Source organism: Herpailurus yagouaroundi, unplaced genomic scaffold, assembly GCF_014898765.1.
Source record: "Herpailurus yagouaroundi ecotype Mexico unplaced genomic scaffold, PumYag 213, whole genome shotgun sequence".
Classification (NCBI taxonomy): domain Eukaryota; kingdom Metazoa; phylum Chordata; class Mammalia; order Carnivora; family Felidae; genus Herpailurus; species Herpailurus yagouaroundi.
In genome coordinates, this window is record NW_024412444.1 from 15,051,344 (window position 1) to 15,122,345 (window position 71,002).

Below are 71,002 nucleotides of genomic sequence, written 5' to 3' on the forward strand. Positions count from 1 at the left end.
TGACAGGGGCATGGCCAGGACAACTTCTCAGGAAACTGGAAAGGGGGCAGATATTTACAAGACTGTTTGGGCTGGGCCCAGATTGACTTAGAAGTATCCCCACCAGAGGAGGGCATGGGGTCTAGCATGATTTAGGAGGCCAGGCACCTGTTTTCCTCTGGCTGGCAGGGATGCGGGGCTGGAGTATCCCTGCTGCCAAATGCATGGGTGACTGCCCTCCAGAAACCCCTATTCCTTTTTACATGCCTATGAGATTCCCAGCTCACAAGGCAGCCTAGCCTCTGAGCCCGAGCCTCCTGAGATCAGGAACAAGAGTTAGCAAAAGAGCCTATCCTTACAGCTATTATGTTGGAGGGCAGTGGCTAAACATAGGGGGCCCTGGTAGGAGGTCAGGAGCCCCTTTGGGATGATGGGGGCTGGCCTTCTTGCAGGGAGCTCAGCCCCTGAACTGTGTGACCTTGGGCAAGGCACCTTGCTTCAACTCCCTTATCTATAAATGGGGCCCTTTGTACCCCTCAGAGCTCAGGGAGTGTGGACCAGACAAGGGTCTGGCACAGTGCCTGCATCAGATGCATTCTCCATAGATCACTGAGACTTCTGCTATATGACTTAATTCTGTTATTATCGGGGTATATAGGGGGATGGGCAGGGAAGCTTCCATAGCCTGAAGCCTCTGCATTAAATCTAAGGTTCTTAGAAGCTTAATGCAAGCCATTTCATCCAACTCTGATTTAACACTGTGTCATGGGAGACCAAGCTTCCGACAAGCAAAGTCACTCCCAGGTTACCAGCAACAGATCCCAACAGAGCTGAGAATAGAACATAATTCATTGTTCTTTCCTTCCTGCCATCATTTCACGGGCACCTACTGTGTGATAGGTTTTGTATGGGGGTGCCGAGGAAGCAGGGAAGGCTCTACTGCAAAGGTGCCCCTGGCCCAGGCCAGGAGGACAAGGGAAGTGGGGGTGAGAAGACAGAGAAGGCACCCCAGGCAGAAGGAGGAGCTGGAGCAAAGGCTCAGAGCTAATGAACTCACTACACCTAAGCCCAGTTCCAGTAAACAGTGAGGTGGGCCTTTGGGGCTTGTGCAAGGTAACCCAAGGGTCAGTTGTGGGACACGGGGGTGGGACGGTGGTTACATTCTCAGTGCCTTGGGTGCCATGCAAAGGCCTAAGCCTGCAGGTGGGCCTGTGCTGAAGACAATGGGGAATGAAGGCTTGGGGAAGGGGTTTCCCAGACAGGAATGAAGGGAGAAGATCAGGAGACTAGAGCTTTCTAGGCAGAGGACACAACGAAAGCAAAAGCCTAGAAGCAGTAATGGCTGCAAAAAGCACCTTGAAGTGAATGGATAAATGAAGGCATGGCCTTTATTATTCATATTCATGCTGCCAGGCGTTCTTGGGGCCCAAAGGGCAGGGACTGGAGCGCCCTGCCCCATGCTCTTAATGGCCCTGGCCCAGTCGGGGTGGGGAGACAGAATTCTACTTGCTCAAGTTCCCAGCTTCCCTCCCCCAAGGCAGTGCCTGAGGCTGATGACAGCCTGCTCCTTGAGCGTAAGGTTTGGCTACCTGAGAAGGCACCAGTGGGTGTGAATCCAAGGAACATTCACCAGTCTTTGCCCTTCTGACCTTTGAGCTCGGTGGCTCAGCCCTCACCAAGGGCTACTGGGAATCTGACCAGCAGCTCAATGGTAAGGGTATGAGTGTGTGGAGGGGGCTCCTGGGCCACCTCAAACACACTTCTTTCCTTCACCGTTGATCCTGGAACTTTTGTCCTTGGGTCTCGTACTGCCTGGTGCCACGGTTCTGGCATGTGACCATCTTGGGGCCCATATGCCTGCAGGGTCACTCCCTTGAGGGCCATGTCCTCTTCTCCTGGTCACTCCCTATGCCACCACCCATGTGACGCCACCCTGTGAGGGCCAAATACAGTGTGGACACATAGTAAAGACTGGCTTTCCTGTGGTGGCATCCCCGTGCCCAGAGACACGGCTCAGAAGCGTTTGTCCACCACACATTTCTTGACTTCCCCAGCTCAGGGTCTGCCCTTGAGGCACCCTTACTCCTAGCCACCCCAGTGGGAGTCATGCCAGCATCTTCCCGCATAAGACCAAGGCCTGGGTGGCTAAGGGGAGGAGGAGGTGGGGGAGACCAAAGGGGAGGGGACGGGGATGGAGAGTCCACTGTGGGTCCCTGGCTTCCCAGGCTGCTGCTCCATACTATGGCTTCACACTGTGTCTAAGAGTGCCCTGGGTGCTCCCCATCAGGTTTCCCAGCTGCTCCAGGCTCCTCAGAGCAGAGGTGGTTCTGGGGAGACGTGGGCTCCCGAAACCTTTGCACCCTGCAGAGGTCAACCTTTTTGGAAGGGCCTTCTCCCCAAAGAACTCAACCTTTATCCATACTAGGCAATGGGCAGCTGGTAAGGGCTGCCCAAGAGCACTGTCTGGGCATCATAATAAAACTTGACAATAGCTGCTCCTGCTCAGTGCCCCAGAGCTCCTGCGCTGACCCTGATACTAACCTTGTTAGTGCTGAAAGAGAATTGTAAGTGGCCTGGGATGGCCGACTATGCACCGCACAGAACTCGGCCAGCTCAGGGGCCACGGAGCTACAGGGAGCCCCTGCCTGCCCCATCTTGCTCTGTCCTAGGCCTTCAGGTTCAGAGCATCCCAGATCCCCAGCACCAGGACTTGCCACCATCCTGCGCGTCTACCAGTCTTGGAGGTGGTCCCCTGGGAGTCTGGGTAGAATCTGGACTCTGCAGATGGTGTGGAAAACATGAACTTGGTCTCAGATTAGAATAATAATAATAATAATAATTCCAGCCCCCACCTATCAAGTGCTCACAACCTACCAGGCCCTGAGATAACACTTGATGTTCTTTAACTGACAAGCCTCCCACAAAGCCTTTACGATGTGAGTGGGTACCATCAGGAACCCCATTTCACAGGAGGGAATACTGAAGGCCAGGGAGGCTGAATGACATGCTCAACACACAGCAAAACTGAGCCTCACACCCCACTGTTCTGCATTCCAGGCCAGAGTTCATAGTCATTAGGCCAGGCTTCCCCTAAAGCCACAGGAGCAAGGGTGTGACAGTTGGTACCTGGCCCAGGTGGAGCCAGAGAAGAGACAGATATGGAGGCATTGGCAGCTGGCAGGGGAAGGACAGAGCTCCTCTTCCAGAGCCTTCTTCCCCAACTGTGAATGTCTGTGTGGATCCTGCCTGCATGGCCTCACAGGGTAAATGCCCAAGGGGCAGTGGGAGTTGGGGGAACAAGGGTAGCACATATGGTCTGGCAGCCTCACAGTTGGCCCTCTCGACCCTGCCACCCCTCCCTGGGGGCCCGCCCAGACTTTCTCAGCCCAGAGGGGACATCCTGCCCATCCCTGCCTGCTCTGATCCTACTAGATTCTTCCCCCACAACTTGGAAAACTGTGTGAGGGCAGGGGCTCACGCAGAGCCCCACCTGACCCTGTGTGCCCCTCAAACAAGCTGGGCCCAGTGGGGACACCCGGGTCTAACAGGCGTGGAAAGCTTGCCCCCTGCGACACAAGGCCCCAACACCTGGGCCTTTGTCTGGATTATCTCTGGAATTTGCCTTGGAAAACTCTTGGTTCCTGCTTACTGGTGAGGGCAGAGCCAGGCCTGCCCTTGTCCCTGGACTCAGGGTCTCAGTCACATTGCCAGGAAATCCTTATGAGCGTCTGACTTCTCACTTGCTCTCTGTTATTCTTTCCCATTCTCTTCTCCCTATTCCCTTCCTGGCTCTTACAGATACACTGGTAAAGAGGCCATGTGTTCGTATTTCCATCTCCACAAAGGGTGATGACTTCTGCACTGACCTTGTTAGCAATCAACAAGGAACCCACCACCCTTTATTTTGTCCTCTTCTGTTCAGAGAGCTGAGAAGTCAAATGAGGGAGCAAATTCTGAGGTGGGCTAGTGTGGCCCACTCTGCTTGTGGCAGGTATTGGTAATTGATCGCAGCACTTCTTGCTGAGCCTGGAGAGATACAGCTCAAACTCCTTCATGTATATATATACATGAGTATATATACATATATATATACATATATATGTATATATATAATGTGCAATATTATATATTATTATATGCATTATTTTATATATATATAATTTTTTTAAATGTTTACTTATTTTTGAGAGGGAGACAGAACGCAAGCAGGGCATGGGGAGAGAGAGAGGGAGACACAGAATCTGAAGCAGGCTCCAGGCTCTGTACTGTCAGCACAGAGCCCGACACAGGGCTTGAACCCACAAACCACGAGATCATGTCCTGAGCCGAAGTTGTACTCTTAACTGACTGAGCCACCCAGGTGCCCCTAGAATCCTTCTTAACAACAGCTTCAGGGAGCCATCAGCAACCAGCCGGAATTGACATACAAGTCGAAACCCATCTACCCACCCTTCTGCCGCCCACTTTCTGCTGAGGATTGAGGCCAGGGTCAGGCCAGGACTTCTGTGCAAAGCTATCCTTGTCCTGTCCCACCTTGCACTGCCTGTGCCCTGATTTCTTTGTCCTCGTTCTCAGCGCCTGACATAAGATGGGAAGAGGGTAGACAGGATCATCTGTCTTCACGTCTCAGGTTGCTGTGAGGCAGTGATGGCCTGGTTAGGGACTTGGCCCCAAAGTGGTGCAGTGCCTTGAGACCCAAGGCATCTGGGCTGCTGCATCTGAGCACCTTCCACAGCTGCTGCATCAGGGACCCTCCCTGAACAAACCTCTTTCCAGGGCTGCCTTGGGGCCCAAGAAGCACAGGTCCCCTTGCCTGGCCTCCTGCTCCCCAGGCCCACATTGTGCCTTCCCTCCCAGGTTGAAGACAAGGTCCTGACCATGACTTTCCTTTTGTAGTCTTTCATACACATAGATTAACACCCACTGAACGTCAGAGCCTCTGGCAGGGGTCAAGAGCCTCCCTGAGCAGAAACAGAGGGTCCCTGATTCAAGGAGTTTGAGGTCTGCAGGGGAAAGGGGTGTATTCCCAGATGGGTTATTGAGAAAGCATCAGACTCAGGGAGGGCCAGACAGGTGGGAAGTCAGTCCCAGCTCTGCCACTGGGGCCTCAGTTTTGTTGTGTGTGACATAGGATTATAGTAATAACACAGCAACACCTGCCTCACAGACTTAGTTAAGGATTGAACGCGATAACATTCCATCTTTCAACATTATTCGTTGAGCACTTTACTGTATGCCAAGGCTTGCATTCAACTCAAGGGATGTGATTGCTCTCTTAGAGCTGACGGAGAGAGAGCAGGCAAATCACCAGGAAAAGACCTCACAGAGTGAGCAGAGCCCAGATGGGGGAAGTCTAGCAGAGCCCAGATGGGGAAAGCACTGTGAGAGTCAGAAGAACCCCTGACCCATCCAGAAAATCAAAGAAGGCTTCCTGGAGGAGGTGACTCCTTAGGGAGGAGGAGGAATAGCCAGGCTTAGGGACAAAGGTGTTCCAGGCAGAGGGAGCAGTCTGAGCAAAGGCTAAGCAGTGAAGATGGTGCATAGGAAAGTGCCCAGCACTGGGCTTCAGCATTTGTTTAAAAAATACAAGGCAAGAGACGGGCCCAGACAGAGTGCTGGATGTGGGACAGATGAACTGGGTTGACTGTGTCCAGGGAGCTGCATTATTTACTGTCCCAGCTATAAAATATTTACACGGGCTTCCTGATGATTTATGGTGTTTGCTTTCCTACCTCCGGGCTCCTGCAGGTAAACCATGTGCCCTAGAGCTCACCCTGGGAGGAGTCCTGAGGTGCGGGTGCCAAGCACCTAACTGGGCCAGGAGGAGGGCTCTGGTCCAGCCAGCCAAGCTGTGCGCTGGCTCTGAGTTCTAATGAAATGTAAGCCCCATAGGCCTGAATTCCCTGCCCCCGGGGTCCCCAGGGCAGAGCCAGGAACCCAGGATGACAGAGGTCCAGGCTGCAGAGAGAGGCAGACCCAGACAGTGGCCCAGTGCTCACTGGATGTGTGGTCTTAGGTGCTGGGTCTTTCTCACCCTGTTTTCTCCCCTATAAAATGGGGTTAATAGTAGTATGATATTTTGAGTAGATTGAGATCACATGGCACAGGATATGAGCTCAGTGACAGGAAGCTTGAAATTCCTACATGTTTCACTAAATGTCTGCAAAGTGTAATATTAGGACAACTTGTCAAATGTAGCACACCTCAACTCTTATAAAGTGATTCAAAGTGTTTTATGACGTGGGAAGTGGATATATTTTAACCTACTTGGGTTGTGAGCTGAGCCTGCAGAAACCTTAGACGGGTCTGACCTCAGTTTTCATGGGAGGGAGATCAGCTTCCTCTGCTCCAACTCCTCTCTTGGAGTCTTTCTAGAAAGTGGCCCAGTTTCCGGTTCATTTCTGGAAAGGAAGAAAGGAAGAGCCCCAGACAGTGGGAGGGCAGTGGGGTAGGGGACTCAAGTGGACCTCTGTCTAGGCCAAGTGGTGCCCCCTATTCCTCTGAGGGGAAGTAACCCCTCAGCCAGGCAGAAGGCAGAGCCCTGATGGCTGGAATCACTCCTGGCCCTGTGGGTGGGAGGTCTAGACCGGGGCTGATGGGCTCTCAGGCTTATGCAGATAGGACTACAGGGAAAAGTGGGCATAGGACCAAGTGGGCCCCAGCCTGGGACAGCAGGATGAATAGGACATTAGGTGAGAAGGGATGGTGAGGTCAGCAGATTACTGAGGGAGGCTCCTGGAGAATCGTGGCCTGGTTGTGGATGTGGACCAGGGTCTTCCAGGGCCCTCCTGGACCTGTCTGACCAACCTCCCCATTGAGCAGATGGGCATGCTAAGGTCAAAGAGAGAAAGGATCAAAAGGCCACATAGAATCCGAACTGGGACCAGAACCCAGGGATGTCATGCCCTTGCTCTAAGAGTCACAGATCTGTGGACTTTCAGAGAGCAAAGGTCCTCAGGGACCATCATTTTCTGACCCCCTGTGACAGTGCACAAAAGGGGAATGTGCACATCCTGGACCTGTTTGCCTTTCCCAGCTCTGATCTTTGTCCATGGAAGGGGCCCAATCTCTTCAGGCTGCAGTCCCCAAACATCTGTGTGACTTGGTTTAGCCTGTGGGGGTCCTGTGGGGGAAAATGGACAGAGACAGGAAGAGAGACCCCTTAGGCAATGTCTCCAGCTTGTGGCTATATCTCCTTCATGGACTCAGACCCCCTGGACAGACCCAATGAGGTTTTAGCTTCTTCTGGATGACACGCATATCAATCAGTAATACTTTAGTGAGAATCAATTGATTGGTTCCTTAAGTTCAATGTATTCCCAGGCAGATCCATAAAGCAGAAAAGCTGGCACAGAGGTGGGGTGAGGAAAGCAGATCCCCGAGAGGAGAGGAGGCTGAGGAAGCAGAGAGTGGGCTGCCACAGGCAAGCCCCTTCATGCTGGGCAAGTAGCCTCACCTTTCTGGACTTCTAGGGTCTGGCAGCAAAAGAGAAGCCAGTCTAGGTATTTCAAATAGACGGAATTAAATGTAGGGAATCCATTGCGCAAGTCGTGGAAAAGTGGAGACGTTCTACAGGGACTGGAAAGGCAGCCCAGAGAGAAGCATCAGCAGGCAGCCACCACTAACCCCAGGGTAAAGGGACAAATGATGAGGTGGTGGTGTGCATGTGCTAGCCCTGGAGATCCCCTCCCCAGAGCTCAGCAGCCTGTTGGATTTTCCCCATCGTGTTTCTCAACTGGGGTGTTTGCAGCAGCAACTTCCCCATTTTGCACATACTTCCGTCCCTTGGCTACAGCTCTAGGGCACACAGTCTTCTGGAAAACTGCTGCTTCATTTGCCTAGCTTGTCTGGGACTGGAGAGGCTGCGGCCTGTGCATCACTCCTACAGTGTCCAGAGGGGGCCTGCTGGGCCTTTATACTAGGGACCTGGGGAGAGAGCTGAAGAGTGAGGCCTTCTGATGAGCAAGGCCCTGGAAACCCAGAAAGTTGAAATCTCCATCCCACCATCTAGACTCCAAATAGCAACAGTCCCTCAGGGTCTTTAGGCCAATGCTCCATCAGCCAGTGGACCCACAAATCTTTACTGAACACCTACTGTGAGCCAGGCATCTTTATGCCACCTTGGTTTTACCTGACTCCAAACCTGTGAGGTAGGTATTCTGATATAAGCCCATTTTGCAGATGGGGAAATAGAACCTTCAAAGGGTCACTAGCCCAAGGTCCCGACACTAAGATGAGGCTGTGCTACTTTACATTTATTCCCGCACAGCCCTGAGGTACAGACGTGGAGAGCACTTGGCATTTGCCATTTCAGCATGAGGGGCTTCTAGTGTTTAAGAGTAACCACAAAGGTCAGGGACTTTCTGTCATTCAATGCATGGCTGAGGCATGGATTTGAACCTTGTATAGGTCAAGGCAGGCGGTGGGAGGCTGATTTTGAGGTTTAAGCGAAGCAAAGCAGGCTGAACTCCTCGCCAGCACCCTGTGGGAAGGCATGGGGGCTATCAGGCTCTGGGGTCAGGTTACCCTCCCACCCCCGCCCCAACTACAGTTGCCTGTGAGCCATCCCTTTATCTCCTCAGCTGTAAGATGAGATACATAATCCTGACCTTGAAGAGTTCTTGTGAAGACTGCAATCACATATGTAAAGGTCCCAATGCTCCAGGCATAGAGTAGAAGTGAAGCTGATGTTGGCATAACTCATGGCTACATGGCAGGCCATGAGGCCTGAGTCAGAAGGAGCTCTGAGGCAGCCAGGGTGATTCTAGGGGGTCAGGGAAGTGAGGAGGGTCCATGCAAGTTGAAGGTCAGGCAGGCAGGAGGGGCTGAGGTGTGTGCTCAGTGGCTCTGGCCTCGGGGATCACAAAACTCCTGGGTGCAAATGGTGGCTCTGCCCCTTCCTGGTGGTATAGCCTTGTGCAAGTTACTTCAATGGGGCCTCACTTTCTTCTGTAAAATGAGGGTGTCACCAATGGCTATTTCCTAAGGTATGTTGAGGAAGTGAAATGCAATAATGCACCTGAAATGCCCAGTATGTGCCTGGCACATGCTAAGTGCTTTTAACTAACATTGATAGTAGCTGTTATTTAACATCCGTGGTTACTATTATTTTCACGATGGCTGGACAAGAGCTTTGGGGCATGAATTGACGGTGACTGTCCTCTATGGCTCCGGTGGTATTTCCTGGGTCCCAAGGCCCACTGGCTTCTGGGCTTTGGCCTTGTCTGAGGGAGCATTCCTCCGGTCCCCATCACTTCCCATCAGACTTGGGCTAGGGGAGTGGCCGAGGCACTTCTGACAGTTTTACCCGCTTCTGTGAGGCCGAGGTCACTTAAGAAATGGGTCTGGATACTCCGCTGTGAGTAGCTGGCTCCCTGCCCTGGTCTCAGCACTGATGTCACTCTGCAGAGGCCCTCCCTGACCACCCCACTGAAGTAGGCCTCGGATCGTACCACCCTGCCTTCCTGACTTCAAGGCACTTACAGAGATCTGGAATTATCTTATCAACTTGCCTACTGGTTTGTGGTCTACCTCTCCACACTGGGAGGAATGCTCCTTGAGGCAGGGTCCTTGACTGTATCTTAGCTCCCAGTTTGGTGTGTAGCACTTAATAGGTACTTGGTAAACATTTGCTGAACACACGGATGAGCGATGACAGGGAGGCAAAAGGTGAATCTTGTAGGAGGTACAAGAAGAACACTGGACAGAGACGAGAAGGCCTGAGTTCCCAGCCTAGCTCTGCCCCAGCTGTGTGCCCTTGGGCCACAGCCACCCCACGTGTACCATGAAGTCTTTGGTAAAAGGAGCTCAGAGATCTTTTCGGGTTCCAACATTTTATGCCTCCAAGGGGTGTCTGCCAAGCTGCAACTCAAGGAAGCCTCCTCTGCCACTGGGTAACAGGAAGTCCCTATGACAAATGCAACCAGATCTATATTGAAATACGTTCTTGGATTGGCTATGTCTGAGCTCTGGGTGACTAAGCCCAAAGAATTCTCCCTTTCCTCGGGGCTGCTTTCCACAGCACGTGACTTGAGGCACCCACACATAGGAGCACATGCACGCACACACGCGTTATTCACACACACGCACAAGCTCACGCACTCACACAATCTGTATGCACAACTCTTACACCTGCATATGCATACTCACGTATACCTGTTCATACATGTACACGACACAACACAGGTGAACACTCACCCACATATGTACTCTGTGCATGCTTACTCAGACACGTTCACACACACACACGTACAGATGCTTCCTCACACATTTACATATACTCTCTCCCACCTGCACACACACACACACACTCACATTTACTGTCACACATGCTTACTCACACAGTCAAGTACAAACTCATTCAGTCACATACACATGCACACACTCATACACAATCACATACACCCTTCTGTTGCACAAGCCCAACCCCCACCTGTCTGGCAGCTTGTCCTTCTAGAATTGCATGGGCCTGGCCTCGTCTGGTGGCTTCTCCCTCCTCTCTTTTCCCTTTTGGTTCCATTTATTTTTCTTAGTCATGATGAGCATATTTGGAGAAGGATCTATTTTCACCCTATCTGGAAACATATTTCCCCTTGGCCATGAGCTCGGCAGATTAGTGAGAAGGCTCAGCTGCCATGATGTGGGCCAGGAGGGCTGAGGCAAAGCCAGGATGGAGACCAGAGAGCCACAGAGGCCGGAGGGCTTCCTGGGGTGGTCTTTCTGCCCAAGCTGGGGCCCCAACTCTGAAATCCCTTTTGGGTAACTCTGAACTCAGGGCACCTGCTTCCCAGAGAGGCAACTGTGCCGGGGGGAACTTGGCACCCCTCTTTGCTTTTTCCATCTGACCTGGGGGTGTCCCTAACTCCTTACCAACCTCTCTTTTCTCTAAGGGAGTCAAGCCTTTAGAGATCGTCTTGTCCCTCACAGTTTTCAGATGACAAAATAAAGAACATGAGTTATATTTAGTGAACATTTCCTCTGCCCCAACCTGTGTAAAGGCCTTTACATGCATCGTTTCATTTCAGTCTTATAACCACCTTGAGAGATTGTGCTAGTATTCTCCTGTTTCACAGATAAGAAAACTGAGGCTCAGGGAGGCCAAGAAACATGCATAACGCACACAGCATTGGGGACAGAGCAGGGTCCTTCTGTCTTATGGCTCAGGCCTCAGCAGCCCCGCTGTCGCCAGCACCTACCCTGCAGAGCTGCCTGGAGATGATCAGGAGCTATGTGGCTGGCCATGGCTGGGTAGTAGTAGGTTTAAATCAAGAATCCCTAAGGGAGCATACTCAGGGGGTACCTGCCACTCCGGTCAGCTTCTGGCTGCATGGTACTGATCACACGGGTGGCAGGTGTGGCAGGGCAGCCAATGGGCAGGGGAGGCCCTGGAAGGGTGCATTGCACAAACAGAGCCTCTGAAACCCGAGGCCCTTGTCAAGTCTGTGCCTCCTCCCCTTTTTAGAGCGGTGTCCCTTCCTTCACACACATGCTCCAATGCAATACTCCTGGGAGGCAGAGCAGGGCAAGTTTTCATGCCCCAAGCGGAGTCCCTAAGTTATGTCAGCACAGAGCAGGTGCTCAGTAACCACTGGCTAAAATAAAAAGAACTTTAAAATTGGCAAAGGATTTGAACAGACACGTCTCAAAAAAAAAAAAAAAAAAAAAGACACGCAAATGGTCAATAAGCACATGAAAAGATGCTCAACATCATTAGTCGTTAGGGAAATGCAAATCAAAACAACAAGTTACCGCTTGACACCCACTAGCATGCCTATGATCAGAACATGGACAACAGTAAGCAATGGTGAGGGTGTGGAGAAATCGGAGCCCTCCCGTGCTACTGGTGGGGATGTAAAATAGTGCAAGCCACTGTGCCAAACAGGTTAACATAGGGTTGGCACAACCCCACACCTATGTACCCACCTGAGAATTGAAAACAGGTATCCACACAAAAATCTTTATACAAATGTTCAAAGCAGCAGTATCCATGATAGCCAGAAAGTGAAAACAACGCAAAAGCCCATCAGCAGTTGAGCAGATAAACAAAATGTGGTCTACCCATACAATGGAGTATTTATTATTCAACCAATAAAAAAGAAGGATGTCCTGACACATTGCACAACACGGATGATTCTCACAAACATTACGTTAAGTGAAAGAATCCAGATATAAAAGACCGCATTCTGTATGATTCCATTTATATGAATTATCCAGAGTAGGCAAATCCAAAGTGATACAAAGTAGATTCTTGGCATGCAGGAGCTGCGAAGAAGTGGGGAAGGGGAATGTCTGCTAGTGATTCTGGGGTTCCTTTTTGGAGTGATGGAAATGCTCTGGATGAGATCAGAGGCAACAGTTGTACAACTGTGTGAATACACTAACACCCCCTAGATTGCACATTTTAGAAGGGGTGAATTTTCTGTCACAGAATTATGAAAATAAATATTTAAAAATGTTTAAATAAGGCTAACCAAAAAAAAAAAAAAAAAAAGTAAAAAAAAATCTCTATGGGGGTGGGGGGTGGAGGTCCAGAAAGATTCAATGCTTTGTCAAGGTCACAGGGAGAAATGATGTCAGCCCCGTCGTAGCAAATCCGGTGAAAATGTCACTGATGGCTCCTGTTGATGAGGCATGCTCATTCCATGTGCCTGGTGGTGTGGCGGCCTCTCCATGCATGACCTCATTCAGTTCTCACTGTAACCCACGGGGCAGGGGCTATTATTACCCGCATTATACAGATGAGGAAGGGAGGCTCACAGAAGTGAGATGAGTTGCCCCAAAGGCATTTGACCTCAGATCAGCCCACCTCCAAAAGGTAGGGACAATGATTTGGAGAGACCCTTTTGTGTGTTGCTGTTTGTTTTGTTTTGTAACATGGCCAGCCAGCCGACTGCAGGAAGAAAGACAGGAATGCAAGTTGGTGCTTGGTGCTGCAGCAGCTAATGGGCTGGTGGGGCCCAGGGAGGGCCTGCCCTGCTTCCCAGCCCCACCACTGGTCCTCAGTCCGGGATCCTGGCCTTGTTCAGAGGCAGGTGCTTCACAGCAGGCCTTCAGGCCTTCAAGAAACTAGCACAGTGGAGTCTGGGACAACTCTCTATGCTGGGCTGCTGTTCTAAAGAGCAGGACACACAGCATTGCTCAGGCTAGGGGCCTCTCGCTGGCTCCAGCCCAAATTCTTTGGGGTTTTGGATAAACAAGGGCTGCTCCATTTCACCTCTGTGTGACCTTTGTACGTGTGTAGCCATGGGTCCCAAGAGCCAGGCCCCAGGGACAGCGCCTTCCTATTTAGCCCATGAGTAGCTCTGGGTGTCTGCGCCACATCCAGGCCAGCTAAACGCCAGGGCATCTCTTCCCCAGGAACTTCACGAATTGCTTAGCAGCTGCTTGGAGGAAATGGTAAGGGGTGGGCCTCTGGGGTCCCACAGCCTGGGCTTAGCCTTGGCTCTGCTACCTGGTGGCTGAGTAACCCTAAGCAAATCACTTTACTCTCCTGAGCCTCCGCTTCTTCCTCTGTAAAATGGGGATAATAACAACTGAGATTATTATATAACTATTGTAAGCCCACCTCATAAGATTGATGAGAGGATGAATTAAAGTGATGCATGGCAAGTGGGGGCCTGACTCTACAACATTAACCATTACTACACTCACAGGGTCTAAGGACCCAGAATCAGCCTGAAGGCTGACTCCCAGAGCAGCACGCGTATTTGTCTACCTGCATGCATCCACACCTTCAGATCCTCACACGGTGCCTGCACTGCACGTGACCATATCCATATGCACATGTGAACTCACAAGCATGTAGCCATCACATGCATGTCCACATGCGTCCTTACACAGACTCATATCTGAAGGCAGACCCTGGCAAATCACCTGCTCACACATGCACGTGCACACTCGCCTTCCCCGCATGCATATGGACACATGTACCTGAACTCGTACTCTTTCACACATATGTGTCCACACCCTTGAACTTGTTCTTCACGGAGCCCTCAGTCCAGCACTAGGCCCCAGACCAGTCATAGAAGTCTGCACTCCAGGGCAGTCAGAGTCTATTCCTAAATCCCCCAAAGGGCTCTGCCAGTTGCCTCCTATGAGCCCTCACTGCTACTGCTCTCTGGGCTCAGCACGTCCCTCTGTTTGACCAAGCCCTCTTGCCCTTTCAGGCACAGCTCAAAAACAGCCCCGGCCAGAAAGCTTCCCTGATGTCCCAGCCAGAAAGATCTGACCCCTCCCCCTGAATTCTCCCGGCCCGTTTTTTCCACCTCAGTGGGCCTCGTATCACTCTTGTGTTTTCCTGGAGAGGGACACTGGGGTTCTGAGAGGACAGTGGTTATGGCTCATTCACCCTCATGTCCCCTCCCAACGAACAGCACAGGGGAGGCGGTGACTCTTAAATAGAGGCTGTTTTGAAGTGAACCACACTGAACATGTCAGGTTACCCTCTTATCTCTGCACAAGTCAATGACCAGAGGAGCCAGCAAAACCAGGGGCCTGGGGCTGCTCACCCTCAACCCATGGGCAAACCCTGGGCCCCCAGTGCTGCACTGTACATCCTTTCTGGCCTGGAATTTCTCCAAGACCATCACCTAGGCACTGCCTCCAGCCCCTGCTGCCCTGCCCACTGACCCAGAGCTGAATCCTGACAGCAAACCCCTGCAGCCTGGACAAGCCTGGGGGCAGATCTCAGGACTTACTTTGCCTGCTTTAAGCAGACAGACTCTCTCAGCTCATCGAAGGAGATTTTCCAGGGTGCCTGAAGAACTGCACTTAAGCAGTGCTTCTCGGAGCCTGGTGCACTGTATCAGAACCATCTAGGGTGCTGGTTCATGCATATATTCCCAGGCCCACCCCAGCCTTCTTGAATCAGAACTGCTGAGGAATCAGCATTATCAATAAACACTCTAGTTTAGTCCTGGTTTGGAGTCTGAGAGCCATACTGCCAGGGTCAAATTCCAGCACCACCATTTACTAGCCCTTCAGCAAGTCCCTTAATTTCACTGAGCCTCAGTTTCCTGGTCTGTAAAATGGGGATAATAATGGTGCCTACCTCGTGGGGCTGCTGTGGGAGTAAAATGAGATCATGAAAGCAAAGTGCCCGGCACAGTGCCGGCATGGGGTCAACAAATATGGACCCTTAGTCGCACAGCCACGTTCTCATGTCCGGGACTTCTGAATGAGGGGCAGAGCCTTGAGGTTTTCCTGTGGGGAGGGGCCCTGGGGGAGGTCCTCCGGGCAAGCAAGAAACCTTGGTAGAGCAGGGCCCTCACCCAAGACACCTGCCACCTAGCGGCTGGTGTATGGGACCATGCCCAGCTCTGTCTCCACTCTGCAGAGGCCAGGGGCACCACTTGCCCTAGCTTCCCCCCTGCCTCGCCACCGCCTGGCAGCCCCCTTCCCTGCCTGCTGCCTGGGGAGCCTAGCTGGCTTGGCGTCAGCCCTGGCACTCCCTCTAGCTTTGTTATAAAATAGCCTGTTTGGGTCAGCTTTCCTTGGCAGGGAGGCCACCTGGCACAGAGGGCAGGACGGAGGCGGGAAAGCCTGGGGAAACAGATCCTTCAGTGACCACCGATTATAGTCTGGTGTTCTCACTGGTTCCTCAAACCAGGTGACCCCTGAGAAAGAACCCTTCTTGTCTTCCTGCTTTTCCTAGAGTTTCATCATTCATTTATCCATACATTCACTCATTCAATAGCAAAATGTCTAATGCGTGTCAGGCACTGAGGCTTGACGGTGATCACCAGGATTGGCAAACTTTTTCTGTAAAAGGCCAGATAGCAAATATTTTCAGCTTTTCGGGTCACACTCGTCTGCTCTTGTAGCAAGACAGTAGCTGTAGATAGTATGCAGACAAATGGGTAGATGTGGCTATGTTCCAGTAACACTTAATTTGCAGATACTAGAATTTGAATTTCATATCATTTTCATGTGTCATAAAATATTCTTCTTTTGATTTTTTTCCCCCAACAGTTTGAACGTGTAAAAACGATTTTTAGTTCACAGGCTGGATAAAACAGGCAACAGCCAGCAGATAGCCGTTCACCATCGTGAGCTTAGCCCTCCACACAAAAACCGTGGGGTATGCCATGCCCTGTTGGTGCCAATGCTGTTAGGAGAGGAAAGGCCTTTGGAGAGGCTCAGCACGGAGGTGAGGGAAGCCTCCAAGCCCACTGCCGCTCAACCACTGCAGCCCTCCCAGAGTCCATCCCTTCAATGCCACATAAGTTCCTTGTGGTTTAGATATGCAGACTCTTAGGTCTCCTTTGGGACTTGCAGCCTTTTTTTTTTTCAAGTTTATTCATTTATTTTTGAGAGACAGAAAGCACAAGTGGGGGAGGGGCAGAGAGAAAGAGGAAGACACAGAACCTGAAGCAGAGTCTCTGAGGCAGGCTCCAGGCTCTGAGCTGTCAGCACAGAGCCCAACGCAGGGCCCGAACTCACAAACCATGAGATCATGACCTGAGCTGAAGTCAGATGCTCAACCGACTGAGCCACCCAGGTGCCCCTGAGACCAGAAGTTTTTGAGGGCAGGAACATCTTCAAGCATTCAGTCAGAAAGCATCTGGGTTCAAATAGCAGCTTGACTGCTCCCTAGCTGAATGACCTCGGGTGTGTCACTAACGTCTCTGTGCTCCATTGTCCTCCATTGTAATACCCACCCCATGAGTTGTTGAGGGGATAAAGGAGTTGAAACACGCATGTACAGTGCACACGCGAGTGCCTGACATGGAGCCAGTGGTCAGTGCTCATTGACACTGAGCACAGTCCTTTCCCCCACCCACCCCAGCACCCAGTATGGCTCTGGGCACAAAGTATGTGCTCATTCTCTCCTCACTAAGTCCTAACTTCCAGAATGAGAGAAAAGGCCCCCAACTCCATGCCCAGGATCCCCTCGGGGTCTGTATCCTGGACTCCCATGAGGCTTTGCCCTCCGGACTTCACTTGGAGCATTTCCCTTTTGGCTTCTTTGCCCCCAGCGAAATGATCTCCTTGTCCCTCCTAGACCAGCCCAGCAGGTTGCCCAGGGTTAGGAGTATGTGGACATGAAGAGCTCTTGGTTGGTTCTGCTTCAGGGATGAGCTATGGAGGAGGTGGCTGCTTGGCTGGGAATAAAAGGAGTGGGAGCCTACCTTGCCTGCCAGCCCAAGCTCCATGGCGGTGGACAGCCTGCCCAGGTCAAGCCCTTGGGCATCTCAGCCATTGGGCCAGATACCCCAGCCTCCTAGCATTTTTTTCCCTCCTCTCTAGGTACACTCCTCTCCCACATGTTGATTTACTCTGCCTTCCAGAACAGCATCCTCTCTCCCCCTCCAAAAACCTCTATTACCTTATTTATTTCATTTTTTTCATAGCACTTATCACTATGTGAAATTTTATTTTTATTTATGTTTTTAAATGTCTATTTATTTTGAGAGAAAGAGACTGCAAGCAGGGGAGCAACATAGAGAGAGGAGAGAATCCCAAGCAGGCTCTGCACTGAGCCCCATGTAGGGCCCAAACTCACAAACCTTGAGATCATGACCTGAGCCGAAGTCGAGTCAGACGCTCAACCAACTAAGCCACTCAGGCACCCTGAAATTTTATTATTAGGATTTTTTCGGTATCCCTTCCACTAGAATTTAAGTTCCTTAAGGGCTAGACTTCTGTCTGTTTTGTGATTACCTTCGCAGAACAGATGGATAGATAATCTCTTATTTAATAGGTGAGCATACTGGGGCACCTGGGTGGCTCAGTTGGTTAAGGGTCTGACTTTAGCTCAGGTCATGACCTCACAGTTCATGAGTTCAAGCCCCGTGTCAGTCTCTGTGCTGACAGCTCAGAGCCTGGAGCCTGCTTTGGATTCCGTGTCTCCGTCTCTCTGCCCCTCCCCTGCTCATTCTCTGTCTGTCTCTCTCTGTGTCTGTCTCTCTCTCAAAAGTAAATAAACATTAGAAATTTTAAAAAGTTGGTGAGCATACTGAAGTCACCAGGTTAGTGAGTAGCAGAATGAAGATTCAGGGCCAGATCTGTCTCATAGTCAAATACATTCTGAACCTCTACCATAAGACAGAACTTGATGAACCTGGCAAGATGGAGTGGGGGAGGAGAAGGCATAGGCCTTGAGTCCCATAGTCTGCTTCCAGCAGCAATAGCAGCTATAACAGGGCAGGAGGCATTTATGGAACTCCTAGGAGCCTTCTCCAGCACTGCTGCAGGAGGCAAAGTCAGGTGGGCTTCACTCTTGCCTTCTTGAATTCAGCTCATGGGCTGTTTAGACAGAGACACACGTTCTAGCCTCTTCACTGCAAAGCAGACTGCACTAGAAGCTATAAAGTTCACAAAGTGCTTTCCAGGTGCTGTCGTAGTCTGCTTAGACTGCTATCACAAAATAACATGGACTAGGTGGCTTAAACAACAGGAATTTATTTATTGCAGTTCTGGAGGCTGGAAAGTCCAGGATAAAGTGCTGGCTGGTTTGTAGATGGCTGCCTTCTTGCTGTATCCTCACATGGCAGAGAGACAGCATTCCTATTCCTCTCTCTCTTGTCTCTTCTTAAAAGGGCACTAACCCTATTCATGAGGGTACCCCACTCATGACCTAATTACCTCCCAAACGCCCCACCTCCAAATACCATCACGTTGGGAATTAGGGCTTAAACAGATGAATTTGGGGAGGGCAACAACATCCAGTCCACAGCAGGTGCTGACTGTATTACTCGGGAAATCCTGGACAATGGGGTCTTGGAGAGTGGTTGCAGGGGGACTGCCATCAGAGAAGGTGCCTTGGGCAGAGGGCAACAGGAATAAAGGCCAATGAGAGAGGGCCTGTTTGAGGAATGGTAAGGGCTCCGATGGCTAGGCCTGGAGAGTGCTGGGGAATGGCGGTGATGGTCTGAAAGGTGGTTCAGAAGGTAGGCTGGGGTCAAATCACGGAAAGCCTAAAAGAGACTGGGAAAGTGCCCTCCCTAGGGATGCACAGTAGATAATAAGAACAAGGACAGAGCAGCTGATGCTGTGTGTTGGGTGCTTTACGTTTTACAAAGCAATTCCCAGCCATTCCTCTGCTCTGTCCTCACAGCTGGAACATGCGAGCAAACGCTGCAAGTTTAGGATCAGGAGCCCAGGGTCCGCTCCACTGAGGCAAAAGTTGTGCAGTCTTGAACAAGTCGTCTTACATCTCCACTGTCTCCCCTTACTCCTCTGACAACAGGACCCAATTCTCAGAAGTTTAGGAAGGATTACACAAGAGCACACACGTGAAAAAATGCTGTACTTAACTTCGGATCCTCAGTCCTTTCTTTGTAAAACAGGGACAATTCCTGTCCTGTCTCATTTAGGGGGCTGTGTCACAACTCTGTAATCAAGGCCAAAAGGGAAGAATCTTATTAACAAGGCCGGAGAAATCAGTGTTTCTTGGTTAGCAGGCTGAGAGCCTCAGGGAAGAGGCTTTGGGCTACTTTAACAGCTTCTCCTAACTTATTTGGGACGGGGAGGGATAGATAGGCACAGAAAACTCCTGAGCTCACACGAAAGGGAAAAGAGATGCGGCGCAGGAACACTGACGTCACTCAAGCCGCTCACTTAAAGGGCCAGAACGTTTCTTGCTTCGTCCCCGCCGCCCCCAAATCACCAATCAGAGAGCGAGCCGCCCCATGACGCTGTCTCCCCGCGACTAGGCCGGCTGGCGGCGGCGACGTTTCCTGGTGACCGAGGCGGGGCGCAGAGGAGATGGGCAGCCGAGAGGTGCTGGGCCAGGCGGCCCGGCTGGCCTCCTCCGGTCTGCTCCTGCAGGTATTCTGCCCCGCCGGCCGCAGACCAACCCGCAGTCCGGAGGCGCGGGGAGGCGGTCCTGGGGCCCTTGAGAGCGCGCTTCGGGGCACACCCAGTCCCGGCGTGGACCCCCACTACTGAGGGTTCAACAGGAGACGGTGGCGGCGGAGAACCGGCACCTGGGCAGGAGTTCAGAGGCCTGGCTCGGAGACTACAAACAAGTCGTTTTCCTTCTGAGCGTTATATTTCCCATATGGTAGTAGGACAGGGTTAGGTCAGGTGGCAGGGGCGCCTTTGGTGCTCTAGAATTGGATATTTTTAAGGCAAGGAGTTCACTCTCTCCTTCCCCCACCGCTGACCCTCAAACATCTTCAAGCTCTCTGACTCTGACTGAGTTCATAGAGACAGTATGGCGTAGCTAAGAAAAAGATACCTGGGTTTAGACAGCCCTAGATTGGAAACCTGGTTCTACTACGTGCTTTCTGCATGAACCAAGACAAAGGATTTCTTTTGCTAAGCCTCAGCTCCTCATCGGGAAAATTGGGGTAATAATAGTACCTAGCTCATAAAGTTTCTATGAGGCTTGACTGAAGTCATTCAGATAATTGTATTTAATGCTGTACCTGGCTCTTGGTGGGCACTTAGTAAATGTTAGCTGCATTTTCCTTCTGGCTATGTGACCTTAGATAAGTCACTTCCCCTTCCTGGCCCTAATTTTCATCATCTGTCATTTAAGGTACATACCAGTTGGTCCAAATGGTGTCTAAAGATTCTTTTAACACTAGGAGTTAGTCATTCTAAGTGGCTCAGTTCAGCCTTTATTCAGAAGAGTCCTGAATCCACCCTTCCCCTATATTTTAGAGGCAGCATTTCACTTGGATATTAAGAGAGAGAACCAGGCACATGTGAGCTCAGGTTTGGTCCTTGTCACTTGGTAGTTCCCTGCCCTTGTGAAAATCGCTTTACTTTGAATATCAGTTTCCTCATCTTAAGTGAGAACATTAGTGCAACCTCATGGGGTCATTGGCAAGATTAGATGACATGCCTGTTAAGTGCCTGGCGCATTATAAGTACTTAGTGAATGTTAGGTATTTTTATTATAGTAATAAGGATTTTCTTAAATGGTCATTATAGGAATGGAATGAAACAATTTACATAAAGCATGTAGAAGAGTTCCTTGCACAAGTCATGTGCTTAATAAACATTCACCTAACCCTAAATTAACTAAACCTTGAATGTACCAAGTTTTTTCTTCTATCCACGACATAAAAAACTGAGTTCATTGCTTTATCTGCAGTGCTGATTGTTCAGGCTTTGATGATACCTTATGGCCCAGATTGGCTTCATAAAAAGAAAACAAGTCTTGGGGCGCCTTGGTTGCTCAGTCAGTTAAGTGTCCAACTCTTGATAGTGACTCAGGTCGTGACCTCGAGGTTGTGAGGTCGAGCCCCGTGTCGGGCTTTATGCTGACAGCATGAAGCCTGCTTGGGATTCTCGCTCTCTGCCCCTTCCCTGCTCGTGCGCATACACACTTTCTCTCAAAATCAATAAACATTAAAAAAGAAAGAAGGAAGGAAGGAAAGGAAGGAAGGAAAACCAGTCTTAGCAGAAAACACAATGGACTGGGAGTCAGGTGGCCTACCATAAAGTCAAGCTGGGTCATATGATTATTATGTGACATTGGGCAAATCACTTTGCTGAGTTTTAACTTGCTTCCTGTGCATTTATCCAATTGCTTTTAAGGGTCAAATAATTAACAGATGTGAAAGAGCTTTTTTAAAACTGTAAAGTCCGTTACAAAGTTAACTGAAGACTGTGTTGCTACTAAGGGCCACTTACATGGAGCAAATACTGGGTTGCATGAACAACATTAGAGCTTCATTAACTCGGCCCTTTCTTCAAACCAGTTAGGTTTAGACCATGGTAACTTTGACATTAAATTTGACACTAACTGTATGTACGTCATTTTTTTAAAAACAGCCATAATCTAGGCTTCCTGAGTGCTTTTATCTGGTCTTGGATGTATTCTCAAATTACAATGCAGACACTTGAGGTAGCTTTGCAATTACATTGTATCCTGAAAGAATTTGAGCTGGCCATAGTGAAAGTGTTAATTCCTTTCATTTTTTAAAAAATTTATTTATTTTGTAAGGGAGAGAGCTCATGAGCGGGCAAGGGGTGAGGAGAGAAGGACAGAGAGAATCCCAAGCAGGCTCCACACTGTCAGCGGGGAGCCCCAGGCAGTGCTCAACCCCATGAACCCGTGAGATCATGACCTGAGCCAAAATCAAGAGAGGCTTAACTGACTGAGCCACCCAGCGGCCCCCATGCCTTTCACTTTCATTGTCAAAAATGCTTTCACCTCTAAGGTCTTATTTGATGGTTGTTATCAACCCTGTAAGATAGGTAACCTCATTTGACAGGAGGAAATTAAAGCTTATAAGAGTTAGGAGACAAAGGGCTTAACAGCTAAATGGTGATTTGAGACTCTCAGCTGAGTGGTTTTTCCATTCAGGGCTCCATGAATTGGCTTCAAATGTCTAAATTTGAGTAAAAAATTTGGTAAGTAGGTATGTATCTGCATGTTTCCAAGAACTACAGAGGTTTCATCAGACTCTCAAAAGGCTGCCTTTGACTCCATATTGTGATATCTTGGCTTTGGAGACCTTGCTGCTCTGTGACACTTCAGGGACAGTGTTAAACTGTACTCTCCCTTTTTGGTCATACCTTTCCCTGGAGATTTTTAGACTGTTGTGGTCCACTGTTATATTTTGATTGAGTCTTTCAAATTGCACCTGTTCACAGATAACTATGAGAGTGATTTGTCATTTGCTCTGGAGCACACTGTGGAGTACACCTGTCATGCTTCCTGGATGCAGACGGGGGCTGAGGTTTGCACCCCGCTCAACATCCCCCTTTAGCATCCCCACTTAGCACCCTGTTGTTCTCTGTCTCATGGAAGAATTCTTTGCTCAGGTTTGAATTGACAGGTTTGAAGTCTTGGGATATATCCCTTTCAAATGGTAATAGCTGGAAAGAGATTGAATGTCATTATCAGAATCCCCAGATATTGCTAGGCAGAGAAGAGAGATTAGACCCTGTGATTCCTAGAGATTCTGCCATTCCCTGCAGGCTCCCACTTGCTAAGTGTGTGCTATTTCTCAACAAGCTGGAGGGAGGGCCAACATGAAGCACTGACTAGAATTCTCTGTCTCCTGAAGTGCCTGACTTTGAGCCCAAAGGAATTCACTGACTTGTCAGGCCCTCCCTCTTATCAGTAAATTAGAGAGATTTCTAAGTGCCTTTGTGCACTGTTCTACCATTGCACAGGAGTGCCAGGGGACCCCTCCAGGAATGAAATTTCAGCAGAAACAGACGGTGGTAGGTCTTCAGGAGGGTCTCTATGGCAGAGCTGCCGTACATCAGTGTGTTATTAGAAAGAGCAGCCACATTGTTTTCATTTCAACAAAATAAATATTCCCAACATAATTTATTCTCATGTATTTTTCTTCTTTCTCTGTAGGCGTTGTTTCGATTGATCACCTTTGTCTTGAATGCATTTATTCTTCGCTTCCTGTCAAAGGAAATCGTTGGCATAGTGAATGTGAGGTAAGAAGGGAGTACCCTGGCCTTGCCCACAGCTCACGTCCCCAGTCAGGGCACCTGTGTGTCACCCTCAGATTTTGGAAACAGGGGCCTTTACTGGAAGTGGAGTGTTCTAGCAGTGGGCTGAGGAAGAGCACGCTGGGATGGGGGAATGAGCAGGCAATGCTACTTTTAATGGACCCATGGAGTGTTTTCCATTAGCAGCCTCCAAATGCACATTTCTCTGCCAGCTGTTCCGGTTTGTCTGCTCTTAGAACCCAGGAAAGGAGTGGGAGTAATTCACTGCAAACCCTGTCTCAGGTATAATCCTGTGTTCTTGTCCTGCTGACAGCACAGGAAGCAGGAATCCCACGGCTGGTGAGGATGTGCTTCGTAATTGCAAGGCTGGAGCAGCCTGCCTTCCCTCCTCGGTGACTTTTATAATTGGAAAATGGTGGTTAAGGTGACAGTGTGCATCCTTGTCATGAGTCCCTTGGCAGCTCTTAGAAAGCTGCTTGCTTTGTCTTTTAGACTCCATTTGTTCCTTCTACTCTCTTTTCTGTTCAAGGGCACCCACGCATATTCTGTATTCACAAATGACACAAAAGTCTATGAAGTGATGTGAATGCTCAGGTTAGCTCAGCTTCTCAGGTGATATCTTCATGTCCTCATAAACAAGACCATATGTTCCAGACAGCATTTTACATCGAATACCCACCAAACGTATGCTCTGGGCTCCGTTTTCAGAGCTTAGAGAAGGTTCTCAAACTTTGAAGGGCAAAGGAATCATCTGGGGGAGTTTTGCACTAGGTGGGGCTGAGAAGAGGTCCGGAAATCAGGATTTTGACAAGTTCCTTAGGTGATTTTGAAGCAGGGATCGTATTTTGAGAAATACTGTTTTAAAAGTGGGAAGGGGGGCACCTGACTGGCTCAGTGGGTCAAGTGTGTGACTCTGTGATCTCAGGGTTGTAAATTTAAGTCCCATATTGGGTGTAGAGATTACTTAAAAATAAAATCCTAGGGGCACCTGGGTGGCTTAGTTGGTTGAGCATCTGACTTCAGCTTGGGTCATGACCTCATGGTTCGTGGATTCGAGCCCCACATCAGGCTCACTCACTGCTGTCAGCACGGAGCCTGCTTTCTCTGTCCCCCCCACCCTTTCTCGGCCCCTCACCCACTGGTTCTGTCTCTCTTTCAAAATAAATAAACTTAAAAAAAATCTTAAAAAAATAAATAAATAAAGCAAGCAAGCAGGAAGGAAGAAGACCAAATCTCTTAGGTGTTCAGATTTGAAAGCAGTTTGGGCCTCTTGCCATCTGGTCTTCCCCAGATTCTCAGGTCTCTGCTTTGACAACCTTTATCTGGCCGGCCCTCTGCTTAACATACAGTTCAGTCTCCTCCTTCCCGATGTTGGACAGAAGCACTGGATAGCAGCATGATCCTTGGACATCCTCAGAGAGACCTTAGCCCAGCTAAGGTCTGTCTCCACGGCTGTCTCCATTCTGACTTCATCACACATGGCCTGTTGATGAGGGAAAATCTCAGCTCTTACTCATGCAGGTGCAAGAGGGTCCACCTAAATATTGCCCACCCGGGAAAGATGGCAGACAAGCCTTGCTGACCTGGGCTGCAGCGGCCTCTGTAACGGCCACCAGACTATTGCCTATTGCCTATTGCCTGTCCTGAGATGCTTTTGGCCAGAGCTTCCACTCAGAGCCTCAGCTTCTCTCATAAGAGCTCTCATTGGTCACCAGTCTCAGGGTGATCAAGAGGTCCCCTTGCTGTGTGTGGTCATATCTTGTCCTTTTCTCCTATTGTCAGAGCCATACCTCTGCCTATAGCCATGAGGCCTGAGGCTTTGGGGGCCACTGTGGCACTTTCTATCCCGTATATAATGCTCTATAGGCACACACTCAGGTATCCTTTGTTTGGTTCCTAACTCTGTTGTTCAAATGGATCAGACTAGTACGGGGACCCTGTAAAAACTCACTGCCCTTCACATCACCACCAGTGATTTATGACCAAGACTTTCTTTCTGTCGCTGGCAAAATCTCAGACATTCTCTCTATGAAAAAAGATTAGAGTCACTATTGATTATTTTTTGTTAATGTTTGTTTATTTTTGAGAGAGCGCGCAAGAGCGAGCGGGGGAGGGGCAGAGTGAGTGGGGGGCGGGAGGACTGAGAAACCTAAGCAGGCTCCAGGCTCTGAGCTGTCAGCACAGAGCCCAATTCAGGGCTCAAACACACAACCCACGAAATCATAACCCAAGCTGAAGTCGGAAGGTTAACCTACTGAGCCACCCAGGCACCCCCATTATTGATTTCTGCTTTTCCTTTAAAGGCTAACACTGCTTTACTCGACCACCGTCTTCCTGGCCAGAGAGGCCTTCCGTAGAGCATGTCTGAGTGGGGGTGCCCAGCGAGACTGGAACCAGACCTTCAACCTCTTGTGGCTAACGTGAGTTGTGCTTTGGCAGGAGACCGTGCAAAAGCAAGCGTCGTAAGTGTTGTAAGTTAAACAGCAACACTTGCCCAAAGCTGAATTGTCTCCAGTCTGGGTTTCTGGGGCCTGGGCATGGGACAGGAAGGAGAAGGCATCCAACATCTTGGCTGTTTCCTCCCTGGATGGCCAGGAGCCAGGAGGAGGCTGTGGGTGGGGCTTCAGGGCCAGGTTTCTACCCTCTTGGGAGGTTGTTTCTGCCATTCCTGATGCCCACTCTGGGCCCCAGTGGGCCTGTGCCGTCTTCTTTAGTCCTAATCTTTCCCCCTCCCTGTGGTCTTTTCTGAGCTTTTAACAACCACTTAGCATTCTTTGAAAGCCTTTTAGGGCTTTCATTATATCTTTCTTCAATTTTGTAATGTGGATTTCAATTCTCAGCCCTTGAGAATATTCTTGAAGATCAAGTACATCAGCTAAAACTTGTAATGGCCTTTCTGCAGTTAGATTCCTGCAGGGAGGGCTGGCACTTGAGGTTTTTTCTCAGTGCTGCCTTCCGTAACTCCTTGCCTCATGGAAATGACTGTCACGAGGCTGGTAGGTGTTCATTTTATTAGAGGATGACTGTTGGCTACCCAGTCATATTTAAGTGCTCTGTGGTGCACATGCTAGGGGACACTGTGCACTGGACTGTTGCTTATTTGGGTGCAAGAACTGACTGTATACTATATTTTAGTCATTTGTGTGCAAACAACAGGCACATACTTGCCAGGAGTTTTGTTTATCTTGTCAGTGTCACACTGTGGATAGGAGCGTAGACTTACGAGTTAGATGGGGATTGGGGATTGTCCATGACCTTGGCCAAATTCCCCAGTGCTTGTCAGCCTTAGTTTCCCCATCATTTCAATGGGGTAGTAGCAGGATCATTGTGAGGGGTCTGTGTAAAAGGGGTAGATCTGAGTGCCTGGCATGTAGTAAGTGCCTTAATAAGTGGTAGCTATTTTTAAAATTCTATTTCTTTTCTGTTTAATGTTATTATTTTAATATATATATTTTTTATTTTTAGCATATTAAAAAAACTTTTTTTTTTCTTTCTCTAGGGTCCCCCTGGGTATGTTTTGGTCCTTGCTCCTGGGCTGGGTGTGGTTACAGTTGCTGGAAGTGCCTGATCCTAATGCCGTCCCCCACTATGGAAGTGGAGTGGTGTTGTTCGGTCTTTCGGCTGTGGTGGAGCTTCTGGGAGAGCCCTTCTGGGTCTTGGCACAAGCACAGATGTTTGTCAAGCTCAAGGTCAGCATGCCTTCTGCTCTGATGGGAAATTCGAAGAAGGGAAAGAGTGGTTTCTTAAAAAGATTTTCTAGGGGCGCCTGGGTGGCTCAGTCGGTTAAGCGTCCGACTTCAGCTCAGGTCACGATCTCGCTGTCTGTGAGTTCGAGCCCCGCGTCGGGCTGATGGCTCAGAGCCTGGAGCCTGCTTCCAGTTCTGTGTCTCCCTCTCTCTCTGCCCCTCCCCCGTTCATGCTCTGTCTCTCTCTGTCTCAAAAATAAATAAACGGTAAAAAAAAATAAAAAAAAAAGATTTTCTAGGAGTGATGATTTTTTTTCAGATTTGCATTTAAAAAGAAATTTGGAAAAAGGTAACATGATCAGTTAATTCATTCCCTTGAAATTTGGCAGATGGGCTGGGCTTAAGTTTACATCTGCTATACTATTAATGCAAAAAAGGTTTGCTAATAGGGAAGTTATTAGCTTAGATAAGAATTTAAGAGGATTGTGAAGGTTTTTCAGATTTTCCTAGTGATTCTATTTTTAATTGTGTGCTAATATTTTTCATGTTTTAAAATCTGTTGTTTAATATGTACAAAAGAATATATGCTGTATGTGTAAATCTTTTTTTTAAGTTTATTTATTTATTTTTGAGAGAATAGGGACAGTTGAGTTGGGGAGGGACAGAGAGAGGGAGAGAGAGAGAATCCCAAGCAAAGAGCCCTATGCGGGGCTTGAACTCACAAACCGTGAGATCATGACCTGAGCTGAAATCAAGAGTCAGACACTTAACCAACTGAGCCACCCAGGCACCCTGCTGTATGTGTAAATCTTAAAGCATGATAATACTGAAAAACTTACCACCCAGCCCAACTAGAACATTGTCATGCTATGTCTAACCACATGCCCCACCCCCATTGCCGGGGTAACCACTATCCCAGGTTTCTATTTGTCATTCCTGTGCATCTTTAGTTTTTAATAACATAAAGTGCACCCTTTACTGCATATTTGCAGGTGATTGCTGAGAGCCTGTCGGTCATCCTCAAGAGTGTCCTGACAGCTTTTCTTGTGCTATGGTCGCCTCACTGGGGGCTATACATTTTCTCTTTGGCCCAGGTAAGGGTTATGGCTTTTCACTTTTGTATAATCTATGTTTCTCCATTTGATTTTCTTCTTCTTTTTTTTAAGTTTATTCATTTATTATTTCTGAGAGAGAGAGAAAGAAAGAAAGAGAGAGAGGGAGGGAGGAAGGGTGAGTGAGCACAAGTGGGAGGTGGGCAGAGAGGAGAGGGAGAGACAGAATCCAAAGCAGGCTCCAGGCTCTGAGCTGTCAGCACAGAGCCTGAGGCGGGGCTCGAATGCTGACCGCGAGATCATGACCTGAGCCAAAGTTGAAAGTTTAACTGATTGAGCTACCCAGGTGCCCCTGATTTTTTTCTTCTTGTTCCCATTACTGTGTGGTTTACATTTGCAGTATTCATGCATGTGAGGCAGGCTGGAAGCTCTAGTAAGATGGTCGTGACAGTTCTTTTCCTTTGGCTGTCCACTCTACACCACGTGCTGATGCTACTGATATCCCCAGGGGCCCGGTGAAGGCCCAGCACTCGGCCTCATTGTCCAACATAACAACTCCTTTAGATGTTCTGTGGGCGAGCCCATACTAAACTCGCCTTTGATTGTCTTACTGTCTCATGGAGGAGGGAGAAAAGCAGTGAGGGAGTGGGGTGAGAACCAAATTGCATGTGTGTTTTTTTCCCCTGGATTTTAATCAGTTGTTCTCAGGATAGGAAGAAACTCTGCCAAGCCTGTTTGAAACTTGCATTGAAATCTCACACAATGCAGAGCACATGAATTGAGTCTTAGCAGGTGCACTCTCACTTGCAGCAGCTCTGGCCTCGTTGCCATCCCAGTTTCTAGTTCTAGTTCATATCTGTAGCTTGAATAAAAGTATGACTAGGGTATAGTGCTCATTTTAAAAACAAAACCTAAGATCAGATAGATATCAGAACATCTTATAGGGCAAAGCAGTTTGTAATATTTCTTAATGTATAGGAAGGTAAATTAAAATTCTTAGTCACAGTTTTAGTGAAAGTCTTTCCTGTGTCCTAAGTGAAAACCGCAAATGTATTTGTGAACACAGTAAAAGTAGATTTAAAAATAATATTATAAGAATGACAATTACCTCCCAAAAGTAGTTTGCAAACAGTTGCATATTTTAGAGAAGTTATTTGTGATTATTTTTGCCATGTTTTATTAGATCTGGGATTACAGTACTCTGCATTCATCATGTTTTTGATATATTCTTCCTAATAGAACAGGAGGCCATGGAGATGCCCAGTTATTGGTTGGCCCTTCTTGGGAAAGGCGCTTGCATTATGACTTTCTGATGGTCCTAGCTCCCACTCAGGATACATCATAGGTCAGCAAGGCCCATTCTAAGTTTATTTGCTTCCTTATTATAAGACTTCAGAGAGCTCTTCTCTGGTACATTCTCTGTCAGTGTCTGTGTGAGAGGCCTGAGGGCCATCAGTACCTCATATCAGCAGGCGATCCCTGCCCAGGGCTCTGGGATTCTCCTTTGTCCAACGCACTTCCAGGTTCCTCCTTAAACAGCTCCTTACCCCATCATATATCAAATACCCCATCTTTAGAATATATAAAGAATTCTTACAACTCAACAACAAAAAGACAGACTACCCTAAAAGTGGGTAAAGGAATGGAATACTACTTGTCAATGAGAAAGAATGAAACATGGCCTTTTGTAGCAACGTGGAGGGAACTGGAGAGTGTTATGCTAAGTGACATAAGTCATACAGAGAAAGACAGATACCATATGTTTTCACTCTTATGTGGATCCTGAGAAACTTAACAGAAGACCATGGGGGAGGGGAAGGGGAAAAAAAAGTTACAGAGAGGGAAGGAGGCAACCATAAGAGACTCTTAAAAACTGAGAATAAACTGAGGGTTGATGGGAGGTGGGAGGGAGGGGGATGTGGGTGATGGGCATTGAGGAGGGCACCTGTTAGGATCAGCACTGGGTGTTGTATGGGAACCAATTTGACAATAAATTCCATATTAAAAAAATAATAAAATAAATAAATAATAAAAGGGGGTAAAGGACCTGAATAAACATTTTATCAAAGAAGATATGCAAATAAATAGCCAATAAGCACATGAAAAGATGCTTAATATCATCAGTCATTAGGCAAATGTGAATTAAAAACAATGAGATAACTTTATACCAATTAGGATGGCTGTTATCAAAAAATAAAAGTAAAACCCAGAAAATAGCAAGTGTTGCTGAGGATATGGAGAAATTGGAACCCTCATACATTGCTGGTGGGACTATAAAATGGTGCAGCCACTGTGGAAAACAGTTTAGCAGTTCCTCAGAAGGTTCAAACGTAGGGGTGCCTGGGTGGTTCAGTTGGTTAAGTGTTGGACTTTGGCTCAGGTCATGATCTCCCGCATCGAGCCCTCTGCTGTCAGCACAGAGCCCATTTCAGATCCTCTGTCCCCCTGTCTCTCTGCCCCTCCCCCGCTTGTGCTCGCTCTCTCTCTCTCTCTCTCTCTGTCAAAAATAAACATTAAGGGGAGCCTGGGTGGCGCAGTCGGTTAAGCGTCCGACTTCAGCCAGGTCACGATCTTGCGGTCCGTGAGTTCGAGCCCCGCGTCGGGCTCTGGGCTGATGGCTCAGAGCCTGGAGCCTGTTTCCGATTCTGTGTCTCCCTCTCTCTCTTCCCCTCGCCCGTTCATGCTCTGTCTCTCTCCCAAAAATAAATAAATGTTGAAAAAAAAATTAAAAAAAAAATAAACATTAAAAAAAAAAAAGTTAAATGTAGAACTGATGTATGCCCAGCAATTCCACTCCTAGGTATATACCCAAAAGAATGAAAGCATGAGTTCAAACAACTTGTACACAGCAACACTATTCACCATAGCCAAAAGGAGGAAAGAACCAGATGTCCATCAACTGATGAAAGGATAAACAAAATGTGGCATATCTATGCCATGGAATATTACTCAGCCATAAAAATGATAATGTGCCACGACACCATGAACTTTGAAAACATGATACCAAGTGAACAAAGCCAGACACAAAAGGCCACCTATTGTGTGATTCCATTAATATAAAATGTCCAGAATAGGCAAGTCCATAGAGACAAAGCAGAATTTGATTGCCAGGGACAGAGGAGTAGAAAGTGACTGCTTAATGGGCACAGAATTGCCTTTTGGAGTGATGGAAATGTTCTGGAATGAAATAGTGGTGATGGTTGTACAGCACTGTGAATGTACGAAAAGCCACTGAATTGTATGTTTTAAAATGGTTAAAATAGTCAACGTCATGTTATGTGAATTTTTCCCAATAAAAAGAGGGAAGGATCATGTAGTTGGGATTCAGTGCATGAAGACTACTCACAGTTTGTTACTGCCCCAGGCGCTGCTCTGTGGGAAGATGAAGGGAGGTAGGGAACGGGTACTCTTGTCACAGAAGATGTTGCATCTGGTGCTATGGCTCACAGCAGAGCTGCGGTGTCTCAGAGGGCTTGAGGCATGAAAGAAGGATGGTGGATGGCGGGCTCTGTCCTCAGGCATGGATAAGGGTGGAGAGCTGAGGAGCCTGAACCCACTAGACAAGACTCCCCTTTCTCCTTGCTCTGTGCCTTTGCCACAGGAGCAGGCCTGACGTTACCAGATTGAAAGCGGGGCCTGGAGGTCCTGTTCCTTCCTGAGCTAGTGCACATTGCTGTTCCCAGGGGGGAGAGAAGGAAGAAGAGAGCTTGTGAAAGGGGCTGTTTGGATACTCCTCCCAACCTGCAAACAAAACCCCAGGCTGCCGCTCCTGGCCAAAAGCCACCCTTTTGTCCTGGGTGAGTGGAGGGAAGGGTGGGCCCTCCTATCACCCCCCTGACTCCCTCCCCTGTCCTGTAGTAGCTCTTGCCTTGCCCACACAGTGGGCTGAGAGGAGGGAGCCAACAGCTTATTTCTGCTTTGTAATCACAGTGTGACAGGCTTCCTGGGTTTATGGAAAATCCCCCATCCTAGATGATGGCAAGTCCCCAGATATTAGCACAGTACATATGGGTCCTCACGGTGTGCTGTCTAGGCGGGAGACTCGTTCCTTTGGCCAACTACAAACATTTTGAGAACATATGTGACATTACTGTCGTGGTGACACTATGGGCTGTCTGTCATGGAAATTATGTTCTGCCTGCCTGGAAGCACTGTTCTCCTAGTCAGATCAAGGGTTTGGAGCACTTTTCCCAGAGATGCCCCAGCAGAGCTGGCTTTTAGTGAGTAGTGCTCTTTTCCAGAGGGTGGGGCATTGCTCGCTAGAAGGTACAGTTAATAAAGATGGTTCTATTTCTCTTTTTTTTTAAGATTGACTGATTGATTGATTGATTGGTTGATGAGAGAGAGAGAGAGAGAGAGAGAGAGAGAGAGCGGGAAGGGCAGAGAGAGGGAGAGAGAATCCCAACCAGCTCTGCGCCATCAGCACAGAGCCTGACTCAGGGCTCAAACTCACGAACCGTGAGATCATGACCTGAGCCAAAATCAAGAGTCGGATGCTTAACCAACTGAGCCACCCAGGCACCACAAGCCATTTCTTGATTGGCCTTTGAGGTCAAATTCATAGTTATATCTTAATTCTGCCTATATTAAAACTGTGCAATTTAAATCCATTATTTTCTTTTTTCAGCTTTTCTATACTGCAGTTCTGGTGCTCTGCTATGTTATTTATTTCACAAAGTTATTGGGCTCCTCAGAATCAACCAAGCAACAGACTCTTCCTGTCTCCAGAATGACAGATATGTTACCCAGTATTACAAGAAGTAGAGTAAGTAATACATTCTATCTCTTGTCATTTTAATCACAGATCCTGATTATCCTTGAAAGGAAGAAACTATTACTTTCTTGTTTATTGCTATAATAGCAAGGATAGTTCCATAGCTTATATTTATTGAGTGCTCACTAAGTGCTAGGCCAAGGTTTCTCAGCCTTGACATTGTTGACATTTTGGGCTAGATAATTCTTTGTTGTAGGGGCTGTCTTGTAGATTGTAGGATGTTTAGCAGCATTCTTGATCTTAACCCAGTAGTTGCCAGTAGCTACCACCTCTCAGCTGTAGTAACCAAAAATGTCTCCAGACACAAATGTCCCCTGGGGGATAAAACTGCCCCCCTTGAGGACCACTTTGCTAGCTCCTATGCTGGGTGCTTTCGTGCCTTATTTAATGCTTATACCAACTCTGTGAGCCTGACATTATTATTGCAATTTTAGGGTTAAGGAACTGAGGCTTAGAGACTAAATATCTGCCTGAGGTGAGGGTCAGAGTGAGGGCAGGGGCCTGGAGTGGCTTGAATCGCCACAGAGCACAGGCTGTAACCACCGCGGGCCACTCTCTGTTTTGCTGTGTCTTGGTTTTTCTCAGGACTGCCTTCCAGCGCAGATGGTCCAGCCTGCTGACAAAGCAGGGTGACCCCTCCAGAGCTCCATTACCTAGTGTCAGGCCAGTCTCTCCGGTGACCCACTTTCCCACGTAGACCACTAAGGATTCTAGCTGCTGATGTGTAGGAGTGAGGAATAACCTTTTTCTTCTGAACTCTCCAGCTCTCGGTCCATTTGACTTTTATTTCCTGACTCTGGTGGGGTCACTGCTGCCTGTGGCCCCGGCGTGGTACACGTGATGTTATGCCACGTTGCCTCTGCTCAGATGCTTTGTGAACTGGGCCGATTCACTTTCCCTTTTCCCATACTTGTTTGCCGCCCACATGTGGTACACGTAGTGGAGGTGAGGCTTCAGCTGGACTTCTCCTTATTCCTTTTTTGTGATTACTTGAGAAAGTAGGAAAGTATTTGAGATATAAGTCTCAGAACTTATGGAATCCTGTTAGACAGCTTTTCAAGAAAGACCAGATGTTATGTAACGAAGCCAGATATGTTCTCATTTGTTAGATAAGCGTTCTCCATTCCGATCACACAGATCTCACCTTTAGCCTAAATCAGCATGGCAGTTTTGAGATACCATGCTGCCTCATCTGCAGACTTGGAGGATAAGGACTTGGGATCACTTCTCCTGCGTAGAGCTTCTGCCACCTGCCCACAGAGCAGCTTTTCATACCGGGCCAGCCCCTGGGTCTGGCAGTATTTTGGAAAAGAGCATTTGGACTATTAACACAGGCAAGGAGAGGGTAATGAAAAGAGCCTCAGTGTGTATTTAATTCTGTGGTGGGCATACAACTCTGAGCTGCAGTTTACTTGTCTGTCAAATGGGGATACTAAAAGTACCTTTCTCCTAAGGTGCTTGTAGGAACAGGATGAGATGGGGCATCTGAATACTTAACACCAAGGCTGGCACAGGTGGGTGTCCATAAGTGACAGCTGATACCATGCCCCCGCCCCCCCATGCCGCTGCTGCTGTCAGTAGGGATAGCTCCACTGGCACATCCTAGCAAAGCAACCACTGGTGGCATCGGGGCAGGAACCCAGTGGTTTGATCTGGCACTCCGTCCTGAAGGCACCCAGGCTCATATTTCTGGGACAGAAGTCTTGACCATGAGAAGGTATGTGTACCTGTTACACACAGTGGGCCATTCCTGCTGACAGTCAGAGCACAGCCCTCTGCCAGGTGCTGTCTGGGATACAGATACGTAAGGTGATTGCTGGGCCTCAGGGAGCTTCCTGTGCTTTTGGGAGGCAGTAAGTGCTGATATGAAGCCTGCATCACTCTCTCCAGACCTCAGGGTCCTTATTTTCTTTTTTTAATGATTTATTTATTTTTGAGAGAGAGAGAGGGGGAGAGAGCGCATGAGTGAGCATGAGTGGGGGAGAGGCGGAGAGAGAGAGGGAGACACAGAATCCTAAGCAGGCTCCAGGCTCTGAGCTGTCAGCACAGAGCCCAATGTAGGGCTCGAACCCACGAATCATGAGATCATGACCTGAGCCGAAGTCTGACACTCAGCTGACTGAGCCACCCAGGCTCCCCAAAGGGGCCTTATTTTTAAGGTGAGATAATTAGTCTGCACAACCTGTGAGGCCCCTTTGAAGACTTAAGGAATTGTGAAAGTATTTGAACTTCAACAAAGAACCGTTTATAATAACTGCCACTGACTGCATGCTTACTCTGTGAGTGGCACTCTGCTAAGCACTTTACATGGACTCATGTGCTTAAACCTCATAGTAATAACCTTATGAGATATTGTCTCCATTTCACAGATGAGAAAACGGAGGTTCAGAGTAGTTAACTGACCAAACCAAAATCCCACATCTGAATTTGGACTCACTTCTAACTTGTATCTGTGAACTAATCTTAGTCTGTGTTTTTAATCTCCCTGCTGTGTAGTCTTCCAGAAGAAATTGGCTTATTGCCCAAAGTAGTTATTTGTTGACTTAACAATTGGGAAGTTCTAGGTGGAACAATTCATTATTCAAGTTGTTTTTTTTGTTGTTGTTGTTGTTGTTTTGTTGTTGTTTTTGTTTTTAAGAGAAAAGAAATGAGCTGCATCTGAATGCAGTGGATGGCTTTACCACCAGCAGCATGTACCTACCTTGACCCTTGGGAGCAGTTTTCTGCACTGGGGGTTCCCACATAGAGAGCTGGTCAATTCTATCCAAAATCAATTTGACCAAAATGGGAGATTTATTTCCTGTACTTGTAGAATTCCATCTTCTGCAAAAGAGACTTACTTAGCCTTAAAATAAATAAGTGATACTTCAAATAATGGCTGCTTTTAGATCTTTTCTATTTTTTGACACTTCTGAGTGATTTCATATGAGAGCTCTGCTAATATTTAAGTAAAGCTGAGGCATTTAACACAGCAAGCATTTCATAAGCAGTATTCTGTGGTAAGCACTGTACCAGGTGCCCTGAGTGGGGTCCCTGCCCTCAGAACTTGCATTGTGATGGGGAGGTAAGATGTGTATTCAACTAACCATTGCAAGACAGTGTGTGTGTGTAGTGTTGACAAAATAGAAGCACAAGGAAGGGACTGATGAATTCATGCAGCAGCATTGAGGAAGGCTTCTTGGAGGAAGCTACTTTTGAACTGGGCCTTGACACATGGGTGGACAGAGGTGAATGGGCATGTGTGGTAGAAATGCTCACTTGTGGCTGTGGGAAGAAGACGTTTGCTTGGGCCCCATTATCTGCCCATCACTGTGTTGGCACTGGGATTGCAGAGATGACTGGGGTACTTAGGTTGGCTGAACAGTGGGGGAGGGGAGAGGAAACAAGGTGGAAGGAGTTTATGGCCTGCTGGGCTAAGGCCAGGTAGAGGTGGCCTTGGTGCTGTGGAGCATGGGCTTGATTCAGGGGCAGCGGAGCCTAATGAAAGGTTTGTGAACAGAGCTGTGATCCAGGTGCCTGTGTCGAGGCACTTACCATCTGTTTCAGATTTATCAAGTGTCTTGTTTTCTCTCATTCAGTCCTCATACCAGGAGATAGACTCCTTATCCCATTTTGCATATGAGAAAACTGAGGCTTAGCACTAAGAAGTTGGGAGCTGCAGTTTGAGCCTCAGTCTGTGAGCTTGACTCCAAAGCCTGAACCCTCCCAGCAGGATGAGCTAGAAAAGAGGCTGGAAGTGAAGAAGCTCATGAGGAGGCAGTCCAGATGAGAAGTGATGAGGACAGTCAGAGGACATGTGAGCGTGAACACAGCTGGGGCAGAGGCCATAGGCCCAGAGCAAGAGGGAGAGGAAGGGGTACTGTGTGGGATGTGGAGGTGATATGGAGACTAGACCGTGGCCGCAGACTCCCTGGTGACTGTTGTCAGTGTGGGAGGCACGTGGCTTCTGGACTGTCCTAAGGCAGGAGAATTTGGAAAGGGGAAGAGTGACTCATATTAAAGCATTGTGAGCCCCCAAGTTCAGATTGCAGACATTCCCCTGTGGTTCTGCCCATTACCTTTTGCCATCCACGCCTCTATTTCTCCATCAGTACAGGAGGCAATGGAATGGCTTGGTCAGGGGATTCCAGAGAAATGCACAGCCACGTAGACCAGCTAAGCAGTACCAACCTAGCTCTTGTGAAATAGGCCTCTTTGACCTCCTGCCAAGTGACATATCCATCCTAAACAAAATAGTAAAAGCCCAAAGAATGTGCTGCTTCTTTTCTCCCACTTCTTCTTCTTCTCAGCAGAGACCACTGAGAAGAAATCCAGTCTTTGATCAGACTTCCTGCCTCTATGTCCTGAATGAGCATTTTGGAGATAGTAAGCAGCGTGACCATTCCTTCTAAACTGTGGGTCCATTTAAATTGAAGGCATTAGGAGAATGGAATGCTCACGTGTGAGCTTTCAGGTCAAATACACTGTCAAGATTTCACTCTGGTAAACAATCTTTTTTTTTTTTTTAATGTTTATTTTTGAGAGAGAGAGAGAGAGACAGAGCATGAGTAGAAGAGCAGAGAGAGACACACACACAGAATCAGAAGCATGCTCCAGCCTCTGAGCTGTCAGCAGCAAGCCCGATGTGGGGTTTGAACCCAGGAACTGTGAGATCATGACCTGAGCAGAAGTTGGACACTTAACCAACTGAGCCACCCAGGTGCCCCTGGTAAACAATCTTTTAGAGTTCAGTCATCTTCCCAACCCCATTTACAACCTCCTGGCAAGTAGGCTTCACAAAAGCCCCATGGGCAGCTGTAACTGTTCATTTCCTTTGAAAAGAGCTCAGGCACTGCTGTGCAGCACCCCCCACCCCCCACCCAGCCAAAAGGGACCACTTGGCATTGGGGTGCAGGCGAGCTGCCCACGGCTCCCCTGGAGCTAAGGGAGGGATCGGTGCTGGCGATGATGTGGCTCACAGTGCCCCCTAGTGGTGGTAGGTACTCTGGCGCTCTTTGCTCTCGGGAAAGGAGATGCCCAATTTCCTTGACACTGGGGAAGATTTACTCCTGGGTTAGTGCTCCCCATGGCATCTGCTCCAGGTCCAGTGATGCTCTGAGGACAGCGTGGCTTGGGAGATTCAGGCTTGTCCTCACAGTGTCTAGAAGAAACGCTCTGAAAACAAGGAGTGAAGATATTTGAAGCCTGAAAATGACCTTCGTTTTTAAGGGATGCTCTAGACTTCCTCTGTCCTGAATGGTAGCCACCAGCTACCCTGGACATCGAGACGGGCCGTAAGCACACCATAAGCACTGGATTTCGAAGACTTAGTATGAAAAAGATAATATGAAATGCCTCTAATATTTTTTTACATGTTGAAATGATAATATTTTGGGCTAAGTAAAATATATTAAAATAATTTTATTTCCCTTTTACTGTTCACTGTGGCTGTTGTAAAATTTAAAATGATATATATAGCCTGCATTATATTTCCACTGGACAGCCGTGCTCTACACAGATGGTTTTGGGGCCAAGATCAGGGGTTCATGTGATTGGGACAGGTTCCACATCTGCCCTTGGGCCAACTTCCATAGCTGTAACTGATCTTTTGGAGAGGTGGAGTGGACTTGGCCTTTGTGATTCACCCCTTTCCTCCCAAAGAGCCCCCCTGAAATCCTCCCTTTCAAAGTCATCACTTTGAGTTAGTAAGAATTTTTCAAAATGCAGGTACCCTGAGATTAAGAACCTAACACCTAGACTGAACATTATGGGATCTCAGGATGCCTACATTAGAGAGGAGGGGCCTCCACAGGGAACTGGGGGAGATAGAAAGACAAAAGTGACATCCAGCTAGCTGCTCCACTCTTCCAGTTTGTGGTCAGCAGTCTGGCCTTGAGACCGCCTGTCTCTTACAGGTTGAACTCTGCCCTTCCTAAGCATTTACTTTCTCCTTACCTTCCTATCCTTAGGAAATGGGCGGTTTGGTGTCTCCCTGGAGTTTTGGAAGAGCCATATCAAAAGTTTTGGGTTGGTTTTTTCCTCCCCTGTATCATAACCGTTTTGAGTGGTTTGACTGACTTGGGAAGCCCGGCTCCCTTTTGAAATACACAAGCAAAGCTCATATACTTTGTATAAAGGGACCCTGGATGGCAAAATACAGCATTAAGATGTGGGGTGTGTGGAGCAGAATTTGTTCTGCAGCTTGGAATCCTTCAGACCTATCTCAAGGAGATAAATGACTGTGAGCTGTGTGTTAGATACGGTCAGCTTACCATCTGTGCAACAAGGGGATAGCACAGTTCCTTAGGGGTCTCAGTGAATGAATCTTTGTAGGCCCTTTACAGAGAGGCTCTTCCCACCTAGGACTTTGTCTTCATGTTTAGCAGTGGAAACTCTTTGCTAGGATTTGCCAGGATTTGTTGGTTGCCTTCTGTGTGCTTAGCGTTAAATGAAAAATTAATGGACACTCTCCAAATTGGGATTTAGGCACCAAAATGAGTTTCCCTCTCATGTAGCATTATTGTACCCTTCAACTTGCAATGCCTGGGAGATTTTGTTTTTGTTTTGTTTTCTCTTCTAGGCTTTTGTAAATTGGAAAGAGGCTAAACTGACTTGGAGTTTTTTCAAACAGTCTTTCTTGAAGCAGATTTTGACAGAAGGTAAGTGAAAGGTCACCCTGAGCAGTCTGGATACCATAGTATATATAAGTGAGGGAATTTCACAGAACTGCTGATTACCTAGACCTGGACCATTTGCTTTATAGAGCTCCCTGACCTGAGGAACCTCAGAAATCGGAGCTTTTTAAATAAGGAGGACACTGACATTTACATACCGAGGGTCAGTGCCATTGTCTAATTTCTACAGGGTCCTACAGTAATAAGGAACGATTTAATTTGAATCCACATCTAATTCCTAAACCCCATGTTTTATCATTTAAAGAAATGTATTATGCAAGTTCTTTATGAATTACAGAAAACTTGGAAAATAAAATTATCCGTAATCTCATTATCCTGTCCTAACTTTTTAGACATTTCTTTTTTTGAACTTTTTTTTTTTAAGAACCGAGTTTTCATCATTTTATTTTTTTAAGCAGTCAGAGTCACCCTTATGTGATAGTGTGGCCAGACTTCCAGTTTCTTAAAGCTTTCCAGTTTAACAGTGACAGAGCAATGCAGGCAGAGGGTTGGCACAGAGCTGCACATACAGCTAGTCTTTCTCCATGTGTGTATTGGTTTATTTATGCCCAGCTGTAGTTCAGAGAGTGAGGCTGGAGGCAGCTGGAAGCCAGTAAAGGCAGTGGCTTCTCTCCACATAAATGTCGTATGTCATACACCTACATATTTGTTACTGAACATGTTTTTAAATCTTTTCAAAAAATTATATTTTAATTATAAAAATAATATAATTCATTACAAAAATTTTAGAAAATAGAAAGTTCCCTATAATTCTAGCATTCTAATATAACCATCATTATTATTACCTCGTTATTTTCCTTTTTTCCCCTGTCTTTATTTTTCATTAATTATGGTTCCAAAGGGAAGTAACTCCCCTGAGCCACTTTCCCCGTCTGTGAGTTAAGGCATAGAACCAGGAGGGCTCTGAGGGCTCTTGAGCTTTGACAGTGCTTATTTCTAGCCTGAGTCTGTAACATTGCCATTACAAAAGTGAAACGCGCTCATAGGACTTCTGGGGAAAGTAAGGTCAGAAGCCTTTGGAGAGCTGAGTGAAGGTGCCTTACCTCTATGTTGCTTGGGAGCAGGATGTGCTGTTTACCACCATCTCCCCAGAACCCTGCTGGGACTGCTTGTGATCAGTGTTCAACAAATATTTATTGATAGAGGTATCTGTAGTGAAATTGTATATTGTGATAGTTCACGTTGTTAGAATGGGAAAATCAGTGGAGGGAGTTTGGAAAGGGCATTTGCTTTTATGCACTTTGTTTTCCTCCCGGAGTTTTAAGAGCAGTTGAAATGAGTTAAGAAGTGGATCCAGTCAAGCAATGGCCTGATTGTCTAGATTGGAGTGGCTAGGTTTGTGGCAGCAGGTGTGAGTTAGCCAGGCCTGAATGTGGTACCGATGGCTTCCACGGTGGGGCCACCCTGGCCTGACTGCACAGGGCTGTTAGGAACCTCTCAGGGCTTTCATCTCCATGGCTGTGAAATGAGGAAGTGGCTGGACAAGGACCACCCCCACAAGGTTCTTTTTATCTACAAACTACAACTCTAAAAAACAGTTGAAATCATTCATTGTAATAGCAAAAATATAGGTGCTGTTAACTTCTGCCCCCACATTTCCTGAACACTGTGTGCCAGGTGCTGAGAATACACAGATGAATGAGTTACAGGCCACAGCCTCGAGGAGGAGCTCATTCTCTCACCAGAGACACAAACAGTTGTGTGGTTAGCTTTGAACCAGGGCTGCGAGAGCTATACTTGGAAACATTAGCTCTTTCGAGTGCTCTCGCATTTCCTGGAGCTCTGCTAGGAAACGAGGGACAGCAGTGTGAGGGAGATGTGGTTCCTTCCCCCAGGGAGCTTACAGAGTTGGGAAGGAGAAGCCGCTTGTACCAGAACACATAGAAGTTCCTGTGGAAAAGCCAGTCTAGGTGGCCAGCATGCTTAGAGTCGAGGCTGGGAGCAGGAGGGGCCCAGCCTGAAGCAGAGCAGCTGGAGGGGCTAAAGCCTGATGGGGCAAAGCAGAGGATGACCATGTGATGGTAGGTGGGGATGAGGTTGGTGAAGGAAAGCTGAAAAGATAGCCTGGGGTCGATTTACAAAAGGCCTCAGGTGCAGAATTACGGAGCCTGGACTTTTTGTAAACATCAAGAGTCATTTAAAGGTGTGAAAGCAGGGGTCACCCGTAAGATCTGTATTTGCAGAAGCTGGGACTGTTAGCAATGAGGATGGATCAAGGCAGTGCAGAGACACAGATAGGAGCTAGTGATGTCCTGTGGTCATGTGGGCTGAGTCCGAGAGGGTGCAGGGAGGACCAAAGGGAGACTTGAGAGAAGATCCTCACTGCTTCTAGTCTCTGAATATCGCTTTCCTTTTTGAGCAAGTTGCTAGGAAGTGAGAATTTGCCCTTTACGGCTGTGGGCACTGCTCAGAGCTCCATCCATCCACAGTGGGCCACACAAGGAGGAAACCTGATGAGCCTGTGCACATAATCATGGACCTCTCATTTCACAGAACCTACACTTAAAATTTGGAACAGTCATTTTTATGATTAACATATAGTAATCTTACCTTCCTCCCTTTTTTTAAGTTATTAGACTGGTCTTATTGATTTTGTTTTTGTTTTCAATTTAACTGGTTTGGAGATTTGCTGTCAATAAATCCCCCATCATTTGCCGTTATTACTATTTTGAGATTATGGATAGAATCTTGTTTGAAATCAATATTAAGAACATGTCTTTAACTGACTATATAATTTTTCTCCTTTGAGAGTATTTGCCAGCTGGAAAGTTGATAGTCGATAAGAGAAAAGGAAACAAGAAAATAATGTGCCCTTGAAATGCTAATTATTTTGGTTTTCTATTTGTAGGCGAGCGATATGTAATGACATTTTTGAACGTGTTAAATTTTGGCGATCAGGGTAAGATGAAATTCTGTAGTGAACACCGTTAGTAGATAATTAGTAATAGTTTTCTCTGCGGTTTGATACATTTAATGAAAAATATACCCGATGATTATAAAAGATGAATATTGGAAAAAAATGATTCCTAAAGATTGAAAATTGTTGGTCTCTGTAAATATATAGAGTGTACTGACCGCCCCCTCTCTTGTGGCTCGGGTGGCAGGTTCTCTGTTGAGATCCCCTGGTTCCTGCAGAGCTCTGGTGTCCATCTGGGGTTTGGGGGCACTGACAGAAAAGGGAGCTTGACATCACAGTCACAGAGTTGCCCTGTGATCGTGCGGCTAGATAAGTCTCAATACTTTCTTTGTATTTATTTTTGACTATAATCCTGAAGTAGTGGAAAGAAAAAAATTTTTAAATCAACTTGGCATTAATGATTTCTATAAAAAAAAAGTGCTGGTGCTGGAAATGTTCTGTCTTGACTGTGTCAGTGTCAGTATCCCAGCTGCAATACTGTGCCCTGCTCTCACAAAATGTTACTATTCATGAAACTGGGTAATGGATCTGTGATTTCTTAAAACTACCTGTGAATCTATAATTACCTCAAAAAAGTTCCATTAAAAAAATTAAATTAGTGGGGCACCTGGGTGGCTCAGTCGGTTGAGCGTCTGACTTTGACTCAGGTCATGATCTCAGGGCTCGTGAGTTCAAGCCCCACGTTGGGCTCTGTGCTGACAGATCAGAGCCTGGAGTCTGCTTCGGATTCTGTGTCCCTCTCTGGCTCTGCCCCTCCTTCACTCATGCTTTGTCTCTCTCTCTCTCAAGAATAAATAAAACATTAAAAAAAATTTTTTTAATTAAATTAGAAAGAATGTTAATGGTGCCATGAAAACTCAAATCAGAAAACTAGTAGGATTATTGTTTCTTCCTTTTTTTCTTGTAGGTGTATACGATATAGTGAATAATCTTGGCTCCCTTGTGGCCAGATTAATTTTCCAGCCAATAGAGGAGAGTTTTTACATATTTTTCGCCAAGGTGCTAGAGAGAGGAAAGGACGCCACACTTCAAAAGCAGGTAGTCTTGGTTCTTAGGTCACTGTCTCTCTGGTGAATTCTCCAATTTCAGGGTAAACAGACTGAAATGTGCAGCAGCCAGTTTCCCTTCTGTTTGATCTGAAATTTCCTTCTAGATTTCATTCTTCCATCGCCTTCCAAATGATGGTAGGACTCTGAGCTCACTTCTTTTGAAGCCTTCTCCCTTTGCCCTGGCTGGCCCCTCCCTTCTCATTCTTAGTCCTTCTTTGTAAGCTCACTCTTGATCCAGCCTTCTCAGAACTCTCTGCAGCCATCCCCAGTGCGGCGCATACCCCTCCCCTGGTCTAGGCGTAGCTGGAAGAATTGAGGTTGCCTCCTCCATCCTCACATTCTCAAGAACCACAGGCGAGCCGAAGGATGCAGAGTCTGGGACAAGTCTCGTGTAGGGCATGGGGAGAAAAGGATGTGGTCATTTGGTGTCACTCACCACACCAGTTGCTTAATAAGCTTCTTAAAGACCGTGAAGTGCCCAGAGCTACACTCTTCTATATACTCCTATTGATAAATAACAGAAGAGATTTTAATCCAGGCATATTTGGTTGTCAAAACTTCCCTTTTTCTAAAACCATCGAAAATGTCTGACTTCTCTTAGAATTAAAAGGAAGCTAAGTCACCCTCTTACATGTCTTAGAAGACATTTTGAAAAATACAGTTTATGCACAGTCGACTGGTTCTCAGTCGATTTAGGAATATTTTCCTAAGCATACTTTGACAGGAACGTCAGAATTTGGAGACGTTTGTCAGGAGAAGCACATTGACAAAGCTAGCCGGCTAGCAATGTAAAAACTTGCTGTCCATTTAAGAATAAATACCAGGGGCGCCTGGGTGGCTCAGTTGGTTAAGTGCCAGACTTCGGCTCAGGTCATGATCTCACAGTTCGTGGGTTCGAGCCCCGCGTCGGGCTCTGTGCAGACAGCCTGGAGCCTGCTTCGGATGCTGTGTCTCCGTCTCTCTCTGCCCCTTCTCAGCTCACATTCTGTCTCTCCCTCTCTTTCTCTCAAAAATAAATAAACGTTAAAAAAAAAAAAAAGAATAAATATCAGAGAGGAAAGCTAATGTTTCCTAAGCAACCTTTGAAATAACTTATCCTGAATGAGTTAAAAACCAGACCTCCCCTGAACTACCTAAGAAGGCACAGATTGTCTTTTTTTCCTTCATTTCCTTCGTGCTAATTGACATGGAAACAGCATAGGCTGCAGAAAAACAGTGATGCCTCTCAGCAGGTGAACGAGTGATCTGTAAGACAGCAAAGAGAGATAAGGCCAGATGTGAAGTTTTTCTTTAGCTCATGATTCATCCAACTTCCTTCCCTCTCCCCCTGTCCCAGGAGGACATGGCTGTGGCCGCCACCGTGTTGGAGTCCCTGCTCAAGCTGGCCCTGCTGGCCGGCCTGACCATCACCATTTTTGGCTTTGCCTATTCTCAGCTGGCTTTGGATATCTATGGAGGAGTCATGCTTAGCTCTGGATCAGGTATGCGCAAGAGTTTTGTCAGATTGATTCTAATTTCTAATCAGAAATAGAAAAGTCTTATGAAATTCAAAAACTTGCGTGCATACGGGTTGATACTTGTCAGTATAGGGGACATTGTCAGTGGCTGGGATTCTGAGGCCGTTCCCCTCATACAGGGTCAGAAACATCTGGGTACCATTAGGGAGGTTTGGCACTATATCAGCCAGTCCCCCAAATTCACTTGGAGAAGTCGTTATGAATCTTTGGCTCTCCTCCCAGGCTTAAGATGTGTCTTGCGGGGCACTTCCCTGTGCACCCTCTTGGATGAGGGAGGAAGGCAGAGAGCAGGCTCTAATGAGTCTCCGCTTGATACTAAACACATCTGAAGGTAGTAAATGCCACATAAATCTCACGGCCTGATGCATGAGAGCCTCTGAAGATAACTCAGAGCCATTTGCAGAGAATAAAATTGATCTCGGCAAGTAAAATGGTATATTTAATCCAGTGACTCTTGGTCTTTGAAGGACAAAATTATCGAACGTGTCTAACTTTGAAACATCAGTGCCCAGGCCACTGAGCACCTCACAGCACTTGCTAGGCCCTGGGGACTTCACCAATTTCAAAATGTGCTGGGCCACAGGCTGGCAGTCCACTTGCAGTGTTTCATCTTGGGTTGGGTAAAGATGTTTTCAGTTCCTCAGGGCACTAGACAAGAACCCTGAAGTCTTCTTTCTGCTGCCCCATCTCAATGTAAAGGGCTTTGTCAGATGCCATTTTACAAGTTCCCTGGCATGTTTTGGTCTCCACTATAATGGTCCCAAACTTAGGGTATTACGGAGGAGGGGCCAAGTTTCTACACAAGAGCCAAGGTCATTAAGTTTGGAGAAACACCTGCTGTGAACCCAATGAGGTGGTTTGCAGCTCCCTGCAGCTTGTGCTGTGAGACACTGGGATTCCATCAGACAGGCAGGGAGGCCTCATTAGGAAGCCATTAGTATGAGTCAGTGTGCAGAGATTGGGGATTTGACTATTTCACAGTAGCAGGGCCTCCTTAAAAAAGGTAATCACCAAGAAACAGCTTGTATTGTAATGAAATCACTCATGATGTCCCATCAATACAGTGTTCACCTGGTAGAGTAATTAGTCATAGAAGGTACAGAAACAGACTGCTGTGATTGTGTAGCCCTTTTGCTCAAGTAAGAGGCTGGTCCCAGTTTTCAGCATTGATCATAGATTTATCAGTTACAAGGGTCAGTGTTAGTTGATTTCTAAGGTAATAAATTCTGTTTCTAATGTTTTATGTCCGTCATTAATAATTTTAGATTCAACATGATGAGCACTGAATAATGTGTAGAATTGTTGAATCACTATATTGTACACCTGAAACTAATACAACACCGTTAAAAAAAATAACAATTTTAGATTCAAAAAGATATTCCTTTGGTATCCTCTTCAGAAATAGAAGAGTCTTAAGAATAGTCTGGATTCTCAGTCTCTGAAAAAAATGTGCTGTTTGGTGAATCAGGACTGTTGTTATTTCTTGCCTGGCCCAGGGTTCCATCAGTGCCACTGTCCTAGCAGGGTCATCTAGCATTTTTCTCCTCGTGGTAGCTGTCTCTCACATTGACCGAACTTTCAGCTCTCTCTCTAACACCAATGGTGGCTTCTGGTAGTATATCCCCAACCTTGGCCCCTGCTGGCTTTCCTTCCCTCATCTCCTTGCTCTGCTCCTGACTCTTTGGACTCGTGCTGTGGATCTGAATGCCTTTCCTTTGCCAGAAAATATGAACACTGGATTTCTTTTAGTGACTAAGTTATTGAGGCCTAATTTACATAAAGTAAGATTCTGTACTCTTAAGAGTACAATTTGATGAGTTTTGACAAATATATACACCCATGTAACCAACATCCTGGTTGATAGGTTCAATACTTTCATCACCCCAGAGAGTTCTCTCAGGACCCTTTCCAGTCATCTGCCTCCCTCTACCTCAGAGGCAACCACTGTTCTGATTTCTATCACTACAGATTAGTATTGCTTTTTTTTTTTTTTAATGTTTATTTTTGAGAGAGAGAAAGCAGGGGAGGGGCAGAGAGAGAGGGAGATGGAATCTGACGCAGGCTCTTACTGTCAGCACAGAACCCAGTGCGAGGCTTGAACCCACGAACCGTGAGATCATGACCTGAGCTGGTCAGAAGCTCAATCAGCTGAGCCACCCAGGCGCCCCAGTGTTGCTTTTAAAAGGGACTTCATATAAATGAAATCACACGGGGCACCTGCGTGGCTCAGTCGGTTAAGCGTCCAATGTCAGCTCAGATCACGATCTCTTGGTTCGTAGTTTGAGCCCCGCATCGGGCTCTCTGCTGTCAGCACAGAGCCCACATTGGTTCTTCTGTCTCCTTCTCTTTCTGCCCCCTCTACTCACTCTCTCTCCCCCTCAAAAATAAATAAATAAACATTTAAAAAATAAATAAGTTTTTTAAAAAAGCAAATGAAATAATAAAGTATGGACACTTTAATGTTTGTTTTTTTTCCCTCAATATACAGTTTTTGGGATTCATCCATGTTTTGACACGGATCAGTAGTTTTTTTCTCTTTGATCACTTCTCTGAGAAGTATTCCTTTATATGGCTGGCCCACAGTTTATTCTTTCTCTTGTTGATGATCAGTTTGGGCTATTATGAGTAAAATCGCTATGGACATTTTTGTACAAGGGGTTTTGTGAACACATACATTTATTTTTGTTGGATGGATATTTATGGGTGGAATTGCTGGGTCATAGGTTTTATTAGAAGTTGCTTGGCTGTGGGGCGCCTGGGTGGCTCAGTCCGTTGAGCATCTGACTTTGGCTCAGGTCATAATCTCATGGCTGGTGGGTTCGAGCCCCACGTTGCTCTGTGCTGCCAGCTCAGAGCCTGGAACCTCTTCAGATTCTGTGTCCCCTCTTTCTCTCTGCCCCTCCCCTGCTCATGCGTGCTCTCTCAAAAATAAACAGGAATATTAAAAAAAGTTGCTTGGCTGCCTCTTGGTAATGGCCCTCCTAAAAGAGGGGATCAATTCCATTTTTAAGGCTCCCACTCTTTTGTTAGCAGATTTTTGTGAAGCTTGTTAGTTAGCTATAGAACTACATCACTATGTTTTAGAAGAAAATAAAACGATGGTTACTCTGATTCTCCCTGCAGATTTGCGGAGGGGTTCTGTCTCTAGTTTTCTGCCGCTCCTGAGCCCTGGGCTTCTCCCCAGTGTCTTTTGTCCACGACCTGTTCAGCCGAGGTTCTCATACATGCAGGGCCACTAGTGGCCTTGAGTGCTCAAACCAGCAGACCTCTTTGTGCAGATTTACAAAGTGAGAAGACTTGCTTCCTGGCCAGATGAGAATTTAGTTGTTAAGAGAGATTTGTAGGCTTAATCTCAATTGCCCTTTTGTTTTTAGCCGTTTCTTTTAATCGGTGCCATGGAATACTGGGAGGCCTTCCAGATAGTTAAGACCATAGGCTTGAGCACGTGTCTGCCCATTGACGATACCAGCAGGGCTCCTGAGCCAGTTCTGGTACGTGTGGGCTTTCTGTTTGGGCTCTGGAGTCTCTGTGGGTTGTTTCCTCATAGGTCCTGTTTTGCTGCGTTCCTACTGTCTTTACGTCCTCCTGCTTGCCATCAACGGAGTGACCGAGTGTTTCACATTTGCTGCCATGAGCAAAGAGGAGGTCGACAGGTAGGTAACCTGAAAGACCCGCCTTTAATCATGGCCTTCCGCTGAGTTGCCAGTCTTCTCTCTTTTCGTCCTGAGCATGGATTCACGGAAAGCTCTCGCAGAGGCAGCACCTACAGCACTAGCGCCATGCCCGGGCTCTCCGGTGGCTGTGCACGCACCATCCGGTTAGTCTTCCCCACGCACGGCCGGGGCAGCAACCCCCCTTCGCCTCCCTTTGGAGGAGGAAGAAATCCGGGCCCCATGGGGCTGTGTTAGTCCAGGTTTGCAGAGACAGGCACAGGACCAGCTCCACTCCTCCACCGCCTTGCCCAGTGCCCCTGTGGGTTACCACAGAGCTTCTGCAAGATGCAGAGTCCTCCACCTGAGACTCTGATTTGTAGGCCTTGGAGAAACTCAGGGATCTGTGACATCTTTCCTCAGAGAAAGGCCCAAGTGCGCATATATGTTTGCCACAGTTTTTTCCCATCCATTGACCCCAGATCAGGACCTCTGCTCTGGTGCCTCAGACTGGTTCTTAGCACTGGCCGTCAGTCAGAATGCCCCCTGGAGCTTGTTCGGTGTGCAGATTCCTATCGGCCCTTCTTCCACCACTCTCCTAGCACGCTTGCGAAACCAGCCGCCTCCCGACATACGTGTTTTTTAAAAGCTCCTCAGTGATTCTGACACCACCTCCTAGCTTAGAGCTTCTGACCCTCACCCAGCATCATTCATCTCTTGCGTCCCAAATGCCAGAAGTAGCGTGGCAGTATCTTAAAGCATCACTACAGGATGAGGTTGAGGAGAGGGGTAAAACTGATAGGGGAAAAGGAGAGGAGGAAAAGGGAAAGACCGTAGAGGGACGGGTGCAGATAATGAGGCAAGCGGTCCTGGTGATCCTCTTGTCCCTTGAGGCCTGGATCCCTTGTGGGAGGTCTTGTACTGCCTTTCTAAGGCCTTGAGTGCCATCAATAGCCCTCAGGCCCAGTGGTGGAGGTGGGACAAGAAAGGGTAACTGAGAGTTGGAGAACCTTCCTATCATTCAGAGCAGCCTCTTTATGCTTCCAGCCTGGGGCTGTTTCACAAGGAAGCTTGGTGACTTTGCTACCGCACAGTCGAGAACTGGAGCCCAGAGCAGCATCTTAGCCCAGACCCACCAGAGTCCCCTAGGAGTTCCAGCCCCTCCTAGACCAACTGAATTAGCCTGTAAGGGGCTGGGGCCAAGGAATCTTTCATCACATAGCTCTAGGAGATGTCTGATGGACAGCTACGGTCTGAGGAACCACTGGCCCAGACCAGTTTATCGGTAAAAACTACATTGAGCACTGTGACCCTGTACATATTAGGTGGACATGACTGAGTGAAGCCCTCACGAAGCAGCAAATACCCCAGTTATGTGCAGACACACTGATGATTCTTAATTCTGTTAGATTGCATTTTTCAAACTGCCATGTCATGACCCAGTAAACTGATTTCTCAGCCTACTTTTAAGTCACAACCTGCAGTTCTCAGATACTGGCCAGATAGGGTTTTTACTTCAGATAGTTAAATGTGTAACTATAAAACTACTGGGAGGCATCCTCCCCACCTTTTTTTTCCCCATGGATGAAAAGGTCTATTTAAGCTTAATTTTGAAATACTGTGTTTTTATTTGAAAGGTGTTTCAAACGTGAAATAATTTTTAGACATAATGTAAAATATACTAAATGAGGCACTGGGCCACAGTACAAAGAGCTCTGGACAAGGAATCTATCTCTTTGGAGGGAATGTTGTTGTAATAATTTCAGCATTAGTGTTAAGGGGGAGAGTCAGCACTAAGCCTGCTTAATATGGTAAAATGTATCTTACAATCAAATCATGAGGGAATATAGACAGTGGCTGGCTGCTTTCTTTCCTCTTACATTGCAATGAACCAAAAGAAACAACTTTCTAAGTTCGCTGTAATGCGATTTTGATGATATATAAACATCTGGAAAATTATTTCCATGGTATTAGTAGTCAGCATGGAGAAAACACAGAACCAAAGCACCTTCTAATGCAGTTTTCATCTGTAGCAACGCACTTCCCCAAAGAGTGAAATGTGTTCCCCCTGTGTGTATTAAACCCAGCAGCCAGGTTCTGTCTGGGCCTGCGGCCCAGCCCCCAGCCCCCGTGTGAGCACATGGCACCTGGCCTCATCACAGACCACAGCATTTTTTTATCTCTGTGAATTTAACCAGACATACAACTCCAGTAAGGACTTTTATAGTGGGTTTGGGCAGTTTAGTTAAATGTTATGATTGATTTACATTGGGCATATTAGATTCTGAATTGAAAAAAAAAATACTGTATTGATAAAGTCATGGGCTTTTACTTAAAACTTTAATCAGTGTTTTTCTAAATTAAAATAGGGCATTTGGTTGGACCTGGAATATTAGAAAATCCTTTGAATTCCAAGTTTTTTTGTTAATAACCTCATAATATATATAGACTCTGAATGATGGCTTTTTCGTCTTCCCTGTTGAAGAATTTTTGTTCTGTTTTGTTAAGGAGCTCTCCATTTCTTTTCATTTGACAAATGCTTTTTGAGCATTTGCTTTCTAATAGGCATCGTGTTAAGCTCCAGGAATACAGCAATGAAGAGACAGACGAGATCCCTGCTCTCCTGAAGCTGACGGTGGGGGAGGCAGACAGCAAACACGTAAATAAATAAGGAAATACTGTGCAGCTCAGATAACTACAACAGGGTTATGCAGAGAGAGTGAGGCTCTTTTGGATTGGGAGGCCCCTCTGAGGAGGTGGCATTCAGGCTGAGGCTGGGTGACCAAGCAGAGTCTGCTGTACAAAGATGGGGCAGAGCCTCTCAGGCACAGGGGACAGGGACACAAAGGCCCAAGACTGATTTGTTGGCCTTTGAATGTCCAGCGTGGAGCTGGTCTCCATAATTGTTGAGTGAAGGACGAGTGCCATTTTCTCATGTTGGCTCATGAGAGACTGGCACCATCCTTTTCATGGCTGCGGAGGCCACATTGATGGCTGTGCCTTGATGTGCTCAACCAGCACCCGCTGGGGGACACTGCAGTTGTTGCCACAGCCCACATCCTTGACCATCTATGTCTTGATAAGCATGATTTTAAGCCTAGTATTTTCTTGGGGCCATGAAAAAAGTCAGCATTCATAAAGAATTTACTGTTTACATTAACCAAACCTTATAGAATAGTCATTATTGTCGCTAATTTTGAATTGATTTAAAAAGTGGTATTTTAATTACATCTTTAAATTTCCCTTATTTTCCTGAAGTGGATTATGCCTTTAAGGCTATAGATTTGTGAGTTCTGGAAATTTCAACAGCTGTAGAGCCATCTTCTGACAGTGAAAAACACTGGACCCTTATCATTATCAGCTCTTCCCAAATGGCCACACCAAAGAAGCCACACTGTTGAATTCGTCGCTGCTTGAATTAGCGTGAATTAGCTACTGGTTTCACCCATTATTGACATTTTACTTAGAGTTGGGTGAGAATGACTTTGAAAGTTTTGGAATCTCTTGCCTCAAATCCAAGGATTAGTGCAGTAGAGCTGTCTGAGATATTTTCTGGGGGAGAAAAAAAAAGATTATGTAGCTCTACTTCTTTTTGTAAAAGAGGTCACGTAACTGGTCTGTGATGGTCCCCACCCTCAGTGGCTTGTTATGAAGTTGGCCATTCTGATCATTGATCAGGTGTCAGTGAAAAGTACACCTCCCTTGTTGGAGGATTGTGTGTGTGTGTGGGGGGGGGTATTCTTATCACCTCCTCTGATAAAGTATATCTCCATAGCACCTTGGGCTTGGTCAGCCTGAGGACTAGTACCTGGGCATTTGGCAGACATAGTGGCTTTCTTACCACCCCTTGCTTGCTGAACCTGGGTGGCCTATGAGGTTTCCTAACCCAGCAGACATAGCTGGGGGACCTAATGGTTTGGTTCCCTCAAAAACTATGTACCTAGAATGCCTGTTGCTCGCTAGGCAGAAACCAGATGCTGGAGAATTTTGTTCATGACTGTACAAGCCTTTTGGAAGACTACAGCAGCTGTTTTCTCTTTGCTAAGACTCAGTTGCCCTTGCTGAGACCTAAAGGTAACTAAGCTCATGCTGCTTGAAGCCAGAGAAGTAGAAGGGCAGCATAGTCCATCCAGTCAGGAATCTAGAGAGCTCTGGTGACATGAAGAGCAGATGGAAGGATGGGGACACTGCAGTGGTTCAGGCCTTGCTCCCTGTGTGCATGTCACTTTGGAGGCTGGTCACCTGTTGCGGGTAAAGTCTCCTGGCCAAGGTTGCAGGGCTTCTGCATTTCCCAAGGGAAGCAGTATGCGTTTCCCCAAGTTTAGGGCCCAGAGTCAGGTCACTCCTTAAGCAGATTATTCAGCCTCTCTGTGCCTGGTTTCCTTGTCTGTAAAATGCATCGAAGCCTCAGAGCAGGGCCACGTGTGTCACTCACCAACGTATCCCCGCACCCCTCACAGTGCCTGTCTCAGAGTTTGCATTCATGTGTAATGATTACCCTGTCATATTCTTTGTGCCTCACATTGAAGACTTGGGCTGAACAGGATTTTTGTGTTTTGACCACAAAGTGTCAAATCATTTATCCTTAAAAACCATAAACATCTTGAATTACTCATTTTCTCACTCTTCTATTCGGTGAGGGGCCGGGGGTGGCGGGACAATGACATTTCCGTGCTACCCATATAGCATTCATGGTTATGAAAACTAGCTGGGTCATGGCAACTCAGAGGTGCTTTCTGTGATCTCATGTTCACAGCCACTTATTTTGGAGCAATCTTACCTTGGGAGAACGTACCCACTGCCCTGCTTTGCTTGTCTCCCTCTCTGCAGGTACAATTTCACAATGCTGGCCCTGTCATCTTCATTCCTGGTGTTATCCTACCTCCTGACCCAGTGGTGTGGCAGTGTGGGTTTCATCTTGGCCAACTGCTTTAACATGGGCATTCGGATCACACAGAGCCTTTGCTTCATCCACCGCTACTACCGAAAGAGCCCTCATAGGCCCCTGGCGGGCTTGTGCCTATCACCGGCCCTCCTAGGAGCATTCGCCCTCAGTGGTGGGATTACTGGTATTTCGGAGGTGAGATTCCCGGCAGCCTTCACACTACATGATTTTGCAAGCTGCCCACTGTCCCTTGCTCTCGGCTCCCCCTTCCTCCTCTTCCTGAATCAGCTGGGTAAGTGCCGTGAAACCTTGGTTTGTGAGCATAATTCATTCCAGAAACATGCTTATAATCCAAAGCACTCATATATCAAAGCAAATTTTAGGAACCATTGACTCAGTTGTGATCATGTGACATTCAGCATCACATACTACTCGTTTCGCAAGACATCGCTCATTTATCAAATTAAAATGTATTAGAAGTGTTTACTCATCTTGCAGAACACTTGCAGAACAAGTTACTCACAATCCAAGGTTCTACTGTATTTGCCACCCCTTCCCCTAAACCTCTAGGACAGCATCTTATGATAGACGTGGCCAAACAGTGTTATCAGTGGGAACAGAGAAGCCCCTCGGTGTGCGGTTGTCACCCCTTCTTTCTGACCTGAAGCTGGAATATTAGGGCCTCCGCTTTCCCTGGCTTGCCCCAGAGGAAGGCCGTACGGATGGAGGGGTGATGACCATGCTTTCTTCCCACAGGTGTTGCTCTGCTGTGAGCAGGGCTGGCCAGCCAGGCTGGCACACATTGCTGTGGGGGCTCTTTGCTTGGGAATGACTGTTGGGACAGCATTCCTCACAGAGACCAGGCTGATCCACTTTGTTAGGACTCAGTTAGGTGTGTCCAGACTGGCTGACAAAACCTTGTGACCGCAGAGGCGTGGACACCTGTGGCACCTGGACCAGCCGCGGGGCAGTTTTGTGCAGGTGCAGAAGAGCCCTGCTGGGGGTCTGCAGTGGAGTAGGACTGGCCCAGGCAGGTGACACGTCGGAGAGCTGCTGGACTGAACGCTGTCCGTTCAAACCTCCCAACGGGAAGGAGGAGCTCCGCTTCTAAGGGAAGACCAAAAAGCTCTTTTAAAATCAATACATTATTTTTGTCACCAGTCTGTTCTAGTCAGTATTTTTCCCTTTGATTAATGTATTCCTTTCTGCTGTGATTGACCTAAGGTGCCACACACACCAGCAAACTATCTCCTGGACGTTATAGTTAACATCCTGGCCCGGAAACAGATGTGGCCGCTTGACCCTTCACAGGAACATGGAACTTACTCCATAAGAGAAGGAAGGAGACCTGATGTTATGCACCAAATTAGAACAGAGATGGCCCTGGAGTTGTGGCTTTCCCCACGTCAGCACTGTGGTCTGGGTTTTTAGAGTGGGAACAACGTTCCTCAATGAGAAACCCAAGAAATGAAAACGCAGAGTCTTTTGGGTCACATTTCCCGGAGTTAGCTAGGAGGAGTCACACACCTCATCTTGGCTGCTGTGCACCCCAGACCACGTGCCTTTCCAGATTCAGTGCAGGCTGGCTCAAGAGCCCCGGCTTGGCCACCTGCAAGAAGGCTCTGAGGGAGCGGTGACCCGGTGTGAGCTTCCTTGGTCCCTGAAGAGAGTGCTGCTCTCGCGGAGATTGCACAGATGGCAGCTGAAGCAGAAGTGGGGTATTTTTTTCCTTCAGAATAAAATGAGGTGCTTTCTGTGTGGCAAGCCCCTCCCTCCGGCCCATTGCTTCCAGCACTGCTCAGTAACCCTGAATGCCAGCTTCCGGACAAGAGTGGCAGGCCTGGGGATCTGGTCCTCCAGATGATGGTCTGAGCCCTGCATCCCGCACCCTGCAGCCAGCAGGCAACATCATCAGGCATCGTTCTCAGGTGGCAAAGCATTTTTCTTCTTTCACTAATATATTCCTTTTGGGTATCACTGACACAAACCGTATCCTGGATGGTAATAGTGATAATGGTGATGGTCATAGTGGTCCTGATGTCCCACACTTTCCATTTATACCCAGAAACAGGGCAACTTGTGTCAGATGGTGGTTTGGCTAAAATGCACCCCTTTAATACACACCCAGGGGCCAAGGACCAAGACCCACAGCACGTGGAGACTAGCACCAAGCCACTTGGACTTTTTATCTGTTCAAAGGGAGAATGCTTTGTGCTAATTGGAAAAGTAGCTAAATGCAAGGTATCATTGCCCAGTCAGAGACCCTCCCAAAGCGTGGCCTTGATTATGCTCTTGTAAGGCATGGTCAGGCTAGCTTAGAACTGATTGTCCCATGGGGTGGGGTGGGCAGCACGCACTGAAGCAGCCCTCCCTCCCTCCGTGTACTTTTATTTACCTCTTGAGTGTACAGAAATCGACCTTTAGGGCTCACAAGTTCCTCCTCTGCTGCCCTTGGCCACCACCCTCTCCCCTGGAACCCTTTTACCCACCGCATGCCCATTTGACCCCAGACTCCAAAAGTGGCCCTTAAACTACCTGCCTCAGAATTGCCTGGTTGCAAGTTAGAAATACAGCTTCCCAGGACCCACTCCAGACCTTTGGAACCATCATGTCTGGGGGCAGGGCACTGGGATCAGCCTTTTTGGCAAACTAAGGTTAGCACACCCCATCGTCCTCACCCGCATCAGGGTTCGGGACCAGTTGTGCACACGTTCACAATGATCATTCTCTGCTCCAGGAGGAGCTGCTATTGCCTAACAATATTGCCAACTCCCCAGCTCTCGGTAATGGGCCCAGCCAGGTTTCTGCTGTGCTCCCCGGTGTGGAGGCTGTGCCTGACAGCTGGTGCTCTGGTCTCTCATCCCTCACCCCGCACGGTCCACCTGGAACTGCTGTCAGCACAGGGCCGCTGCGGTCAGGGCCAGCTCCTCTGTTGTTGTTCTTTATTTTTTTATTTTTAGTTTATTTATTCTGCGGGAAGACAGAGAAAGCGCAAGCTGGGGAGGAGCAGAGAGAGAGGGAGACAGAGAATCCCAAGCAGGCTCCAAACTGTCCACGCAGAACCTGATGCAGTGCTCGAACTCACAAAACCGTGAGATCACGACCTGAGCTGAAACCAAGAGTCGGTCACTTACCCTACTGAGCCATCCATCCTGGTGCCCCAGGGCCAGCTCCTCTTGAAAGATGGCCAGCTAGGCCAGCAGTCCAGGGCTCCTTCCCATGTCCTACCTCCCTGTTTATAGGAAAAGTAGTCCCACGGCTGAGTTTTGGGCAAGCGGGTGTGTTCTCACTATGAGCACCTGCCTCCTGGGCTGTCAGCACGTTGGCAGCAAGCCCTCTAGACTCTGCTGACCTCTGCCTCCACCCCCTGGCCACCTCCTGGAAATGTAGTTGGGCCCGAGCGCTGACTTGAGGGCTTTCCCTTGCCAGTGCCCTAACGCCACACCATGTTTGTGGACATGTGTGCCAAGCTCCCTCACTGTACCTGAGCAGAGTTTCTGGGGGGAACCACACATTTGGCTTTAAGTACCACTCAAAATACAGTGAGGCTGCTTCTCCATGGAAACCAGTCTCTAAAGCACATCCTTTTAGTATATGTGCTGCCGCAACAAGCACGTCCTTTTATGAAACGAAGAAGCCTTTGATGGTGAGAATAACAGTATTCCTTCTGTGCTGCTCTGGCCGTGTGCATGTGTCAGTAACTTCAGATTCGGCCATTTGGGTCCCTTGGTGAGGGGATGCTGCTGCCACGCTACTTAACGCTCACTCCTGGCTCTGGAAGTGTGGCCACGTGCCAGCCTGCATCCAGCAGGGGGCACACCCTCCCGCCTGTTTCCTGTGGAATTCGATTGTGTTGCTAGTTTCCTGTCAGTCCCCTGATTTTAAAACAAATCCATTCTTTTATTCACATCTTTTCCTTCCACAGAAGAAAAAAATTCAGAAGGACGGTGGGCAGATAGCTGGAGTATGTGAACCACCTTTATTCCTCCTGGGAACTTTTTCTCCTGCAGTGATGCTGTGACTGGCCTGTGGGCCCTAACTCTGAAAGAGGGGCAGTTTCCCAGCCTCTGCAGGGGGATCTTCTGTGTCTGGGACAGAAAGGCCTAGCAGCACGCTCCTCTTCTCCCCTTCCTGCCCCAAGCACCGTTTCCCATCATTTGCTGGGCTTTTCTGTCTCCTGTCTTCTCTGTCTGGCCTGGTCCTTGTCTTGGTCATTTTTTAAAAATTAAGCAGCCATCCTTTGACGGATCAGGACTCCTGTCAGGCAGGTAGGGCAAGTGTGTGATTTTAGACTGTGATTTGGGGAGTCCTGGGTACCCTCTCACCTTCACATCTTCCTCCATCAGGTGCTTGACCATGTATGTATTTAATTTGGAAATTTGACTTTTGAGCCCATCAGATGCTCTTGTTTTATTTTGCTCTTACTTGCTGTACCTGGGTGAAGTAGCCCTTAATGTAAATATTTCATTTGCTAGTTAACTTTCAAAGAAAGAAGAAAAAAGGTGCTTTATTTGAAGAATTGGAGGGAAAGGAAGATGCGTACTGATTTGCATCATCATCTGACCCCACTTACCATGGCACGATCCGTCCTGTTAGTCAATGTCATTGCTTTTTAACCAGAGTCATCTGGGTACAACATAGTAAAATTGGAAAATTGGGCTCTTAGTGTCATTCAGCCTCCTTTAGGGGCCTAATTAAAAAGGTCTTATAAATTCTTCTTAATGAACAGAAGTGGCTGGGTGCCCCTGTCCCAAAGTGCAGTCAATTCCTTGCCCAGGAACTTCTCCATCACTCCTGGGCAATGCGGCATAGGTGGAAGGGGCTTGGAAGTGTGATGCATGGAGTTGGGTCTTTCCCCTCATGAGTTAAGTCCTCACCAGAGTCCGTGCACCCAGAACTCCATGCTAGCCTCTGCAGGCCCCAGCACCCTCTGGAGACCCTCCCCACGGCTTGTGAGACCTAGTACAGTACCCTGTGCCCCCCACTGAACATAAAGGGTGCACAGGTGCACAAGAGCTGTAGTTGGCCAGTTGGCATGCTGTTTTGTTGCTGTGTCAGGTTCCTGAGGAGTTGAGGGCCCCTGGTTGCTGACAACAGGCCCCGGGAACTTGGGAAGGGGGGCTGTGAAGCCCCCTCACCATGAGGCTGGAGGTGAGGCACCAGCGAGCTCCTGGCCCTCTCTGCTTCTCCTGGCTTCCTCCTGGGGTGATTCTCACCTCTCCTGGGGCCCCAGATGGTGGGCAGGGCGGTCGGGCTGGCGGGCGGTGCCGAGAGGAGTCTTCAGAACCAGATGCTGCCTCAGGCTAAGCAGCACTGTCATTGATGAGACCTTCTTTCTCACCACCTTTTGTCTCCAGCCCCCAGTCCTCTCAGCTGTAACTTCTGTTCCCGATGCCAAGCCCCTGCAGGAAAAAAAGGATCCGGCCCAGGTTGTCCATAGCGGGCAGAGGCTGTGGGGCAAGGTCACAGTGAGCCAGGGGATGGGCTGCTCTTGGGGCAGCTGAGCCCCGGTTCAGTCAGCTCTTGCTGGGTAGGGGCTGGGCAGGGTGGCACACTTCATCCAGGGCTGCTCCTTCAGCCTCAGGAGCTGCCTGAGGGCCTGTGATAGAACAGCCGACTTGCAAAGGAATCTCCGCAATCACCGTTGATTTGTCTCGTTTCCTCCGTCCCTCCAAAATGTAAATGTGTCCCAAAGTTATGACCCCATTGGCTACACTGTCTCAATGTTGCCCTGGCCTGACAAGTGCATTTGGCAGAGGCCGTCTGGTTCACAGTGCCAGTGGGAAAGGGGCCCGGAAAATGACACCTCTTGGTCCTTGCCTCTCTTCTGCACCACCCTGTCACAAAGTGGGGCCTTGGAGCAGGGCTCTGATTCCGTTAGAGCAGGCAGTGAGCAGGGACTGATTAAGACATGACTGCATTAGTCACATTGGACATGACAGCTGAGCAGCATGTTTCTGGTTCGTGTCTGGGAGACCCTGACACCCTTTTCAATTATGTGGAAGTAATAGTGTGTGGCTTCCACACGGCCATGTCTGGCGAGGGAGGAGGCGGTCTGGAAGGAAAGCGTGACTCACTGAGGGCAGCGCTGGTTTGTTCCCGGCTCACCTACCCCATGCTCACTTCTTTGCACTCGCTTTTGTAAATCACAAAAAGTGACACAAGGGCAGAATGGCATACAGGGTACCAGAGGGCCTCTCCCAGATGGCCTTTTCGTTTCCACCCTGTCTCCAGGAGAACTATGACACAATTCCGGTGACACGGGAGCCTCCATCCTTTTGACAGGTGCGTGAACCCCTCAGCGCTGGTTAACTCCAGCCTCCCCGGTCTCCGAGCACATTCTTGTCCAGCCCTCATCAGAGCCTCCCGTGGCCATGCAGGGGGAACCATGAAAACAGGAAAAGCGAGACTGTAGCCATGACAGACATGGGAATGTTTTCCTCCACACGTAATCCCAACCAAACTAGGGAATGTTGCTAAAATAGCTTTCCGTTTCCCCTAGGGCATTAACACAACAATTTTATGAACAAACCAGATGAACAGAGAGCATTTTTAATGTTCTGAACCACAGCTCAAGATTCCTTTCTTCCTTCTGTAGCTCATGAGATCCCTGAGTGGCATCTCTCCAATGACAAAAGAATGCTCTGGCAGGTGTGCAGATGTCAGGCTGTGGGGGGTCAATAGAAGGGACAGAGCTCCTTTCCATTTTTTCTTTTGTATCCATGAGTGTAATCATGTGGCTCCCTGGCTCCCCAGCGGGGCTGATGGCATGATGCCCAGGCACACTGGCGACTTGTCCTCGCCTCCTCAGCTCTCCTGCAGCAAACCTGCAAACACAGGGCTGAGAGCCAGGCTCTGGGCGGCAGGACCCCAGAGGCGTCCTGCCTGCGGTGTTTCTTCCATCCGCGGGGTCACTGAGGAAACCCACTTGCATCCATGTCTGCCTTCGGAAGCACACAAGCAGGGTTTTGTTTTGTTTTTGTTTTAATGTTTACTTATTTTTGAGAGAGACAAAGATAGAGCGTGAACAGGGAAGGGGCAGAGAAAGGGAGACACAGAATCCGAAGCAGGCTCCAGGCTCAGAGCTGTCAGCACAGAGCCCAATGCGGGGCTCAAACTCACAAGCTGTGAGATCATGACCTGAGCCGAAATCGGATGCTCAACTGACTGAGCCACCCAGGCGCCCCAGGGTTTTGTTTTTTAAATGGCACTTGGTGGTGAACACATGCCGTCAATTATACGCCAGCCTGGCTGCCCTTTCCTCACTCACTGGGTGACCTTGAACAAGTCTCCCCCACTCGGCCAATTATGGAGCACTGAGCGCGTGCCAGGTACTGGGTGACCACACACTTGGTATGTGTTAGCAGTTAGACCTTCAAGCTGCCCCATCTGTCGTCTGCGTGTTACAGGTGAGAAAGCTGAGACACAGAGATGTGGCTTGATTTGCTCCTTGGCCACCCAGCTAGGAAGAAGGTGACAAGGGGAGCCTGGGTGGCTCAGTTAAGTGTCTGACTTCGGCTCAGGTCATGATCTCATGGTTTGTGGGTTTGAGCCCTATGTCAGCCTGCTTTGGATTCTGTGTCTCCCTCTCTCTCTCTCTCTGCCCCTCCCCTGCTCACACTCTGTCTCAAAGATAAACATTTTTTTTTTAATTAAAAAAAAGAAGAAGGTGGCAGAACTGGGGTCGACCCTGTGTGCCTGCTTCCTGAGCCCTGCCCTGGACCCCAGCCCTTCCTCCCTGATGCGGGCCCGGTGTGATCTGTGGAGGTAAGGCCTGGGCCTGAGCAGGTGCAGGCGCTGTCCTGCTCCTGTTCCAGCAGGGGCAGCGCTGATTTTATTCGTTTTGCAATTTGAGGGTTAGTTTAAGAGTTTGCTTGACAGAAAAATTCTTTTTGTTAGAAAACAAAACAAAATAAATCCTGAAATCCACAGGGTTTGATGTTTGAAAGTTCTGACCTTCTATGGCTCGTTTTCCCCTGCAACTCTTCCCCTGCCTCAGCCTTCGTTTTGTCTTAAAGAATGCAAGGTCACTGCTTTGCACAGCCATTAGCATTAGCTTGAATAAGAAATATCTGGAAGAAATAAATCTGGCCAAAAAATGATGTTACGTTACAAAGAAAAAGCTCTCTGAAGCCCACGGCCCCCTGTCTGTGAACGTCCTTGACCCCAAGTGACGCCACCAAGGAGTGGGAGGGTGGCTGGCTTTGGGACTCCCAGGCCACTTCCTTACCAGGAGATCTTGCTCTCTGTCATCTGTCACTAGGCACCCCGCAGCGCCCAGGGGGCGTGTAAGAACAGAGGCAGCTCTGAGAGCTGTGGGAAACAGCCCACAGCAAGTCTTCCTAAACACCTCGTGGTCCTGTCTTTTCTGCTCTCCATCCCTTGGCCAGGTTCACTCTCTGGACACCCCACCCACATCCGTGCCCACCCAGGCTCCACTCTCCCACCCTGTGGACCCAACTCAAAGGCCTATTTCTGGATGAGCTAGCAGAGGAGAGAGAAGCACAGGCATTAGACCCGCGGAGTTCACTGCTTTTCCTTGGCTCTGTCACCCACAAAAGGCATTGACCCAGAATGCACGGTATTATAAACACAGTCCCCGTCCCTTTCCTCGGCTCCTGCCCTGGCTGATGGGAAGGGCGCCCTGGGGAACCCAGCTGCTGTCCACACCTGTCCAGCCTCCAACCCTCACACCTCTCCTCTCCTCCCCGGCTACTGGGCGTTTGCCCCGGTCAGGCTCAGTTGCCTGTGCTTCTGACCTTCCAGGCTGCTCTGTCCCCATCCCATGCCTTTCCCTTTCTTCTGACAGCCCTGTTTTCCTTCTACCTCTAGATTGAAGAAGGTGGTTTTTGGTGGGGGTCCCAGAGAGGGGCCTGGAGGCAGACCCAGCCCCACTTCAAACTGTGTGACCTTGAGCAAGGCAGTTTCCCTTTGAGTCTCCGTTTACTCGTCTAAAAATGGGCATAAGACCACTTGCCTCATAGGGTGTGGCAAGAAATAAAGGAGAGGCTGCAGAGGGTGCCCAGCACCAGCCTAGTGTTTGCCCTGTGAGTGGAATAAGTCTGCCAAACAGCGTTAGTGAGGAACTGTGGCCCTGGGAGCATTTGTTTCACCCCTACCTGCTTCCTCTTCTCCATCGAACCCCAGTCCACAGAAGCTATGTGCCTGTGGTTGAGTCCTTTCTTCCTTAAATAGAAACCTTTCTTTCTCCTTTCCTTGAAGGCAAAGCTACAACTGAAGAGGAAATGAAAGCCCCTTCTCAGCCCAGCTTGCCTGGAGGGGCTTACAAGGGTGAGATATGGGTCAGGGAGACTGCGCAGAACCAGGCCCTAGGGCCCCTGAATCTCGGTGAACTCTGGTAGCCAGGCCCAGAGAGGCAAAGCCACAGCTTCCGGGGAAGCCCAGCCTGAGCGACTCCCCAGAACAAGAGGGGATGCTTCAGAAGCTTGTTAAATGATTTTCAGCCATTTCAGAAATTGCCTCAGCTTGTTGTTTAGATTTCCCTGCAGCCTTAGATTAAAGCAGAAAGAAAAAGGGCCCTTGGCGATAGAGGACAACGTGGCTTTATCCCAGGAGGGCCAGCCGCTGTCAGCAGCTCCCGAAGAAGACGGAAAGGCCTGAGTTGGTCCTGCCATGTGGGTGGGCAGCCGTGGCTCTGGCTCCCACAGCCTCAGCTTTAGGCCCAGGCCGTGGCACCCCTACACGGCCTCACTCACCAGTTTGCCAGTGCCCTCACCTTGAACCCACTCATCATGGCTGATCTAAAACCTGTTGAATTCTTCCTCCTCACCCTAAAAAAAGACCACAAAAAAACAAGCACTATCTCTGCAATCAGCCCATCTGATTTAACCTCTGTAAACTCCATGTTTGTTCCTTGTGGTTCCCTGGCTGGACTGGGAGGAGGGTGCCAGGTGCAGATCAGCTGGCTTTCTCCTTCCAGAAGCAGCCCGGGAGAAAGAGAAAGGCCAATTGTTGGGGGTACCCATCGGGTGCTGTCTTGAGTACTACTGTTAAGGTGGGTTTCCTAAGAAGGGACAGGTGTTCTGGCCACAGTTAGGACTTGTAGACAGCACAAAGGCACCAGATGTGTCTGATCCTTGGGGAAGGAGTAAGGCTGTTGACATTCAGTATCTGGGTCATATCTGAGTGGCAGGGGTCCATCAGGCCTTCCTTTTGCTCCTCTTGATCCTCTTGCTCCTCCTTAAAGAACTGTGACTTGGGTGTGCCTGGTTGTGACTCACACAGCCCACTGCCCCAGGCCCCCCATTCCCATCAGCCTCTGTGGGCCATTCCTCCAACCTCTGCCAGGGCTCCCGTTGCCTTCACAGCCTGGGAGATGTTTTGGCCCTGGGACCGGCTGCTGATCCAGATGACCAACAGAACCAGAGAGCCTGAGAATCACATTCTAACTCCAGCCCCGCCTTTGTCTCTTCGTAAGATCCTGGGGGTTAACTTGACCTCTTCTCCATCTCCAGAAGGTTCTAATCCCTGCCCTGTTGTTCTGGGGCCATCATGGGAGCCAAGGAAAAGTCCCCGTGCAGCATTTCTCGGGGGCTGGCGTGGTAAGCCGGAGAGCAAGTGTGCCTGTGTGCTCCAAGGCTGAAGCAGGGAAGTAGACCAGAGTCAGATGTCTGCATGCACTTTTTCCTGTTAGCAAATGATTTTACGGGCACCTGGGTGGCTCAGTCAGTTAAGCATCCGACTCTTGATTTCAGCTCAGGTCACGATCTCACAGTTCGTGGGTTCGAGTCCCACATCAGGCTCTGTGCTGACAGTGTGGGGCCTGCTTGGGATTCTCTCTCTCTGTCTCTATCCCTCTCCTGCTCACGCCCTCTCTCCCTCTCTCTCTCTCAAATTAAAAAAAAATTTTTAAATGATTTTATCTCCTGATACTGTTATGTATGTTATATATTTTGTAATATTACATTATAAATTATAAATTATGCCAGGGCAGCCCTGTAGACAGTTAAAAAGACAACATCCTGTCCGTGGTCTCTTCACTTCACATGTGGTGCACTCACCTTGCCCTGCTTATGTTGCCGTCTGCAATGCTCTTCCTCACCTCCTGGTGTACAATTTAAGGCTGCCTGCAGTGTTTTGCTGTTATAAACTGTATGATAGTGACTATCCTGACGTGGAGACCTGTAAGTATCGGGCCGCCTTCTGCATTTTGCCTGCAGATTAGCCGTGATAGCCACTTGCTACAGCAGAGCAGGTCACTGTCTCGGCACTAATCTGGGCCCAGAAGCCTGGGATGGAGAGAAGACTGCCGGGACCAAGCCAAGGTCATGACTGACCGGCTAGAGAGCCCCGGGCTCAGGACCTGCTGGCCAGTGGGCCGAATCCCTCCTTTCACTTGGGTTCCATGTCTGGAAAGGACTACACATGATGCCAGGCACCCAGCAATGGTGAACATTAACTGTGGTGTCACGACAGCCTGTCACTCGGTCATTCAACCAACAACTGCCGAGGCCAGGAAAACCCTGGAGGAGCAGCGGGCCTTGCCGTCCCTGGTGACTGCAGCCAGCGACCGGGACCCGAGACTTCAGCCTCCACTGGATCCTCAGCCGCAGACAGAAGGGTGCGGCAGGCTCGTTGCGGGCAGTGTGCGTCTGTCAGAAGGCATTGCTTCCCAAAAAGTGTCAGGGAAGTCACTGATGCCCCAGCTCTCCTTTGTTTCAGATGACTAATCAGCCTGGCTACATGGAGGACTTGGGGACAAAAGCCACCGGTAAGGAGAAAGGAGGCAGAGCAGTCTGGGAAGGCATCTCTGCTTGCTGCTCCCGCTTTACCTCCGGGATGATGTGCCCTCCATGGGCTAGTGGCTTTGGACTTTGTCTCCCCACCCAGAGGCATGGCATGCATCCCCTTAGGCTCGTGGCCCATTTTTGCAGCCTTTGTGGGTGCTTGGTGAGCTGCCCGGCCCATGGACTAAGTCCCTGGTGTTGACAAGGTCACCCCAAGCTCTCATGCCTTTGGCCACAGACCTGAGCACCATGCTGTCTCCTGACTCTGCGACCCTGGGTGGTTACTCTCTCTCGGGCCTCAGCCTGCTCTCTATCTAAACCCTATCTGTTTTTATTTTCAATTTTTCTTTTTTTTTTTTAATGTTTATTTATTTTTGAGAGACAGAGTGCAAGGAGTGGGGAGGGGCAGAGAGAGAGAGGAAGACACAGAATCTGAAGCAGGCTCCAGGCTCTGAGCTGTCAGCACAGAACCTGACGCGGGGCTCGAATTCATGAACCACGAGATCATGACCTGAGCCGAAGTCGGACACTTAACTGACTGAGCCACCCAGGTACCCCTTCAATTTTTCTTTTGATCAAAAATAATACATGTCCAAATTTTTAAATGTGGAACAATACTACAAGGCTAATAGCCCCACACTGGCAGGTTCTGCCCCCACCCCAAGGTCCCCTCTCCTTTCAGTTCTGCTGGCCATTTCTTCTTCTGTTTGCCTTCTTATTTCTCAATTTGCTCATATTGCTATTGAGAGAGAAGGTGGGGGGGGGGCGGGGAAGGAGAGCATGAGTGGGGGAGGGGCAGAGAGAGGAGCACAGAGGATCCAAAGCAGGCTCTGCACTGATAGCAGAAAGCCCAGTGCGGGGCTCGAATTCACAAACCGTGAGATCATGACCTCAGCCAAAGTTGGACATTTAACTGACTGAGCCACCCAGGCACCCCCTATGTTGCTATTTCTTGATTTTCCCCCTTTAGAATATAGCCTCCATAGTATGGGGCCTCATAATAGGAGCTCTGACAGCCACTTCTCCATACACTTCCCTCCCATCCTCCCAACGTCACAATCTGGGGCAAATTGATATTCAGTGTTTATGTGTGTAAAACTATGTAAACATTGTTCTCTGCTAAACCAAGTAGTACACTATTTCCTTTTGCTAGAGTCCATTGTTTTTCCTCAAGCTATTAATTATCTCTTTTTTTTCCATTTGCTGCTTCTTTCTGTGTGTGTGTGTGTTTTATGCTGTCCCCTACCAAATCAGAAAACTCTGAGCAAACACCATAAAGCTCTTATAAATGTGACTAAGCCCTGCAGTCTGGTAGATTCCATGTTCTCCCCAGAGACATTGCCCCATGCCCTCACTATCCCACCCATGGGCCCTTCTTCCCTGGAGGGAAAATACTGAGGCTGAGACAAGTTGGGGGACATTGCCAGACAGCCTAGAGGTAGTAGGATCAGGTGGACCTGGGGGCCTAGACCAGAAGAGAGCCTCGAGCTGCCACAGCCCAGCAGGGTGGTGGCTCTGTCAGTGGAACCTTGCAGAGGGTTTAACGTGCAGCCCTGCGGAGGGCTGAGTGCGGAGGGCAGAGGCAGGTCCCGCTGCTCATCCCGAACGGCCCTTCCCGGGACATTGCCCTGTACCTTCCGTCCTTATCCCTGGGCAGACTTGACCACAGGCTAGGCCACTCCTTTCTCTGACCACCCTATGGTTACCTTCCCTTAGATACGCGAAACCAGGCCGCATCCAACTGCCAGGCTGAAACCGTGAAGAGTCGTGGCTCTATAACGGGGGCCAGGGATTCAGCATGAACAAGGTGCGCCTTCCCAGCCCTGGGGGCAGCTGGCACCCAGGGTAGGAGGTAACCACTGACAGCTCAAACCCTCTGGAGAGAAGGACCCATCCGTGCACGTGATGCCCCCACCCAACCGCCCTGCATGCCTCCCAGGGCCACCAGTGCCCTCCTCATCCCAGACAGGGCCATTCTTTCCCACCCCCCAGGTCTCCCTCATCGGGGGCCTGATCTCTGACCCACTCCCCACCTTTGCTGGGCAGAGTGGCTAAGGTCAGCTCTGTGGAAAGCGTGGAGGTTAAGGTCATTCTGGGGGCCCACGGGCCCACTCGTCCAGTTGTTCACATAAAGGCAACTCCCAGCCGTGGCTTTCCAAGTCCCTAAAAGCAGCACACATCCCTGACGGGGACAGAGAGAGCCTCCTGAGTCCAGAGCTCTTGCCAGAAACCCATTGTCTGGGGCCACTGTCGGCCACTGTCCAGCTTACCTCAGAGGCTACACACCAGATGCTGTCCGTGTGATTGAGCAGGTGGGAAGCCAGATCTCAGGGGGTCTGCCACTGGGCCAGGACCACCCCAGGGGCACAGGAAGCAGTGCTCGGCACATCTCCCCTGCTTCAGCCATCAGGAAACAAGGAGTGGGTGTCAGAGGCACTTGGGAAATTGAAGATGCATAGATCTCTCCAAGCAGCCACATGCTTTCGAAACAGACAACTCACTAGGATTTAATCTGCAACTCAGATTCAATCTGCTAAGTAGAAAAGAAGGTGTGTGGTTGTCATGGCAACACCAAATTGCCCGGGACTGGTTGATCTCTAAGGTGGGGAAGGGAGGGGAGCAGAGCGAAGTCTCTGTCTCCCTGGCGGGGATGTGCTGGGGGATGGGGGCCAGGCTGGACACACCTGCATTCTTCCCATCACCCCAGCTCAGGACTGAGGGCCTGAGCCTTGCGGTGTGGCACAAAGGGGGCTGGCCGGCTCAGGGCACTCACTCTGGGGTCTGGGCTCAGGCATAGGTGTTCCAGCCCCACCACACAGCACCTTGGACTTGGAGCCCCCTGCTCCTCCCGACCCCCCGGCCTGGGCCTTCCTGCCAGGGCTTGCACCCACAGGCCTGCTCACGGATGGCACATCCCCTGTGTCCAGTCTGAATGATCAAGGGAACAGCAGCCTCACCCAGAGAGTGCCAACCACAGCCGCACGGAGGAGGATATGGGGCTGATCCTTCCCGTAACAAGCACACCATGCTGCCAGCCTGGCTTTTTCTTCCCACCAAGAACAAAATGGAGCCAGCCCAATGGGTTGCCAATGTGGTCCATGCCAACCTGGGTTCAGGCCTGGGTGGGGGTGAGTGGTAGAGGAAGGAGAGGGCTGTTCCAGTGGAGGAGTTAAGCGCCAGAACCTTCCTACCCTGAGGCCCACCTTATCACTGGTCGGCCTCTGACCATCCAGTGCCCTTAGGATGAGGTCCTGACCCTCAGCTGGCCTCGAAGGCCCTGCTGATAGCTACATGTCATTTTTGTGGTTGCAGGGCCTGGCCATAGGAGGGGCTCAACGAACACTTAATGCGTGAATGAATGAGTGGATGGATGCATGGATGTGTGAGGACTGGGAGGAGAGGAAATGAGAGGCCAGGTTGGGGTGAGTAGCTGGTGTGAAGGCCTCAAACACGAGGCTGAGAGGGGGCTGTTTGTCAGGCCCCCCATCCCCCAGCTTCTGTCCTAGTCCTGGAGAAGCTCCCGCTTTCCAGAGGGACCATTGGGGTCCCTGGCAGATGTGGCCTTGTCATTTGATCCCTGCTCAGAGAGACAGGGACCCTAGAGCCCCATCCCCCAAAGCCTCGCTCACCTGGCCCCTGGTGGGGCCTGCCTCCTGGGACCCTGCAGACATGACTGTTTTTGCTGCACAGTCTGTGAGTCCTCCCTCTTGTTCAATTAGTGCTAATTGGGAACAGGAAGTCAGGGACGGGGGGCACTCTGATGTCCTTGGCAGAACCTAGAGGCTTCCTGGAACAGGCCCTTCCCCAGAGCTGCGGGGTCTCCTGTGGGACCCAAATGAGATTATACCGAACCACATGTGCACAGAGTCCTTCTGTCCAGGGGGCTTGGGCTGTCCTGGCCACCTCCTAGCCATGGTGCCAGCTGCCCCCAGGGATGGGCAGGCCCACCCACCCTTGTTCGTGCTGAATCTTGTGCCTGGCAAGATCCACTAACTCTTCAGTTTCAGACTCTAGAAACGAAGGGTAGAAGGATGCAGGGCCTGGCATGGAGGGGCTGGGGGTCTCCTGAAGCTGAGGTCCCAGCCTCAGCCCATGGCTCAGTAAAGGCAAGAAGAGCCTTGCTTGTCTGCCCAGGCACACACTCTTGCCTCCCTGGAAAGGTGGGACTTCCCCTTAGATTCCCCTCCTCCCCATGTCCCTTGCCCCCTTTCTCTTGGGGCAGAGATGGGGGTGTCCAGAGGCAAAGCACCATTTGTGTCAAGCTCTAGGCCAAGTTCTAAACTCCAGTGATACTTCCCCCTGCTACAGGCACTGGTCACAGCCTGATGACAGAGGCTATGGTCAGGGAAGACCCCATGCCAGCCTGGGCAAGACACATTCCCCATTCCAGAGCTAAGGCTCTCCTACCCCCCTGGAGTGCTTGTGTTGGCCATCTGTGAGTGCCCTCATGCTGGGCACAGGCAGGCGTCCCTCATAGCGGACTCAGACCCTGTCACCCTAGGACCATTCAGGGCCTCGGGCTAGGGGGCTCATATCTGGAAGCAGGGTTCTCAGGGCTCGAAGGAGCCCATAGATGAAGATTCCTGGGTGCTGGCTCTAGGGACCAGCTCAGTTTCCATCTCTATGAAATGGGCTTGTTCCTGTGCAGCAAATAGGCACTAGAGAAGGCAGAGGGGGAAGTGGGCTCCTAGGAGGCCCAGGAGCTGGGGAGAGGTCCGGCCACCAGTGGCCACTAGAGGGCAGAACCTTCCCATGTGTTTCCTCCAGAAGGCTAGCGAGCAGGTGAGCCGGGCTGAAGGGAAACAATGGCGCTGCGGGCCCCTGGATGCAGATGCCCTATGCTACAGGGACTCTCTTAGGCTCCAGGGGAGCCTGGGATGCTGGCCAGAAGTCCACCTGGGGCCCGAGACCCCACAAAACCGCCCTGTGCCTTTAGACTTTCACTTCTGGGGTGGGGGTGTCCGTTCCTGAGACTGCCCAGTCTCCTCTTCTTAGAACATCAGCAGGCGAGGAGCAATTAGAACAGGCCCTCCAGCCTCCTCTGGGTACATTAAGGAAACAGAGGCAGGGAAGGATTCACCTGACTGCATCCTGACATTTGGGTTGGGTAGACATTTCGTGGGAGCTGACCATGAGCCAGGCAGCCACACGGTAACTCCCTGTGTCAGTGCTGTTAGAATCACCCTGCTTTTGCAGATGAGGAAACTGAGGCTCAGAGAAGTTTTCATTTGCCTGAACAAGGGTGGTACCCAGGTTCCAGCCCAGGCAGGGTAACGGCAGAGCCTCTGTTCGAGTCACCACACGGTTTCGATCACACACCCTCCTATAACCCTCCTGACATGAGTATGTGTCTGCATGCCACAGGGCCCCTAGTAGCTATGGCAGGAATGGGGTGCCTCTCCCAGCCTGAGGCCTCTTGCTCTTGCCCTCATCTGGACCTGGCCAACAGCGAGGCCAAGGAGCACTGCCTCTGGGGCACATGCTCCATGAGGATGCTCCCCCTCCACTCCCCTGGGCCAGAAGCTTCTCCATGCTCTGACCACTTCTCATTTAGGCCCACTTGGTGCTAGGGGGAAGTGGGTGCTGATTAAGAGAACCAATGGCAGATTGCTGACCTCATGAGGCCGTGCCTGCAGCCACAGAGATCAAGAACCAGCTTTGAGCCCTCTGCTTGGCCTAGCTCCTTCAACCAAGCTTGG

General features: G+C 48.9%; 1 protein-coding gene across 1 annotated transcript; it reads left to right on the forward strand.

The window, feature by feature from the left end:
* The first annotated feature begins 19,631 nt into the window (after positions 1-19,631).
* RFT1 (RFT1 glycolipid translocator homolog) lies at positions 19,632-55,530 on the forward strand. The gene is made up of 13 exons (XM_040454805.1): positions 19,632-19,749; positions 23,252-23,337; positions 25,656-25,772; positions 26,852-27,041; positions 28,031-28,132; positions 32,718-32,855; positions 39,424-39,502; positions 42,387-42,437; positions 43,363-43,493; positions 44,841-44,985; positions 48,569-48,674; positions 53,502-53,751; positions 54,313-55,530. The coding sequence occupies exons 1-13, from the start codon at positions 19,687-19,689 to the stop codon at positions 54,478-54,480; spliced, it is 1,626 nt and encodes a 541-aa protein (XP_040310739.1). The 5' UTR covers positions 19,632-19,686; the 3' UTR covers positions 54,481-55,530.
* The last annotated feature ends 15,472 nt before the right edge of the window (positions 55,531-71,002 follow it).

Bases quoted from the DNA above. Each gene is read 5' to 3' on its own strand.
- RFT1 (XM_040454805.1), top strand. From the start codon at position 19,687: ATGGGCAGCCGAGAGGTGCTGGGCCAGGCGGCCCGGCTGGCCTCCTCC. The intron at 42,438-43,362 runs GTAAGATGAAAT...TTTTTCTTGTAG, and splicing joins GTTAAATTTTGGCGATCAGG to GTGTATACGATATAGTGAAT. The intron at 44,986-48,568 runs GTATGCGCAAGA...GTTTCCTCATAG, and splicing joins CATGCTTAGCTCTGGATCAG to GTCCTGTTTTGCTGCGTTCC.